This window comes from Perissodus microlepis, chromosome 14 (assembly GCF_051167445.1).
Source record: "Perissodus microlepis isolate ML-2025 ecotype Zambia chromosome 14, ASM5116744v1, whole genome shotgun sequence".
NCBI classification, from domain to species: domain Eukaryota; kingdom Metazoa; phylum Chordata; class Actinopteri; order Cichliformes; family Cichlidae; genus Perissodus; species Perissodus microlepis.
In genome coordinates this window covers 395410-459803 of record NC_140474.1, presented here as the reverse complement: position 1 = coordinate 459803, position 64394 = coordinate 395410, and the positions used below count along the sequence as shown (strand labels likewise).

The 64394-nt window shown below is 44.2% G+C and overlaps 2 protein-coding genes and 1 long non-coding RNA gene across 5 annotated transcripts; 1 reads left to right on the top strand and 2 right to left on the bottom strand.

Annotated features, from left to right (window-relative positions):
* Positions 1 to 17099: 17099 nt before the first annotated feature.
* abcc5 (ATP-binding cassette, sub-family C (CFTR/MRP), member 5) lies at positions 17100 to 49483 on the bottom strand. 3 transcript variants are annotated; one of them, XM_084949802.1, is made up of 30 exons: positions 49304 to 49483; positions 48378 to 48509; positions 47352 to 47449; positions 47085 to 47240; positions 46861 to 47005; positions 46545 to 46778; positions 46281 to 46454; positions 45592 to 45739; positions 45363 to 45511; positions 45170 to 45277; positions 44898 to 45061; positions 44044 to 44242; positions 43863 to 43934; positions 43648 to 43772; positions 43450 to 43522; positions 43165 to 43368; positions 42892 to 43035; positions 39610 to 39703; positions 39315 to 39484; positions 39082 to 39228; positions 38825 to 38954; positions 38462 to 38744; positions 38198 to 38384; positions 19907 to 19996; positions 19513 to 19702; positions 19250 to 19409; positions 19082 to 19160; positions 18868 to 18981; positions 18628 to 18792; positions 17100 to 18031 (listed from the first exon to the last, which is right to left on the bottom strand). In XM_084949802.1, exons 2-30 carry the CDS (start codon positions 48441 to 48443, stop codon positions 17930 to 17932), a joined length of 4170 nt encoding a protein of 1389 aa, XP_084805928.1. In that variant the 5' UTR covers positions 48444 to 48509; positions 49304 to 49483; the 3' UTR covers positions 17100 to 17929. The 3 variants fall into 3 exon arrangements, with proteins under 3 accessions (XP_084805928.1, XP_084805927.1, XP_084805929.1); XM_084949801.1 differs by having other exon boundaries at positions 49319 to 49483; XM_084949803.1 differs by lacking the exons at positions 48378 to 48509; positions 49304 to 49483 and adding an exon at positions 47629 to 47714.
* Positions 49484 to 50214: 731 nt separating this feature from the next.
* On the top strand, positions 50215 to 56149 carry LOC146372743 (uncharacterized). The gene is made up of 3 exons (XR_014802138.1): positions 50215 to 50722; positions 51814 to 51913; positions 55126 to 56149. It is a non-coding gene; the product is annotated as an uncharacterized LOC146372743 (long non-coding RNA).
* A 1128-nt stretch (positions 56150 to 57277) lies between these two features.
* On the bottom strand, positions 57278 to 60960 carry rpl35a (ribosomal protein L35a). The gene is made up of 5 exons (XM_084949804.1): positions 60884 to 60960; positions 60106 to 60150; positions 58587 to 58739; positions 58352 to 58496; positions 57278 to 57359 (listed from the first exon to the last, which is right to left on the bottom strand). Exons 2-5 carry the CDS (start codon positions 60114 to 60116, stop codon positions 57336 to 57338), a joined length of 333 nt encoding a protein of 110 aa, XP_084805930.1. The 5' UTR covers positions 60117 to 60150; positions 60884 to 60960; the 3' UTR covers positions 57278 to 57335.
* Between the last annotated feature and the right edge of the window lie 3434 nt (positions 60961 to 64394).

The following is a 64394-nucleotide window of genomic DNA, read 5'->3' as shown; positions in this document are numbered from 1 at the left end:
CTCAGACTGATGGGCTAACAGAACGGTTCAATCAGACTCTGAAGCAGATGCTCCGGAAGGTGGTAGATAAGAATGGTGCTGATTGGGATCAGTGGCTTCCTTATCTTCTCTTTGCCTACAGGGAAGTGCCACAAGCCTCCACTGGTTTCTCTCCGTTCGAACTTTTGTATGGGTATGAGGTACAAGGACCTCTAGCCCTGTTAAGAAACATCTGGGAGGGAGGCAAGGAAAAGATGGACTCTGTTAACATTGTTTCCTATGTTGTGCAGATGAGGGAGCGACTGCAGAAAATGAGTGAGCTTGCTCAGTCAAATATGACCAAAATCCAGCAGAAGCAGAAGTTTTGGTATGACCGAGCAGCTCGTCAGAGGTCTTTTAGTCCTGGACAAAAGGTGTTGGTGCTCCTCCCCACTGACAACAACAAGCTATTGGCTAAGTGGCAAGGGCCCTTTGAGGTTCAGAAGAAATTGGGGTCCACTACTTACCAAGTGTTCATCCCTGGAAAGCCACGCTCCAGCAGGGTTCTGCACATAAATCTATTGAAGGAATGGGCGCAGCGCCCTGAAAAGACAGCAGAGGTGATGCTCATAAGGGGTGTGCCAGAGGAAGAAGAAGTTGGTGAGCAATACTTGCCTTCTGCTGATGTGGTAGATATTGACCTTAGTCATCTGCCAGATGATAAACAGCTTCAGGTGAGAGCTGCATGCAACTCTGAGGTGCTTCAAGTGAATCCTGGCCGAACAGATATTGTTGACCATGACATTGTTATTAAAGAGGGCATCTCAGTAAAGCGTTTGAGCTACAGGATCCCTGAACGTCTGCTGATATCCCTGAAGACGGAAATTGACCTCATGTTGTCCTTGGGGATCATCGAGCCATCAAAGAGTGAGTGGTGTAATCCGGTGGTCCTGGTGCCAAAGAAGGATGAAAGCATGAGGTTCTGTATAGACTTCAGGTACCTAAACTCAATATCACTGTTTGATTCATACCCCACGCCACGCATTGATGATTTGCTGGAACGGCTGGGGAAGGCAAAGTACTTGACCTGTGCAAGGGATATTGGCAGGTGCCACTCACGGAGCGATCAAAGAAGTTGACTGCCTTTCGAACACCTTGGGGTCTCTTCCAATTTACAGTGATGCCATTCGGGCTGCATGGGGCTCCAGCAACCTTTCAGAGATTAATGGACCAAGTACTATGTGGTTTCTCAGATTTTGCATCTGCATATCTTGATGATATTGTCATCTACAGCACCACATGGGAGGAACACTTGGAACATCTGCATGCTGTCTTCGACCGTCTTGGCACTGCTGGGTTGACGGTGAACCCCTCTAAGTGTGTTTTTGCCTCTGCTGAGACTGCGTACCTGGGCCATGTGATCGGGAATGGGGTGATCAAGCCTCAGGTCAGTAAGATCCAAGCCATTGAGTCTTGTCCTCTCCCACAGACAAGGAAGCAACTAAGATCCTTTTTGGGCATGGCAGGCTTTTATCGTCGGTTCATACCACGATTCTCCACCAGGGCAGCTCCACTAACGGACTTGATAGGCATCAAGTGTCCTAATCAGATTAACTGGACAGAGGAGGCTATAGCAGCTTTCAAGGACATCAGTCAATCACTGAGTAGTGAACCAGTTTTGTACAGTCCAGACTTTAATGAGCCCTTTTTCCTTCAAACTGATGCATCTCATAGGGGTCTGGGAGCAGTGCTACTTCAAGGTTTGGAAGGAGAACATCATCCTGTTGCTTATATCAGCCGAAAGCTGTTCCCAAGAGAGGTTCGGTATTCAACAGTGGAAAAGGAGGCCCTTGCCATCAAGTGGGCCCTTGATTCCTTCAGGTACTACCTTCTTGGAAGAGAATTCACCCTGGAGACGGATCACAGTGCACTTCAGTGGATGGAAAAGATGAAAGATAAGAACGGAAGGATCACAAGATGGTACCTTGCTCTGCAACCTTTCCGGTTTGTCATCAAGCACATTCCTGGGAAGAACAACGTTACCGCCGACTTCCTCTCTCGCTGTACCAGCGAGAGTCCTGAAGAGGGGGGGTGTGTGATGGCATCAGCCACACAGGGGTAAATTAGTCCATTTTTTACTTTATTAATTTGCTTTGCAGTTTTCTTCATTAATCATTTGGTTAAACCTAACACTGGTATTATGAGGCGCGCACATAGTAACATTGTATGGTTTTTCTAAAATGTTTTGTTATATTAATTATGTTTCTCTTTCTTTGAGTTACCTGGGTTTGGGTGGTGGCTGTTTCCTGTCTGGGCAAAAGGCGTGGCTGAGGACTCTGGGAACAAAATGCCTGCTCAGCAGGACTAACCATGGGCTTACCAGGAGCAGGGGTGTTTTAGGTTTAGTTAGGTTATTCTGTGCTTAGTTAATATTAGTGTGTGTTTTTGTTTCCCCCCTATTGTGTTCAAATGGTTTGGCCAAATCATTATAAAAGCTACCCTCATGTGTCTTTGTAATTAGGTCAGTTTGTGAGTTAAGTTGTGTCTCACTTTGTTTTGTTTAAGTTTTTGGAAATTCCTTTTTGTAGAGTTATATTTAGTTGACCTCTTTTATGGGCCTGCTAAGTATGTTTTTGAATTTTGTTAATTTTGGACTTTTTGAGGGTTAAAATAAAGGAAACCCTTTTTGAAGATATTTTTTTGCCTGTGTCCTCTTTGCTTTGGCTGCTTGGTCCCTCACAGAGACCTAATATTTAATAATCCACATTTCACTGTTTTACTCTTTGGTTCAGATGTGGATACTGTATTGTTCTTTCTTTTTGATTGTTTAAGTTGTTTGTTGCTGGTTTTTAGTTTGTTTTTTGTCTTTTTGGAAGCTGACACAGTCTCTATGGAGATGGGTTTTTGGGGGGGTAGCAGGAGGAGAGAAGCTGCAGAGAGGCGTGTAAGACTGCAACTCTGCTTCCTGGTCCCAACTCTGGATAGTCATATTTTGGGGGGTTTAATAAATTTGTCCATATTTCTAGAAATGAGAGCTGCTCCATCCAAAGTGGGATGGATGCCGTCTCTCCTAACAAGACCAGGTTTCCTCCAGAAGGTTTGCCAATTATCTATGAAGCCCACATCGTTTCTGGGACACCACTCAGACAGCCAGCAATTTAAGGAGAACATGCGGCTAAACATGTCACTCCTGGTCTGATTGGGGAGGGGACCAGAGAAAACTACAGAGTTGGCTGAAGATGCCAAAAGTTTAAGTTTGCGTTTGTAAAAGCACATTCTTACTGCAATGTCTTGCTATTTCTGGTCCCTGTTTAGCTGATGGAAGTTGAGATAAAGTCCTGAACATTTAGATAAATAATAAATAAAATCAAAATCAACTCTTGCACTGTATTGTGTGTTTACTACAACTTTTAAAAGTAGAACACAGTACACCTTTAAATGCCTTTACTTTTAGCAGCACTGTCAAACCTTTGAACAAATCAAGTCAAGCCATTGTATTTTAAATCTCCTTTGAACAGATGCACCTACATTTTAGAATAAAAAACATGCTCAGATAGATAACCGATTTGTGGATAAGTCCCGTAGCAAAAAACCTACAGAATTTACAATGTAATGCCAAGAAGAAGCAGCTGTAAGTGACTGGGTTATCTAATAAAACTACAATTAACTACCGGTAAACTAATTGATTTGTCCTGTACCACCAGCATGTCCCACCTTCTCCTATTCATAACATATTTTAAAAAAAAAAAAATCTTAAACTTCAGAAACAAATCAAACCGCAGGTTTCAGAATCAGAATCCTTTATTGATCCCTGGGGGAAATTATTTTTCGTTACAGTGCTGCATTATCAACAAACATTAACAAAGACAGACAATACGCTAACTAAGAATAGCACCATATATACATAAAGTCACTTATTAATAAATAGCTGAAAAAGAACATGTGCAAAAAGGGTGTAGCTGTTGCAGTAAACAGTGTGTTAAGTGGAGGAGTTGTACAGGGAGCCACAGGCAGGAATGATTTCCTGTGTCGTTCAGTGGTGCATTATGGGTAATCTCTCACTGAACGTGCTCCTGTGACTGACCAGCACGTCATGGAGTGGGTGGGAGGTGTTATCCAACATTGTCTTTATCTTGGACAGCATCCGCCTCTCCGACACCACCTTGAGGGAGTCCAGCTCCATCCCCACAACATTACTGGCCTTACGGATCAGTTTATTGAGTCTGTTGGCATCTGCGACCCTCAGCCTGCTCTCCCAGCATGCAACAGCATAGAGGATCGCACTGGCCACAACAGACTCGTAGAAAATCCTGAGCATTTTCTGGCAGATGTTGAAGGACCTCAGTCGCCTCAAAAAATAGAGACGACTCCGGCCCTTCCTGTAAAGTGCTGTGGTGTTTTTAGCCCAGTCCAGTTTATTGTCAATGTGAACTCCAAGGTATTTATAGTCCTCCACAATGCCCACACTGACCCCCTGGATTGAAACAGGGGTCAAGTGTTTCCTGGTCTTCCTGAAGTCCATGATCGATTCCTTGGTCTTTGCCACGTTGAGCTGCAGATGATTCTGCTCGAGCCACGTGACAAAGGAGTCGACCACAGCCCGGTATCCCTGCTGATGCATCCAACCACCAGTCATCAGGAAACCTCTGAAGATGGAGGTCTCTGTGCAGTGGCTGAAGTCTGTGGTGTAGAGGGTGAAGAGGAAGGGGGAGAGGACAGTCCCCTGTGGTGCCCCTGTGTTGCTGATTACCTTGTCAGACACACACTGTGGGAGACGTACATATTGTGGTCTTCCTGTCAGGTAATCAACAATCCAGGACACCAGAGAAGCATCCACCTGCATCGCTGCTAACTTATCACCCAGGAGGGTCGGCCTGATGGTGTTGAAAGCACTAGAAAAGTAAAAAAACATGACCCTCACAGTGCTCGCCGGCTGGTCCAGATGGGTGTAGACACGATTGAGCAGGTGGATGATGGCGTCCTCAGTTCCGAGACGAGGCTGATAAGCGAGTTGAAGGGGATCCAGATGTGGTCTTACTATGGGTCGCAGCTGGTCCAGGATGAGCCTTGAGGACGAGGGGACTCACTCCGTCTGGTCCAGCAGACTTGCCTGAGTGAGATCCCCTCATTTGCATCTCAAGGCCACTTGAACTACAAGGCCACACATCCTAGAAACAACCAAATCGTCCGTCCAGATAGACAGATAGATACACACACCCCACATTGTCTTGTAATGAGTACTAAAAGAAATACTGGTATACACCTTCACAGTCAAGCACATAGTCTGACCAGTAGCCCACAGTTTGACTCTCCAGACGTCTCCTGTTACTTCCAGATGGGCTGAAGTCAGGTTTGAAAAGTCTCTCAAGTTCAAGAGCTGCGAGTTTCTTTGTCATGTGACACAGGACCGGGGAAAGCAAAGTAGGGTGTTGCTGAAGTGCACTCAGGAAATGAAGTACTGAAAGACCCTCTTTAAATCTAAAGAATGAGGAGAACTTTGTGTCATTTACCAGTTAATAATACATGCACAAACTGGAGAAACTTTGGAGAATGTGAAACATTTCAGTCGGAAATTATGCTCAACACCATCATAACAATAATTCTATATTCTCACCTGTCAATTACAGATGAGTTTCGAGCAATCATATACCACCGGAGATAGTCAGACACATGTCTTTCTTTTCCTCTACTGTGGAAACATGCCTTAGACAACCAGCCACCTGCAGCATAGTACTGTGTTTCATGCCACAGTCACAGTCAGGACATCCACTGAACCAGCACTGTCGATCTGAAATACCCATAAAAATGGACATAGACAATGTAAGCTTACGTGTCTGATTTTCATTCCTGTTTTTTCCCTACACAAAGAAAGAATATTTTAATTTCATACAGATGAAGAAGCTATAGTTCTATCCTGCATTCAAATCCTGCGCTGTCCTCACCTCTTGTAAAGCTTTCCCTATTTCGTCATCTGTGACTGAGGCAACTGTTGCTTTTACTGAAGTCTGGCCTGCAAGATAATGTACCAGCTCTTCTGACAGGAAATGGGCCCTGGACCTCCACGCACAACTGACACAGCTATCATCTTTCCTGCTAGGTAGTATCCATCCTCCCTTACAGCTGTGAATGAATACAGTAAATGATAAACTCACACACACACCTCTCTCTATCGATCGATGTCAGATCGATCGATCAGACAGACAGACTAATGCTGTGTCGAAATAATCCAAAAAATTATTATGAGTTGCTTCTGATAATAATTCAAATCAAATTGATTTACAAGTCCAAAAAAGTCTTTCAATTAAGTTTATCAAACATCTGACCGTTGCATACCCTCGAGGAATCGATGTCCTTCTGGTCCATCAAAAATGGGACGATCTTTCATGTGTTTCATTAGCAGACTCAAAAACTCTCGTTTTGGGCCACCGGCATCAAGTCCTTCTAGAATGCCAGCATCATCAGTAAATTTAACCAGCATGTCAGTGGTTTCAGAGTATGACAACCGCCTGAAACCCCTGACTGCTCCATCCCACACATTTGCTCTTGAGATGACACTTCCATGATGAATAGCACTGGATAAGTTTGCAATGATGTCAGGTAGAGTAATGTTGACGTCTTACCTGTAATCACAAAAATGAAAGACAGAATGCAAGACTACACAATTTAGCGTTGTTATTTTAAGTAGTATTTGATATTTTACAGTGCTGTGTAATCAATCGGTGAAGCAACTCCAGCTCTTCATCCTCAATGCAGGGGGCACACAGGTCTGCATATTTACTGTTGAGAAATTATAATTCCAACATTAGAATAACTTCTATTCACCCATTTCACAAACGTGTACTGTACAGATTTAAAATTACGTATAAGACACATTTTTATTTACCTGCAGGGACTCATGACTGGATTTGTTTGTTTTTGGTGATCAAGATCCTCTGTATCAGATATTACAATCTGAAAAACAACAACAACAAAAATTGCATACTGTACATAAACATACATAGCATTGTATTAGTTCAACAATAGCAAAAAACCTCATGCTGACACAAATTGCCCAAATAGCTGACATGGTTGTACGGTAGATGAAGGTCCTGGAGCATGTCTGAAACAGAATATTGGAATTAAAATGTCCAGATAAGAAGCTCATAATATTATTTATGATACCAACATTATAGAAAGGCTATGAAACCAATAAAGATTTATATTAGGGCGGGGCAATAAAACAACATATGTATTGCAATATACATTTTTCTCAATAGAAACATGAGACTATTGCAATAGAGCTCTCCATCCATCCATCCATCTTCTATGCCGCTTATTCCTCTAATCCCTCTTTTTCCATAGACATCAGAATAGTCAATCCTTATTAGGTAGCGCAGAAACCAATCGCTCTGCGAACAGCGTCGTGTCCAGTTAGGGTGACTTGTTACCTGCAGCACAGTGAAGTAGCAGCGCCACACGTGGAGATGTTCGAGCACCATTTACATCTAAACCAACCATAAATATACAAGGAGAGATTAGGAGAATTTGCTTTTATTTCTTAGCTTATTCATTTGATATTGACAAAAAGTTGGTCAATTTTACGTCTGTTCTCCTGTAAAACTTACTGTAAACTAAGATTTATTTTTAGAATCTTTTTTGTTTTTAAATGGAATTGACAAAGCAACTGAGTGATCTGCTGTTTGTTGTCTTTTGAAACTGGAAAGCTGACTTTTTATTTAGTTTTTAACATGTACCTTTTTTTAGTTATCTGAAACAGATGTAATATGTTAATACATCCGTCTGTCTGAACTTATGACAGGAAATAAATATTTAAATCAAAACAAGCTTCTGAGGACTTCACATCTTACTTATGAGCAACGGCACATTTAATTTGTACAAATATAGCAGTTTATATCGTGATGTATATCAATAAACCCAGAAATGAAAAAAAATGTGTGACATGAAAAAATGTTGTATTGCCCAACTCCAATATGTAGCAGAACAAGCTCTGAAATGACTTACTCCTTCTCTGCATGTTTATCATTAGGATACTCTGGTCTTGTGCTTTTACCAACTTCGTATCGCATTTAGATAGTTCGTCAATAGTTAAAAAAATAATAATATTTTTTAAAGAACATACAATCACACAATGAAAATAATCCACCCATGGATGTTACAGATTTATGATCATTATAGAGAAAAAACATAGAGCACTCAGAGGCCATGCACCTCTGCCAGGGCCCCTCACAGGCCTCTGGCATGGTGGAGGGGAAAAAGTACACACCGATGTGTCTGCCTGGTTGAACTCAGCTGTGCTTCTTGATGTAATCACCATGTCAGAGTCTGAGGTACCATCATGCAATCAGAGCTGAGAAAATAAACACATTATTAGTTGTTGTATATGTAAACACATCAAAATATAAAATTAACAAACCTCGTTTGAAGTGGCTCTCTGGGCAAATGAAAAGAGAAATCCTGTTGTAGTTCTTTCCTATTTCCTCTTTGTAGTCTGCCAATCGGAATGGCCTTTCTGTCCCAGGCACGTTTATCACCTCTGTGCAGTCGGGATACAACAGCACATATGGTCCCTCCACCAGCCTGCTTCAGGAGGTCAGGGGCTGTACTTTAAGGGCAGTGTTTTCCTTCTTATTGGTTTTAAGTCCGTTTGTTGTGACACCATAAATCCTATATTGATCTAGAAACAAATAATAAAAGCCAGATCACTTTAAAAATAATTGCCAAATCCTCGTTTATAAAGTTACCTGTGATGGCTTACCTGCACTTTGGATTTAGATTTTTTTGTACTCTATGAACTGCTTGTTCACGGACATGTTTGTTCTGGTTGAATGAAAAACGTTTAACATCAAAACGGGGTTATAAGCACTCTCCATTACTAAACGTAGATGAGAATACAGGCTAAGCAAACATAAAAAGAAACCGGAGCCAACATGGTAAATAAACGCGCCATTTAACTGAGATAGCATAGACTGTATGAAGAGAACAAAAAGTGATTCATATATCAAAATTACTTTGTTCAGAATTTTCTGTCTGTTTTGATGTCCCTGAGGTGTGTGATCCTTCAGCCTGGTCTGTGTCCCGCAAAAGCTCAGAGACCGTCCACAGGAAGCACAAAAAGGAGTGAAGAGGCTGAAGCTAACGCCACAAAACGGGCAAAACATTTTCCATCTATTTTTAGTGCAGCGAGCACCGTCAGGGTAATAACGAAGCGCAGTGAGGAGTTACTTTCTCGACGTTTGTTGACATCCCGCGTTTAGCTGCTGCTTATTCTTCTGCCGCTAATTTAAAGGCACTTTACCGCCACCTGCTGGGCTGGAGTGTGAACCATGGCGGTTTTAAGGTCTGGATATTTTCTTAAGAAAATCCCCGTGACATTTAAAAATCTGAACATCATTATCTCACCCATACTCTTTTGTAAAATCTCTTCAAACATTAACTGAACACTACTTCTCTGAAAAGCCCTCGTTTAGCTGACTACAAATCACTTTTCTGTACTACAAATATGGAGTAAGCCTAATCGTTGAGTCACTTCCGGTATTTCAGACAATCCCTTTCCGTCAAGAGCCACTTGTTAATTTGTTGCAGACTTGTTAAAATGTTTTCGGAAATGTTATTTTGTTGTTGATGTTGTAAATGTGATTTGCACTTCCCAGCCACCGTAAAATACAGTGGGACGCCAGCTTATGAAGACCCCATTTAACGAAAAATGTAAGTTACGAAGGCACTTAACAGCAATATTTCTGCCCGTGGTACGGCAAAATGCCTGCGTAACGAAATAGATAAAATAGAAAATTTAAAAAAATTAAATTAAATTACATAATGTTATGTACATGTACACATACGTATGTATGCATGCATACGTATGCTTTCTTCAACCTCCGCCACCTCCTCCTCTACCAAGAACTTCGTCTTCAGCCAGCATCGCCTCACTCAAAAGGCGATTGAAAAAGGTGCTGCAAATTTTGACTTACGAAAGACCCTCTGGAACGAATTAATTTCGTAAGTCGGGCTTCCACTGTACTCCTGTTAAATACTCTTAAAAGTCTTGTCCTGTATGAGTTTTCAAAAGAGACAGTAAATTACAGAATGCTCGTAGTGGGTGATATTATTTAAATGCTGTCATGATTTTATGTGAACATTTTGTGTGAACTGTACATGACATGGACTCCACATTGTAACTGATGTGATGTTCTACAAAGTGGTTTTATTTTATTTTTTTAAAAAGGCAAAACATTTGTTTGTTTCTTTATTCAGCTTTTGAACAGTGTGACTTAGTAAGTACATATTCAGTAAATGCTAATTATTTACAGGCCCAACTAAATTAAAACATTATGGATTATTCAGAACAGAACTATGCTTGGAAAAATATTTTCCCATCAGTTGATCCAACTCCTCCACAGTAGCAGGTGGAATTTTTCTGTTTTGAGGACGGCTTCTTTTACCTGTCACTACAGATGGTCTGTTTATGTTTTGATTGAGAGCCTTTTTTGGGGCAGCTGAAGAGGAGAAGTCTATCTTATGACCAACCTCTGGCTGTATCTTGGTCATATTACCCAGCAAAACCCAGCATGCAGGTTCATCTGTAACAGTCCTTGTGCCACAGATCCTCACTGTTGCTTCTACTTTAAACAGAAGAGCAGTGACGTGGGTGCAGGTCTCTGCGACTCCGGCCATACAGCTGCAGCGGGCGGCTTCAACCTTCCCTGTGATGCTCACAATGGCCCATGGCTGCAATGCTGGTTCATTCAGTCTTTGAGAGTGCAGGACCTGAAACACACACAGACAAAGTTAATTTACAGACAAGAACTTTAATGAGCCAAGGCCGACATAAATGTGTTTTATCTACTTTCAAATCCATTTATCATAAATGTAACAAATAAAATGTTTAGAAAGTTAGCACATACATGTAATTTTTTTTTATCTTTTTATGTATCCATCTATAGAGCGCTGCATGTTATACTCACTATGTTATCCATCTAACAGCCTCTACATGTTCTCACTGTAATTTCCCCTCATGAATGAATTTATGCTGCACTAATCTGAATGTTCGGGGAACATCAAACACATTTTACTCACAGTACTCGAGCTGACTTACCTTTGTTTGAATGACGGCGAATTCACAACGTGGAGGCTTAAAAAAAGCCAAATCTTGTACCCATCCTTGGTGGATGTGCACCTCCAGACATTTATAATTGCAAAATTGGTTTGCCGTGTACGCGCTGACTCCACAGACAAGGTACGAGAATATATCAGGCTAAGTCAATAGCGGTTGCTCTTCAGGGTTTCTACTCCACTGCTGTTATTTTGTACGGATCCACATTTCCAGTGCAATCTTCCTTTCAACACAGTGTGTTTGTTTTGATTCGTGGCCTCCTAAAATGGTGCCGTGCTCCCACAATGCACTGCGGCGTGACGTCAGCTCCAAAGCCCTATAATCCAGTCGTCCTAACGCCCACTCACACCTTGGGTCACGTGATGGGGCAGATGATCAATAGTGGGTCAGCAACCCTCTCTGGGACTCTGCGCCATTTGGTGTTCGAGCTGAAGAAGCTTCTCAGATGAAACATCTTCAGTAAAATTCCAGGTGCCAACCATCCTGATCCCACAGTTTGTACCAAAACTTCATGTGTTGTTGTATCTGAAGTTATAACTTCATAATGATTACAGGACATCAGACTACACAACCTGCCATTGTGTGTTACTCAATGTTCCCTCTAATGTTTCATGTGTCTGAGCGAACACACAAACTCCCTGAGCGTCCCTTGGACCACTGTGAGCAACAGCAGACGTGTGCACTGTGGTCACGCCAGCATCCAATCCATCCAAGTTACATGTTTATTAAAATAATAAATAATTACAGCATTTACATTTATGTTAGACAACTTTAAACAAATCTTGTTCATGACCTGTGTAGCATGTTAACACTATTGGAAGTAAAAATAACTTCAACTCCAATTTTGAAAACACAACTTTCTGTTTTTGTTTTTTTTTTTTAAATAAAGCTCTGACTTGTATTATGAGTCTGTGGTCTGGGAGAGAGTCTGTAACTCTGTCTGCAAAATACAGTAAATAATGACCAATGTTGGGCAATTAATGATATAGTTACTTCTTCAAAAAAGTAACTGAGTTATGCAAACAAAGTTTTTTGCAGCTGTTTACCTAAAAATGCAGCCAAGGCATTTTTTAAATAAAAATTTCAAACTATTTACAGAACAATCAGCTGTTCTGCATCAAATCTGATGCCACACAAATTATTTGTGCCACTCCAAAAATAATTTCTGTCCACTATGAGATGAAGGAGAACAACAGCCTGACACCTGCAGGCCTGACAACAGCAGATGTATCACTGCTGTAACACCTGTAACATTCAGCAGTCGCCTCATTGTTCTGACACACACAACAAAACTATTGACTACACTACACACTAACTACACACTAACTACACAAGATTTGTGCTAAACGTCACAAATCTGTCACATCTCAAAACACGCCGTCACTCCCAAAACTTCCCCCTCCCTAAACAACTAAATGCCATGTTGCCATATCATTTTTTGATTGGTCGACATGGTACATTTTTCCACCAATAGGAAAGGTGGGGGAGGTTTGTTTTTGTTTTTGTTCACAGGCTTTCGAGCGTTTTCCTTATAAAACGCCGTTTTTACCGTTTCTTCCCGCAGTAAATATAAACAACAACAGTATTCAGGAAGAAAAACAAACATTGCAGATATTTTTATCATAACTCTGGTTTTACGTAAATGGTAAATGGCCTGTATTTCTATAGCGCCTTACTAGTCCCTAAGGACCCCAAAGCGCTTTACACATTCAGTCACACACACATTCACACACTGGTGATGGCAGCTACATTGTAGCCACAACCACCCTGGGGCGCACTGACAGAGGCGAGGCTGCCGGACACTGGCGCCACCGGGCCTTCTGACCACCACCAGTAGGCAACGGGTGAAGTGTCTTGCCCAAGGACACAACGACCGAGACTGGCCGGGACTCAAACCGGCAACCTTCTGATTACAAGGCGAACTACAAGGCCACGATCGCCCAACGTGGCCGATCAACACAATTTAAAAACTGGTATAAAGTCCACACTTTTTCCGTCAATTGTTCCGTCTGTCCTGCTCACATCTCCAATGGTTGTACACGTTGTCATTAACGTGGCTTCACTCCACATCAGCCGCTTTGCTCGCTAAAACACCGGTGTCGGCACATAAGGACGCTGTCAGAGCCTGTCAACCACGTTGATTAGCTGCGTATATACGAATGTCTAAGGAGCTTGGAAAGAAAAGCGTCTGGACTTCTTTAAGTTGCTTGAAGACGTTTCACCTCTCATCCGAGAAGCTTCTTCAGTTCTAGGGTTAAATGGTGGAGAGTCCCAGATTTAAACCCAGTGGGAGTTTCCCCCCCAAAGAGGGACAAAAGGACCCCCTGATGATCGTCTAATCGCCTGAGCCAAGGTGTGAAACTGGGTGTGGGTCCCAATCAGCCAGGGTTTCGGGTGAGTTCATTGTGAAACCTGGCCCCACCTTATCATGCGAATTCCTGAGGTCAGATGGCCCAGGATGTGAGTGGGCGTTAAGGCGTCTGGGGAGGGAACTCAAAACTGGATTATAGATGGCAGACAGTTGGTGTCGTAAACCACCGCCTCTGTTCAAAGATGGTCGCTCACAGTGGACATAGATGCTTCTTTCACTCCTCTTTCAAACCATCTGTCCTCTCTGTCCAAAATGTGAACATTGGCATCCTCGAAAGAGTGTCCTTTATCCTTAAGATGCAGATGGACTGCTGAGTCTTGTCCTGTGGAGGTGGCTCTTCTATGTTGTGCCATGCGCTTGTGAAGTGGCTGTTTGGTCTCTCCGATGTAGAGGTCTGGGCATTCCTCACTACACTGTACAGCATACACCATGTTGTTAAGTCTGTCTTTAGGAGTTTTGTCTTTCGGGTGAACCAGTTTGTGTCTGAGCGTGTTGCTGGGTCTGAAATGCACCGGGATGTCGTGCTTGGAGAAAACTCTCCTGAGTTTCTCTGATACACCGGCTACATAGGGGATGACAATGTTGTTGCGTCTGTCCTTCTTATCCTCCCTCGTTGGTGTCTGATCTTCTTTTCTGTGCCTCTTTGCTGACTTTATGAACGCCCATTTAGGATAGCCACATGATTTGAGTGCTTCCTTTACATGTGTGTGTTCCTTCTTTTTCCCTTCAGGCTTAGAGGGAACATGTTCTGCCCGGTGGTGTAGGGTCCTGATTACTCCAAGTTTGTGTTCCAGAGGGTGATGGGAGTCAAAGAGGAGGTACTGGTCCGTGTGTGTGGGCTTCCGGTAAACCTCGATGCTGAGGTTGCCGTTCTCTTCAATGTGCACAGCGCAGTCCAGGAAAGGCAAACAGTCGTCCTTTGTGTCTTCCTGGTGAACTTGATGTTTTTATCCACAGCGTTAATGTGCGCAGTGAAGGATTCCACTTCATGTGTCTTAATGTTGACCCAGGTGTCGTCTACATATCTGTACCAGTGGCTGGGTACTCTTCCTTTGAAAGAGCCAAGAGCCTTCCTTTCCACTTCCTCCATGTAAAGGTTGGCTACAATAGGTGACACGGGGGAGCCCATGGCACAGCCATGTTTTTGTCTGTAGAAGCCTTCGTTGTATTTGAAATATGTAGTGGTGAGGCAGAGGTCTAACAGTGTGCAGATCTGATCGGGTGTGAAGTTGGTCCTGTCTTCCAAGGAGCTGTCTTCTTGTAGTCGTTTTCTGACAGTCTCCACGGCCTCCGTGGTGGGTATGCAAGTGAAGAGAGAGACTACATCAAAGGACACCATGGTTTCATCTGGATCCAGGGTAAGTTTCTGGACCTTGTCAGTGAAGTCGGTGGAGTTCTTGATGTGGTGTGGGTGTTCCCCACAAGTGGTGCCAGGATGGTAGCAAGGTGTTTTGAAATGTTGTAAGTGGCTGAGTTTATGCTACTGACTATGGGCCTGAGTGGGACCCCTTCTTTGTGGATCTTAGGAAGTCCGTAAATGCAGGGTAGGGCATCCCCTGGGTAAAGCCGGTGATATGTAGGGCGGTTAATGATTTTGTCCTTCTCAAGGTCTTGAAGGCAAGCTATAACTTTCTTTTTGTAGCTGCTTGTGGGGTCTCGCTTTAAGGCTTTGTAGGTAGTTTTCACACCTTGGCTCATGTGATTAGTTAGAGGATCATCAGGGGGTCCCTTTGTCCTTTTGTTACTCCCACAGAGCTTAAATCTGGGACTCTCCGCCACCCCGTGATCTTAGAAATGAAGAAGCTTCTCGGATGAGAGGTGAAACGTCTTCAAGCAACTTAAAGAAGTCCAGACGCTTTTCTTTCCAAGCTCCTTAGACTATGATGACCTGTATGACTGAGAACCTTCACAGACCTATACACGAATGTGAATCGCATCATTGGCTGGACTATGGGATAAGGTGGCATCGTTCTAATGCCATATGGGAGTAGCCAGTCACTGACTAACACTGCAAAACAGAATTGTTAAAGTTTTACTTTTGATTTCAATTCAAGGTTCAAGGTTCTTTATTTGTCACATACATAGTTATACAAGTATAACACACAGTGAAATGTAGCCTGACACGCTCCTCGACATGTGCAAAAATGGGGGGGGGGGGGGGGTAGAGGAAGAACATTATATATATATATATATATATATATATATATATAAATAGTATATATTGGGTGAATTCAGGTTAGATTTTTTTTGCTGTGCGCAGAGACCGAGCCAGCAGTGCGCAATGGCGGACGCGCACAGCTTAGAGGGAACATTGCTGTTAGCTGATGCTATTTGAACACGTATACCTTTCTGTCATTTAACATGGGCATCTCAACATCCACAGTATTTCTGTGTCACACTACAAATATATTGGTGTGGATCCAAAGTTACTCAGCAGCTGACTGGAGGAGAGTCGTGTGCTGTGACTTTTGAGATCAGTTCTCACCACTATATCCCTGCAATTGTTACTTTCCACAATAATTAGCTAACACAATGAAACACACCTTTCAGCTGTTCATGTGTTTTCAAACCAGGTTTTTGGATTTTTCCTGTCTGTAACGCACACAAAGGTGGGAACGTTTTTCATGTTTGACGTTTATTTTTTCCAAAGGAATAATGAACACAGTTCAGCAGGCTGCATACTGAAGTTGATGGATACAACCAAAGTACCGATACTAGCGTTGGTATCGATACCATCCATATTTGGATCGATCCATCCACCTCTATCCTCTCGAGCTCTCTGCCGAGCCAATCAACACCTCTTCCTCTTCTGTGATGTACGCTCTTCTTCCTTCATCTCTCTGACTGTGGCACTTTTTCCTGAACTGAAAGTGTCAGCTAAGCTCACGAACCCAGCTCGAGGCAGACTGCTCTGCTATTTATCGTTAACCACGTCTTTATGGTTCAGTCTCGCTCTGACTGAACCATGAGGCAGGGCGAGTCCGACTGTGCTATGTGTTCATGAAAGATGATGTTCGGGTGAAAATCGATGACGGCCCCGATCCTCTCAGAGCTTTGAGTGTTTGATGTGAGGTTTCAGTGTATTCTTGATTTCTCAGTATGTTGTTGATTCCCATTATTTATGTGTCTGCTATATTTTGTGGGTCTCGTCTTATTTTTGTAGTCTGTATGCTTCTGTGTTACGGTCCTTTCTCCATGTTTAGTCAGTAACTTCCTGTTTTATTTTGACAATCTCGTGTCTGGCCTTAGTTTTAGACCTGTAATAGATCCTGCACTGTGTGACCACGACGGGCAGGTAACGTGTCTTTAAACATGGTCAGACTGTGAGCCACAGAGAATTAAACCAGCTCTGAAAGAAAAAGGAGCTCCAAGTGTCATACCTAATAAAGTGACCAGTACAGCCCTTCATTTCATCTGTGGTTTAAAAGAAGCTGATTCAGCTCCGCCCCCTTCAAGACAGTGTTCCTCTGATTGGCTGCTACTCATAAACAGAAGGTCTGTCGTACTGCAGGTGGGTGGAGCCTCTTTGTGACAATATCCAGATCCAAGAGTAGAAAAACCTGTGAGGTAAGTTTCCAGAGGAGCTTTAACTCGTTACAAACTTCAAACATGAACATCGAGCAGTGACCACACGACAGGAAGTAAGGAGGACAGGTGGAGTTAAAGTCAGTAGTTTATTTATAGGAACAGCTACAGAGACACGCTGACATGTGCACAGCCCGAGCTCGAGCCCCGCACACTGCAGTCAGCATCAGTTTCTCGCTTTCACATTAAACAAAGACGTTTAAGAGAAAAAGAAACTCCATAAACGGAGGAAACAGAAACATCAGGATTAATAAATCGCTGTTTTCATGTGCGTGGGCGCTTCCTGCGTGGTCTGCAGTAAATGTCATGATGTCTAATCACAGAGCCACCAACACGAAGCCTGAGCGCAGCCGCTACACAAACACAAAGCGGCTGCGCTATGAGATTAAAAGCGGCCTTTTTCACTGATATCAAACAAGTTACAGAATTATTAACAGTCCAACCGGACTAATATGTACTTACTGTGCTTCTCCTCTAGAGGGCAGCACAGGCTTCACTTACGAACTAACAATCAAATCTACACAAACGTGCAAAAAAGAGACTATAAAAATGTAGAGAAGCTCACGTGTGTCAGGTTAGAATAAAAACAGTCCTCTTTACATTCTGAACAAATTCATAAATAGCTGATCAGCTTCTGGATCAAAGGAAACCGCAGTCGAGGCGAAACAACATCGATAAAAACGACAAAGAAGATTAAAGTACAGCGTCCTTTAGCCCCGCCCACCAGACAACATGTGACAGATGTTTGAAGCACTTCAGTGAGCACAGACCTGCTTCGCATCAGGTCATAAAAACGACGGTCACACGATTCGAGAGAAGAACGTCGCAAAAAAGCAACAGTAAGTCAGAGCAACTCCTGCGAGCGCCACCCTGAGGTCAGTTACAGTACAGCAGCTTCTTTGTCCTCATCCTCGCACCGAGATCTTGTTCTCCACGGCTGCCAGCATCGAACACAGCCGTGAGTTCTCATTGGCCAGCAGCTTGGACGGCTCGTCGAACTCCACCACCTGGACCAATTAGAGACAGGGAGGCAGAGCAGGTGAGAGTGTTAGCGGAGCTCGACAACACTTCAAACACAGAGACCAGATCTTCTGTGTCAGCATACGCGACACGAGCTCGTCCACACACTTATGGTCACGCGTGTGTCACTGCTCAGTGCGAGGCGTTGTCTTGGACGCAGCTCCCGGGGCTGAAAATGAACACCTGAAACCTGCACTCTCTAAAACGGACACCAGGGGGCCATACCTGTCTGTTTACAGAGGTGTGTGTTATGTCTGTTTTTTCTCTTTTACAGGAAACAAAGTTTCGATTTTGGGGTTTTATACCGCTTGTTACTTTGATTACTAATGACACAGGTGTCTAATTTATTCTAGTGTTCCATATTTCAGGGAAATAGTTCCATTCCAAACCACTCTGAGCTCCGCCTCTCACCATCTGTGCGACTTTAACGTCACAGTTTTTATTTTCTCCATTTAAAGAAACAAAAACCTTCAAACTAACATGTGACTGAAGCTTCAACGTGTTTACACTGATCTGCTCACACACAACCAGCTAAGCTCCTATTGGCCGCGGTGGTGCATGTCTGAGCTCCTATTGGCCGTACCTGCCCCTGGTTGAGCACCATGATGCGGTCGGAGGCCAGGACAGTGTGGAGGCGGTGAGCAATGGTCAGCGTGGTGCAGTGGTGGAACGAGCTCCTGATGGTCTCCTGGATCAGAGCGTCCATCTCGGCATCCATGGCCGCGGTCGCCTCATCCAGGATCAGTACCTGAGAGAAGAATGAACCGATCAGAGACAGAGGACAGGCCAGGGGCGGAGCCACTCTGACCTCTCAGGTTCTCACCTTGCACCGTCTCAGCAGCGCTCGGGCCATGCACAGCAGCTGACGTTCCCCCACCGAGAAGTTTTCTCCGTTCTCCACCACCTCCGACTCCAGCTTCAGGGGCAGCTGGGACACCTGAGGGGCACATGACGGTCATATAATGTCAGTGTTACAAACACTTGTTGCTGAAGAAGAAGAACGGCGTGTGGTACACAGTAAGCAGCGTGACACTCACACACTCCTTCATGTGACTCCTCTCCAGGGCGTCCCAGATCTTCTCCTCGCTGTACTGGTTAAACGGGTCCAGGTTGGACCTGAAACACACACACACAGTCTGAGTGTGACACCTCCTCACGGGCCTGAAGCGCCTCAGGTGCTCTCAGGTGCTCTCAGGTGCTCGTACCTGACGGTGCCGCTGAACAGCACCGGGTCCTGAGGGATGATGGACAGTTTGCTGCGAAGGTCGGCCAACCCGATGTCACTGATGTCCACGCCGTCGATCAGAATGGAGCCGCCACAGCACTCCACCAGCCGGAACAAGGCCACGCCCAGAGACGACTTACCTGAAGAAACACGGCAAGCATCAGCACACCGCCTTCTACAGGCAGGGAGAGGAACTACACACACACACAAACACACACACACACACTCTCTTTCGGGTCCGACCTGATCCGGTTCTGCCCACGATGCCGACCTTCTCCTTGGGTCGGATGGTGCAGGAGATCTTGTTGAGGACCAGAGGGAGGTTCTCCTGGTACCTCATCTCCACGTCCTTCATCACCAGCTCCCCTTCCTGCGGCCAGTCGGGCGGAGGGGCTCGACCTTTGACCCTGGCCGGCGCCTCCTGGGACAGGGACTGAGACACAGACGGCACATCAGAACCAGAATCCGACAAAGCCAGGAGATGCAGGTTAGAGGTACCGCCGGTCCAGCAGCTTCATTTCAGATCCTGTTAAAAAACTACGAGTGCTTTTAATTTGGAGGAGTTTTAATCTGACAGGAACCAAAACTGAGCAGAACTGGACCGAGTGTAGAACGACCCAGCGAGGGGCAACAGTACCTGGATGTAGTGATGGATTCGTTCGACGGAGGTGAAGCGAGCTTCGGTCTCAGAGGCCAGGCGCACAGTGAACTGGAACAGACCTGTTAACTGACACATGATCCTCCACTCAGTGTTACTTCATTTCAAATACAGCACAGTTTCACAACAGCAACATGTCACAGAGCATCACACTGCTGATCAGCCTTCTCTCTGTTTCTCTCTCTTGCCGGGGCGGAACTCACTGTGGGTTCACGCCCTCGGTCCACGCCCTCAGGAGATGAGACACCTGGGTCTCATTTAGGGGAGCAGCATTTAAGCCAGGAGGTGACTGCTGTTCGTCGCTGGATCGTTGTCTACTGTGCGTTAGTGAAGTCAAGCTACAGCAAGTTTAGTTAAGAGTGTTTTCCTTTGTGCGTCGTACTTAACCCTGTCTCCCTGTCTACAGAGCTTCCTGGATTTTCCCCCGTGTGATTCCCGTGTGGCAGTGTCGGAGTGTGAGCCTGTGATCGTGTGAGTGGATAATCTGAAGAACGCGTGCTTTCCCCTGGACTTCCCTGGAGACCCCTTCTCCCCCCACTCAGCTGTATATAGCACCCCCCCCCCCGCACATTCTTGTATATACACCTGGTGAATTGTAAATAAATCCTTCTTGTGAGCATCAGAACCGGAGTCCTGCGCTTGAGTCCTTCTCCAAACCGTAACAGTGTCCTTGGGGAGTAGAGAGCTGCAGACTCTCGCTCACGCTTGCCTGGGAAAATGTAGGTAAGAGGGGACCATCTCTAGTGGAAAGTTACTGAGACACTGTTGTTTAGACTAGAATGAGAGAGCTTCTGTAATAAAACTGTTAGGGGCACACCACCATTTTGAGATCCGCGGCAACGTGTCATGCAGGACGCATCTCCCTTCTAGAAGTAATGTGAAAGAGAAATAAAGTTAAATGGTCTACTGAGCAGTGTTTTGTCTTCCATCGGATGCCTCTGAGGAATCAAAAAGAACTCGGTGAAGTGTTGATATTAACTACTGGGGGCTCGTCCGGGATTCCAATACGAGGCTAAGGAGGATGGATTGGGCGCAGTCTGGGGACTCAACCAGCGAAGCGAACAGAAACCAAATTGTATTCAAACTGAGCCACACTTATGGAGCTCCACAATTCTGTTCCTGGTGTTTTGGTTGACATCTCTTGATGTTCCCATGTCACAGAAACAGCCTCTGTGTTTTTCCTTATATGCATCCACAGGTGTGCCACCAGTTTACTCACATGGACTCTACGAACCAATCAGAAGCTTCTTCAGCTCAGAATGGAATCGTCTGCAGTTTTCTTATTAATTAACAATAAACTTAGTGTACATGTACTGCTACATTGATGAAAGTGATAAAAATAGAAGCTCTGTCTCTCTTTATTCTGACATTTAACTTATTGAAAAGTTATTTCAATATTTATTTATCTAAAACAAAACAAGTTTACTCTACATTGATGTTTAACAGTAAAAAAAAAATATGTTTTTATGTTTTTTCCCTAAAGTGTAAATATCTGGTTTCAACTGTGAATATACTGCTGTGTATTGAAATTCCTCTTGTTTTGCATAGAAATATACTGAAGAACTTATAAAGCATAATACAGGGCGGGCCATTTATATGGATACACCGTAATAAAATAGGAATGGTTGGTGATATTAAAGTCCTGTTTGTGGCATATTAGTATATGTGAGGGGGCAAACTCCTCAAGATGGGTGGTGACCATGGTGGCCATTTAGAAGTCGGCCATCTTGGATACAACTTTTGTTTTTTTCAATAGGAAGAGGGCCATGTGCAAAGTTGGCCTTTATGGAAGAGTGGCAAGAAGAAAGCCATTGTTAACAGAAAACCATAAGAAGTCCCGTTTGCAGTTTGCCACAAGCCATGTGGGGGACACAGCAAACATGTGGAAGAAGCTGCTCTGGTCAGATGAGACCAACATGGAACTTTTTGACCAAAATGTAAAATGCTATGTGTGGCGGAAAACTAAGACTGCACATCACTCTGAACACACCATCCCCACTGTCAAATATGGTGGTGGCAGCATCATGCTCTGGGGGGGCTTCTCTGCAGCAGGGACAGGGAAGCTGGTCAGAGTTGATGGGAAGATGGATGGAGCCAAATACAGGGCAGTCTTGGAAGAAAACCTCTTGGAGTCTGCAAAAGACTTGAGACTGGGGCGGAGGTTCACCTTCCAGCAGGACAACGACCCTAAACATAAAGCCAGGGCAACAATGGGATGGTTTAAAACAAAACATATCCATGTGTTAGAACGGCCCAGTCAAAGTCCAGATCTAAATCCAATCCAGAATCTGTGGCAAGGTCTGAAAACTGCTGTTCACAAACGCTGTCCATCTAATCTGACTGAGCTGGAGCTGTTTCAAAGAAGAATGGGCAAAGATTTCAGTCTGTGGATGTGCAAAGCTGGTAGAGACAGACCCTAAAAGACTGGCAGCTGGAACTGCAGCAAAAGGTGGTTCTACAAAGTATTGACTCAGGGGCTGAATAATTACGCACACCCCACTTTGCAGTTATTTATTTGTAAAAGATGTTTGGAATCATGTATGATTTTCGTTCCACTTCTCACGTGTGCACCACTTTGTGTTGGTCTTTCACCTGGAATTCCAATAAAATTGATTCATGTTTGTGGCTGTAATGTGACAAAATGTGGGAAAGTTCAAGGGGGCCGAATACTTTAGCAAGCCACTGTAAATACACATGTGAGCTAAGCCACTGTAAATACACATGTGAGCTAAGACTCTCTAAAGAAACAGCATTGTTTTCATTTCACCATTTGTTGATTCACTGGAAGAGCAAGTAATGTAATATGGGTCAAGTGATCAGTTTGATATCAATCTTTCGTGATGCACCGTCATATTTACATTATTTGTACAGTACGAATGATTTGCTTTGGTACCTGCTCAAACTTAAGCTCTCCTCTGTCTGCAGCAAACTCACAGGCAGCAGCTCCCCCCCCTCACAGGCGTCAGCGCTGTGCTCAGTCGCCCAGTGCCTGAGCTCGGACCATACCAAAATTAGGGGGAATTTACGACAGTGCGCTATGTGTTTCTAATATTGTGTGTAGCTTTTGTTTTACACAGCAGCAGTTCTAAAAAAGATTTTAAGATTAATTTTTTTGCTCCTCTCACTCTAGCAGTTGAGCTGTCTCACTCTAGCCCCAACATTCCGTCCCATACACACCCATTATAAACTCTGAAACGGGTGAAAAAACATCATGAAATTTAAACTGGACCTGAAGAAAAAGTATAATAGATATTGAAAAGATAAATACAAGTTGAATAGTTGAATGTCTTGTCTTCGTTTTAAAGTTTGAATGGTGGCTCTACGTCAATGTATGTGGAAGTAGATACAGTTTAAAGAGGAGTAAGTTGACGGAGAATTTGAAGGGTCTCTCCATTGAAATACATGGGAAATTTTTGTTGAAAAAAGTTGAATAATTTTAAAAATATAAATGTTAAAAATGAGAAAAATAGAAGCAGTCATGTCCAAAAGAAGAGGAATCTAATGGTGTTTGAATGGTTTTTCTAAGTTGAACGGTTTTGAAGGAGATAGAGTACAAAAAACGTACGGAATCTATAATAATAAAATAGAATAAAGATTACAACAACAATACTGTGAATGCTTTTACAAGCATTCACACTAATAACTAGAAAGTGCATTTTCTGAAGAAACTGCAGTGTGAATGCTTGCATCTGAATGTATGCACTGAAATGAATTAATTGCTGAATTTAAGTTAAAAATGTTGAATGAAATGAAAAATACAGAAATATAGCCTGAAAACCAAAGTGCTGAACAGCTAAAAGCTGACATCCACACAGAAGTTGGAAAATAGCTGAAAATGTTTTAAATGTAAATTAGAAAAACCTAAGAAATGAGAAAAGAAAATTTAGAGTCAGAAAACATCTGAATGAATATTAAAAGTTCATATTCTTTGAATCACTGAATGACTAAAATGTGATCCCTCCACTTGGATCCACACAGTTTTAAAAGTTTACATTTCTGAGCTTTCAAAGACACTGTGTTGGAAAGAGAACGACGATGGCTACGTTTTGAGGGTAAAATGATGGCTGTAGAGCAAACACTGTGGACACAGCAGCAGTTGAAAGAGAAGTGTTTAAGATGAATCTTGGCACAGTGGCAGACAGAGCTCGTTAAGCAGGCAGGTGTGAGCCTGGTTGCTATAGTGACTGCACCCAATGGCTCCATACACACGGACACAGACATGCACCTCACTTTTGCTGCTTAAAATGAACAGAAAAGTCAGGCCGAAACAAATCGTTCCCAAATGAAAAGTACAAGTCGTATTGACAAAATTCTTTCACCGTGAGCGCCAGCAATGTCTAGTCTACTGAATTCTCAGTTTTCATGCCTGTGGAGTTTATTATATGGACGTGGTGACAGTGTAAAGACAGCCTGTACTTCTGGTTTTCAAACGAACCTTCTGAGCCATTTTAACATTAGAGTCTATGGAAGAGTTGGAGGGAGCAGGCTGTGCATTGGTGACATTTATGAAAGAACCATAACACCTAGTACAATAGTAAACACATTGGATGAAAGAGGACAGCGATGGCTACGTTTTGAGGGTAAAATCATACCTGTAGAGCAAACGCTGCGGACACAGCAGCAGTTTTAAAAAAGATTTTAAGATTAATTTTTTTGCTCCTCTCACTCTAGCAGTTGAGCTGTCTCACTCTAGCCCCAACATTCCGTCCCATACACACCCATTATAAACTCTGAAACGGGTGAAAAAACATCATGAAACTTAAACTGGAACTGAAGGAAAAGTATAATAGATATTGAAAAGATAAATACAAGTTGAATAGTTGAATGTCTTGTCTTCGTTTTAAAGTTTGAATGGTGGCTCTATGTCAACATATGTAGAAGTAGTAGGAGTTTAAAAATGAGTAAGTTGAATGAGGATTTGAAGGGTCTCTCCATTGAAATACATAGGAAAATTTTGTTGAATAAAGTTGAATAAAATTAAAAATATAAATGTTAAAAATGAGAAAAATAGAAGCAGTCATGTCCAAAAGAAGAGGAATCTAATGGTGTTTGAATGGTTTTTCTAAGTTGAACGGTTTTGAAGGAGTAGGACTACAAAAAACGTACGGAATAGATAAAATATAATAATAATAAAGATTACAACAACAATACTGTGATTGCTTTTACAAGCATTCACACTAATAACTAGAAAGTGCATTTTCTGAAGAAACTGCAGTGTGAATGCTTGAATCTGAATGTATGCACTGAAATGAATGAATTGCTGAATTTTAAGTTAAAAATTTTGAATGAGATGAAAAATACAGAAATTTGCACCTGAAAACAAAAAAGCTGAACTGCTAAAAGCTGACATCCACAGAGAAGAAGTTGGAAAAGAGCTGAAAATGTTTAAAATGTAAATTAGAAAAACCTAAGTAATGAGAAAAAAAATTAGAGTCAGAAAACATCTGAATGAATATTAAAAGTTCATATTCTTTGAATCACTGAATGACTAAAATGTGATCCCTCCACTTGGAGCCACACAGTTTAAAAAGTTGACATTTCTGAGCTTTCAAAGACACTGTGTTGGAAAGAGAACAACGATGGCGACGTTTTGAGGGTAAAATGATGGTTGTAGAGCAAACACTGTGGACACAGCAGCAGTTGAAAGAGAAGTGTTTAAGATGAATCTTGGCACAGTGGCAGACAGAGCTCGTTAAGCAGGCAGGTGTGAGCCTGGTTGCTATAGTGACTGCACCCAATGGCTCCATACACACGGACACAGACATGCACCTCACTTTTGCTGCTTAAAATGAACAGAAAAGTCAGGCCAAAACAAATCGTTCCCAAATGAAAAGTACAGGTCGTATTGACAAAATTCTTTCACCGTGAGCGACAGCAATGTCTAGTCTACTGAATTCTCAGTTTTCATGCCTGTGGAGTTTATTATATTGACGTGGTGACAGTGTAAAGACAGCCTGTACTTCTGGTTTTCAAACAAACCTTCTGAGCCATTTTAACATTAGAGTCTATGGAAGAGTTGGAGGGAGCAGGCTGTGCATTGGTGACATTTATGAAAGAACCATAACACATATTACAATAGTACACACATTGGATGAAAGAGGATAGCGATGGCTACGTTTTGAGGGTAAAATCATACCTGTAGAGCAAACGCTGCGGACACAGCAGCAGTTTTAAAAAAATATTTTAAGATAAATTCCCCCCCTCCTCTCACTCTAGCAGTTGAGCTGTCTCCCTCTAGCCCCAACATTCCGTCCCATACACACCCATTATAAACTCTGAAACGGGTGAAAAAACATCATGAAACTTAAACTGGAACTGAAGAAAAAGTATAATAGATATTGAAAAGATAAATACAAGTTGAATAGTTGAATGTCTTGTCTTCGTTTTAAAGTTTGAATGGTGGCTCTATGTCAACGTATGTGGAAGTAGTAAGAGTTTAAAAATGAGTAAGTTGAATGAGGATTTGAAGGGTCTCTCCATTGGAATACATGGGAAATTTTTTTTGAAAAAAGTTAAATAAAATTAAAAATATAAATGTTAAAAATGAGAAAAATAGAAGCAGTGATGTCCAAAAGAAAAGGAATCTAACGGTGTTTGAATGGTTTTTCTAAATTGAACGGTTTTGAAGTAGTGGGATTACAAAAAACGTACGGAATAGATAATAATAATAATAATAAAATAGAACTAGAATGTGCATTTTCTGAAGAAACCTCAGTGTGAATGCTTGAATCTGAATGTATGCACTGAAATGAATTAATTGCTGAATTTTAAGTTACAAATGTTGAATGAGATGAAAAATACAGAAATTTGCACCTGAAAACAAAAGTGCTGAACTGCTAAAAGCTTACAACCACACAGAAGAAGTTGGAAAATAGCTGAAAATGTTTTAAATGTAAATTAGAAAAACCTAAGAAATGAGAAAAGAAAATTTAGAGTCAGAAAACATCTGAATGAATATTAAAAGTTCATATTCTTTAAATCACTGAATGACTAAAATGTGATCCCTCCACTTGGATCCACACAGTTTAAAAAGTTGACATTTCTGAGCTTTCAAAGACACTGTGTTGGAAAGAGAACAACGATGGCGACGTTTTGAGGGTAAAATGATGGTTGTAGAGCAAACACTGTGGACACAGCAGCAGTTGAAAGAGAAGTGTTTAAGATGAATCTTGGGACAGTGGCAGGCAGAGCTCGTTAAGCAGGCAGGTGTGAGCCTGGTTGCTATAGTGACTGCACCCAATGGCTCCATACACACGGACACAGACATGCACCTCACTTTTGCTGCTTAAAATGAACAGAAAAGTCAGGCCGAAACAAATCGTTCCCAAATGAAAAGTACAGGTCGTATTGACAAAATTCTTTCACCGTGAGCGACAGCAATGTCTAGTCTACTGAATTCTCAGTTTTCATGCCTGTGGAGTTTATTATATTGACGTGGTGATAGTGTAAATACAGCCTGTACTTCTGGTTTTCAAACAAACCTTCTGAGCCATTTTAACATTAGAGTCTATGGAAGAGTTGGAGGGAGCAGGCTGTGCATTGGTGACATTTATGAAAGAACCATAACACATATTACAATAGTACACACATTGGATGAAAGAGGATAGCGATGGCTACGTTTTGAGGGTAAAATCATACCTGTAGAGCAAACGCTGCGGACACAGCAGCAGTTTTAAAAAAATATTTTAAGATAAATTCCCCCCCTCCTCTCACTCTAGCAGTTGAGCTGTCTCCCTCTAGCCCCAACATTCCGTCCCATACACACCCATTATAAACTCTGAAACGGGTGAAAAAACATCATGAAACTTAAACTGGAACTGAAGAAAAAGTATAATAGATATTGAAAAGATAAATACAAGTTGAATAGTTGAATGTCTTGTCTTCGTTTTAAAGTTTGAATGGTGGCTCTATGTCAACGTATGTGGAAGTAGTAGGAGTTTAAAAATGAGTAAGTTGAATGAGGATTTGAAGGGTCTCTCCATTGAAATACATGGGAAATTTTTGTTGAAAAAAGTTGAATAAAATTAAAAATATAAATGTTAAAAATGAGAAAAATAGAAGCAGTGATGTCCAAAAGAAGAGGAATCTAACGGTGTTTGAATGGTTTTTCTAAGTTGAACGGTTTTGAAGGAGATAGAGTACAAAAAACGTACGGAATAGATAATAAAATAGAAGAATAAAGATTACAACAACAATACTGTGAATGCTTTTACAAGCATTCACACTAATAAAGATTAGAAGAACAATACTGTGAATGCTTTTACAAGCATTCACACTAATAAAATAGAATAAAGATTAGAAGAACAATACTGTGAATGCTTTTACAAGCATTCACACTAATAAAGATTAGAAGAACAATACTGTGAATGCTTTTACAAGCATCCACACTAATAATAATAAAGATTAGAAGAACAATACTGTGAATGCTTTTACAAGCATTCACACTAATAAAGATTACAACAACAATACTGTGAATGCTTTTACAAGCATTCACACTAATAAAGATTAGAAGAACAATACTGTGAATGCTTTTACAAGCATCCACACTAATAATAATAAAGATTAGAAGAACAATACTGTGAATGCTTTTACAAGCATTCACACTAATAATAAAGATTAGAAGAACAATACTGTGAATGCTTTTACAAGCATTCACACTAATAAAGATTACAACAACAATACTGTGAATGCTTTTACAAGCATTCACACTAATAAAGATTAGAAGAACAATACTGTGAATGCTTTTACAAGCATTCACACTAATTATGCATGAAAACTAAAGCAGAACGGGAGGAATTGGGAAAAGAAGGCACAGGATCATTTAAATTAGCAACAAGGGGAAATGTGTTTAAAGAATCAGGGAGAGTGTCAAATAACCAGTGATGAAAATGATATTAAATAAATCTCTTAGTGTGTTAATACAGGTAACTACGGACCTGGATCAACCGTCCACCACGAGCACAGCGGCCGGAACAAAATGATAGATTAACATAACCCAGCAAGAATCAGCAGCTGTGGAACGGACAGCAGAGACTTAAAGGAGAAATGAAGGGTTTAAGAGTACATCGAAATTGGGTCGAAATTTGGGGCCAACTGACTTGTGGAGGTTGAGAAAGTGTCCGGAGCATCGCAACAAAGGGTGAAACAAAAACACACACAGGCAGAAAAACGTGAGAGGAAGGCACCTTTAAGGAAACACCTTTTGGAGAAAAATTGGAGCTAAGGCAGAGAGAGGCTTTGCTGGATCTGCAGCTCCACTAAACACACATACAAACCTGTCTGCAAACACACACACATGCAGTGAAAGTCAGCTTACACTCATAAACACGTCAGTACTTTTCAGCAATATTAAAGCAAAGAAACTTAACACACACTTGTTGTTAAATGCTGATTTTATCCACTACTGACAAACTAAAAAGAGAGACTGGTATGACCAACCAGTGATGAAACAATAAATTTAGTGGTTAAGAGTCAAATTGGGAGATGTTTTCTGCTGCTTGAGAAACACAAGTAATTACTGTATGAAGAAAATTCTATTTTGTGGTAATATTTTAAATATGCATCTGTTGTCCTGTCATCCTGGTGAGCTATGAGTTCATTATATTATTTTAAAAAACAAACAAGGGGGAGAAACGCTGACAGTGTTTCTCTGTGTAACACAGCAAACACAACATAATTTTCCTGTTCGTCCAGTCCTGTCTGTTTTTTGTTTTGTTTTGTTTTTTGCTTCTCTTTATGCTTGATTACAGGCTGCTTTGCCGGCCCTGGAAGCCGAGGCTGACCTGGACTCCTGCTCTCCCCTCTACCATCTTCGACGTGACCCTGACCAAACGCTGCAACAGCTGGACCCACAACAACAACCTGAAAATGTCAACAGTGCTGCAGGAAAGGATCTCATGCAGCGGAGATGGAGGGCGCTATCACTACACGGGGAAATTCCCCAACAGCTTCAGCTGACAGAGCTGTGATGAGACGCCCGCCAAGCCCGGATGAAAAGTGAGGCCGAGCAACAGAATGCTGACCTTGATAACTCTGCATTAACACTGTGCAGGACAGTGATGGACCAACACGGATGATCGGGCAGCAGAGAAAGGGCGCGGCAGAGACAGAAGGAGTAACTGAGCTCAAAAGGCACCTCAGAACGGACTAAACACAGAAGAAGATGCAGGTTTCACCTGCAGTGAGCATGGACTCTGGAGAAAGGACTGCCCCAATGGGGTCAGAACCAGGATGGACAGAACTGTGAGCAGCAGCAATGGACGCAAACAGACTGAAGAGGAGGGCAGGACCCCAGGGCACGCTTCAGGCCGTGGTTTACCCAAGACACCAGAACAGGAAAGTGATGAACACACACACACATCTACACACACTCTGACTCAGCATGAAGTGATACACAGACAAACACATGTGAACTTGTTGATTGAGTGAGAAATGACACACACACCTAAACCGAAGTGCTGATTCACTGAGAAGCGATCCACACACAAAATACACACGCACACGCTCGTGCACTGAAGAGTGATACACACACGCACACGCTCGTGCAATGAAGAGTGATACACACACGCACGCGCTCGTGCAATGAAGAGTGATACACACACGCACGCGCTCGTGCAATGAAGAGTGATACACGCACGCGCTCGTGCAATGAAGCATGCTTTGCTAACGAATGCTGATGCTGATATGCAGAATGCTGCACACACACACACAGACCCACATACAGACTCTGTTATAAGAAGCCACTGATTACACAGAACGCATTTTATGTTATCCAGAGGACACATATGTACATTTAACAAACGAGGTCTATCATTCTCTGCTCATGAAACGATGTCTGCACCTGACTGCATGCCTCGGGATGTTTATGGCTGCTGAAGGCCTGGACTGAGTTGTTCACTGTGCTTCACACAGCCTGATGAGAGATATGAGGAGCAGTGGTACAGAGTGAAAATGATGAATTAACTGTGTAATGTATAATTTGGAGCACTGCATTTTCTATGATTGAGATTTAAGAGATTTGAGAAACTAAATAAGGTGCATTTCCCCTTGATAGATCTAGTGACAGCAGGTGGAAAGACTGTCACAGAGTGACACTTAAGTCTGAATTCAGACCAAGAAAGTATAAGAAACTAATTAAATCCAGGAGCAGTGAATGCAACTCTGCATGTTACAGCATCTGAGTTTCTAACTCCCAAACAATATTGTTCTATGGGGAACTCCTGTGAGTTTTCTGTTGATTTTTCTTAGCAGTAGGTTAATTTTATCAGTGAGGTTTGGATTGTTTTCTTCCTCTATGAGAAAGACGGTTTTGTGCTTAGACATGTCTGGAACTGGCTCTAGTATTTGTTATTTTATTATAATTTTATGGTCTGAGATAAGGAATATGAGACGTGTGATCCAACAGTGGTGATATTTTGTGAGTTCATGATTTAAGAATCAGCTCTTTTATCCAGGCCTGGAAGATTGAAATTTAAAGTATGAATCCCTACATGTGTGTGGAGCTGACATCTGGGCTCATAAGGTGCCCGAAAAATGAATAATGCGGAAATTATAAGCTCAGATTTGTCTTTTTTGTAATAGGTGGACGATCCGCGCTCGTGTGACCAACAAGAGCTCCATTTGTACGTGGAGCAACTCTCGGGGGGATGGCAAGCTATTCTCCATGGAGATTGTTGATGAGAGGGCTTTGCAGAAATTCACTTATATGGGACGCTGATCACATGAGAAGTCCTGAGTCTGAAGGAAGATCCAGCGGGTCAGTGTGGACATTGTGGAGGACTATAAATACCTTGGAGTACACATTGACAATAAACTGGACTGGGCTAAAAACACCACAGCACTTTACAGGAAGGGCCAGAGTCGTCTCTATTTTTGAGGCGACTGAGGTCCTTCAACATCTGCCAGAAAATGCTCAGGATTTTCTATGAGTCTGTTGTGGCCAGTGCGATCCTCTATGCTGTTGCATGCTGGGGGAGCAGGCTGAGGGTCGCAGATGCCAACAGACTCAATAAACTGATCCGTAAGGCCAGTAATGTTGTGGGGATGGAGCTGGACTCCCTCAAGGTGGTGTCGGAGAGGCGGATGCTGTCCAAGATAAAGACAATGTTGGATAACACCTCCCACCCACTCCATGACGTGCTGGTCAGTCACAGGAGCACGTTCAGTGAGAGATTACCCATAATGCACCACTGAACGACACAGGAAATCATTCCTGCCTGTGGCTCCCTGTACAACTCCTCCACTTAACACACTGTTTACTGCAACCGCTACACCCTTTTTGCACATGTTCTTTTTCAGCTATTTATTAATAAGTGACTTTATGTATATATATGCCTGTATATATTATATATGGTGCTATTCTTAGTTGTGTATTGTCTGTCTTTCTACTGTTTGTTTATAATGGAGCACTGTAACGAAAAATAATTTCCCCCAGGGATCAATAAAGGATTCTGATTCTGAGAAGAGCGTGCAAGGCGAGCAGATGGACGGAGATGTAGCTAGCCACCCCCACGCAGGCTTTCAGGACATCATTACTCACTTAAAGCAGAGTTTAAAACTGAGTTTGCCACGAATAAGAAAGACATCAAACAAGAAATGAAGGACGAATCCGACGGCTTCATGAAAGACATTAATATAAAACAGGCAGAAACGGCGAATGAGCTAGCTAGCCATGAGACCAGACTCGAACAAGCTGAAAAAAAGACTGGACGAGATGGAAAGGGGGAATATGGCCGCAAAAGACGCACTAATCCAGTCGCTCCAGCAACAACGGAGTATTCAGATGAAACTGGCTGACTTGGAAAGCCGTAGCTAATTGGTAAATAGATTTGATGCACTGTGGTTCAGCGGGTTGGGAAGCTCATCTTGTAACCAGAAGGTTGCTGGTTCGATCCCCAGCTCTGTCTGTCCTGGTCGTTGTGTCCTTGGGCAAGACACTTTACCCAGGCCGATGGTGCGATATGGCAGCTTCTGTCAGTCTGACCCAGGGCAGCTGTGGCTACAACTGTAGCTGCCTCCACCAGTGATTTGGAGTTGAGTTATTTGTAGATGGGTCCCTGATCTTGTGAATTGTATTAGCAGCTTGTTGCTGACGCTGTGCTAACAGTTCTGTGGAATTTTCCTCTATGTTTTGCTTTATCTCTTTCTTGATTTGGTCTTTTGTTTCTTTTTTATTCAGACAGCTCAGGTTTAACCTGCAACAGGTGTTTCTACGCCTACTATTTAGATTTAGCTTTAAATGAATGGCACAATGATCAGAAATATCCGCCACTCCAATTGTGCATTCAGTTACTCTGTGTAGATCCCATCTGTTCATTAAGTCAATTCTTGAGTAAGTGTTGTGAGTCTTTGAGTAGTGTGTATATTCATTATCCAGCGGGTGATGTTGCCTCCATACATCTACCATTCCCTGCTCCTTCATACAGGTATTAACCATTCTCTCCAGGCTGTTTTTGCTTCTATTTGTGCTTGTCGATCAATCCTATGGTCGAATAGCACATTAAAGTCTCCTGCACACAGCACAGTCCCTGCAGATTCTGACATGACTGTTGTCAGCAGTCTTCACGTTTTGTTGGTTGCTCTCAGGGGGGATATAGAGATTGATTAGTGTCACCACCTCCCCTTCTAGTTTACCTCTTACAATAATGTATCTCCCTCGCTGTCCCGAATTTCTTTAGAACATTCAAAATTAACTGAATTTTTAATAAGTATTGCTACCATAGTAAGAATTTCTGAACCCAAATTTCTTTGATTTATCATGCTCTTCCTGTGACAGATGTGTTTCCTGTAGATATATTACATTGGCATTAAGCTTTCTCATTTTAAGTATCACTTTACTTCTTTTAATCGACATTCATCCCATTGACATTCATTGACACCAGTGTTATATTCCTCATCTTTTCACTGTTAAGTTTTGTTTTATTTTTGGCTTATCACTATCATAGCATCCCACACTAACTCTAAGAACTTGGAACAAGATAACAAGGAACTTAAAAGAAACTGAAAATACGTATTTCTTACCCACAGCGGCCCTTTGTTTCGGGGGGTATATCCCTTTCAGATTAGGGGCCCCTGTGAGATCCAACCTAGGTTCCTAAATAAAAGAAAGAAAGTAACCTACCACTTTCCGGTCTAGCTTGCCTTTGAAAACAATAAAGTAATGAACCTTTAGTTTCTGAATTCTGCTGTTCAATCATTTCCACCGGATTGAAATGTTTGTATCCTCGCTTATAAGTTCTTGGTGTTAGATCGCTGCCATGCTAATGCTTTTTGCAGTCGCTCCTCCAGCATCGCGCTTTCCCCGCTGCGGCACCTGCACCTGTATTCCTCTCCTCCTTAGCTCCTCCGCCGCCGCTGTCGTATGTCCTGACACCACTCTCCCACTGGATCCTGATTTTGGTTAGGGGCGTCTGGAAGCGAATTCCTCTCTCTTTTAAGGCTTTCTTAATTCCAGCGTATTCCTTCCTATTTTGAATAACGTCGGTAGCGTAGTCACAATCAAAGAAAAGCTGCTTATCCTGATGTACAACTTTTTTCTTCCACGCTGCCTTCAGCACCATCTCCTTGGTTGACAACTGAAGAAAACTGACCACCACCGATCACGGAGGTTTTTCTAGCTTGCAAAGAAAAGCGTCTGGACTTCTTTAAGTTGCTTGAAGACGTTTCACCTCTCATCCGAGAAGCTTCTTCAGTTCTAAGATCAAATGGTGGAGAGTCCCAGATTTAAACCTAGTGGGAGTTTCCCCCCACAGAGGGACAAAGGACCCCCTGATGATCCTCTAATCGCCTGAGCCAAGGTGTGAAACTGGGTGTGGGTCCCAATCAGCCAGGGTTTCGGGTGTGTTCATTGTGAAACCTGGCCCCACCTTATCATGCGAATTCCTGAGGTCAGATGGCCCAGGATGTGAGTGGGCGTTAAGGCGTCTGGGAAGGGATCTCAAAACTGGATTATAGATGGCAGACAGTTGGTGTCGTAAACCACCGCCTCTGTTCAAAGATGGTCGCTCACAGTGGACATAGATGCTTCTTTCACTCCTCTTTCAAACCATCTGTCCTCTCTGTCCAAAATGTGAACATTGGCATCCTCGAAAGAGTGACCTTTGACCTTTAGATGCAGATGGACTGCTGAGTCTTGTCCTGTGGAGGTGGCTCTTCTGTGTTGTGCCATGCGCTTGTGAAGTGGCTGTTTGGTCTCTCCTTAGACTATTGATATTAACATAAGCTGTTAAGACTCGACTGTACACTGTGTTCGTGTTTCCTCTGAAACGATAAACTCCGCTGGAGCAGCCTTTCAACGCCTCTCTCTGTCTCTCACTAGCAAAGTTGACCCAGACAACAAACTAGAGATGGCACGATACCACTTTTTTATGTCCGATACCGATATCATAAATTTGGATATCTGCCGATACCAATATGAATCCGATATAGTGTTTTTTAATCAATAAAACTGTTTTTTTTTTATATCTTGCTGCATTTTGTATAAGTTCATACTCAAGTTTAAATAAACAACAACACTAAAGCTATTCTGTTATACCTGCATGTAAAAAACACACTGCACCCAAAATCTTTCATAGTTCAGCAACACTGATCAATCTAATAAACTTAAACCTGCTCCATCCTCCCTATTCTGGTATTTTAAAGAGTACTTAGCAGAAATATTAAACAACTAATAGGGCTGCAAACTCCCAGCAAAAAAAAAAGAAATAAAAAATAGGGAACCACCCCCCACCCTCCACCTCATGATGCTTAATCGACGTAATCAACTTTAATTTGATGCAGTGTGAAAAAAATGCACAGAAACAAATTATTTTTCAAGAATAATTAAATAGATTCAACATCTTTCTTCAACAGAACTGCAGACTGCACAGATGGTTCCCAAAGGAAAAAGTACTATAGCTTACTAGGGTATATTAGACTTAACAGTTACTATATATAGTAATGGACTTCTATATATTTGACATCAGATTAAAACTTTGGGTGTAAGATTCAGATAATTATTTATTAAAAGCTCGACATTTTAAATGAGAATAAGAAAGAAAAGTATGTCTTTGTGCCCCCTTTTCCCTGTTCACGCTGTCATGGTTGGCTGTGTGGCAGGCAGGCAAGCAGGAGTGGTGGACCCAAAATGCAGAACTCAGACACGGAAGTGAGACTTAAAGCGCAGCTTTATTGCTGGGAGAAACCTCGTACTAAATAAACTCACTAAAAGACAAACAAAGGTCGTAACAGCCGAACTGAGGACTGAAACACTAGAAACGAAACACTAAACTGGAGCAGGTGACTAAACACTAGAAACACAGAAGCAGAACACACAGCTAGTTGAGGGTACGACGCGACACTGACACAGAGAAACACAGGGCTTAAATACACAGACGGCAGTAATCAAGGGATGAGAGACAGGAGGGGAACACACCTGGGAGAAATCACAGCTGACGAGACAGGGGAAACGTAAACTGAGCACACTCACATACGACACAGACCTTCACAATAAAACAGGAAACTCAGACACAGGGAACCAGACAAGATGCTGAACTGAACAGACAGATTCACAAACAGACGGGGTGACACCATAGACAGACAGAGATACAGACGCAGACTCAGAGGCAGACCGAATATAACACGTAGAATTCAAACAATAATAATCATCATCATAATAAACTAGAAAATGATAATAATAAACTTAAAGCGCTGGGTCACCGACCCAGGACCATGACACATGCCCTATCGGCCCCCTGGCTAAACTTTGCTAGATCCGCCCCTGCACAGTTACCAGCCGTCGGCTACGTAGAAAAAGATCCTGGTGTAGAAAGTAATATTAAATAAATTCTAACAACAGATTATCGAGCTTAAACGTGCTGCTGCTGTTCAGCCGCTGGTTTTCTCTTTCTGGCGCGAAGTGGGCGATAAACAAGCAAGAGAGACGGACTCGCGACAGAAAAGCCGATCAGCTGATCATTGATCAGTTTCATGATTGAAGTAGCAGCAGGAGAGGGAGAGAGAGAGGCAGTCGCTCCATATATCGGTTGTTAAGCTTAACGCGGGAATGCTTTACAAACATTCAGAGATGAACTTACACACTTGCTTTACTTCTCTCTGGGATCACTTCCTCTGAGTTTGGTAGTGAGGCTACAAATACACACAGCCGCTCTATCAGGTGACCACACTGCTGCGACGTGCTACGGTTATGAGCCGAGTTACGCTGTGTCGCAAGTTTTGTGAGGTGCTTTTTTGATATTTAATGGATCGGATTACATTTTTTATTTCTCTCTGATATCCGATCCAGTAATTTAAGTCAGTATCGGACCGATACCGATACGTAATATCGGATCGGTCCATCTCTACAACAAAGTAAAGCTAGTTTTCAGCTACGAGCCCGACACGAACCCGACGTATTAGCCAGAGGTCCCTTTACTACGGTTCGGAGCCGCGGACCTGTTTTATATACGCGTCGAATAGTTTTCTATACGAGATCGCTGCAAAAAGTGCAGCCTTACCTAATGTCCACCTACTGTTACTCATTTATGTTAAGATTTAAACATCTAGTTGGTGTTGGTATTGAGAGTAACCTTCAGTAACAGTAATAAATCACACAGCAATGGTACATTCATGTGGTTGTAAACAGCATGATAATATATTAAGTAATCCAAAGTATTCAGAATACATTACTCTCATTGAGTAACGTAACGGAATACTTTACAAAATACATTTTGGAGCATGTAATCTGTAGTGGAATACATTTTAAAAGTAACCTTCCCAACACTGCGTACAGTCTTGGACCAGAACATCCTGTGTAGGGGTCTGAAACTGAAAGAATTTCCAGAGTCTGTAAGGAGCAGCGGGCCAAAATCCTCCTGAGCTATGTGCAAACCCGCTCTCCAACTACAAGCATCACTGCTGTGCACCAACAGGCTTTCTCCACCAAGTACTACGTCATATTTTACTTTGGCTGACTTCACTCAGTGATATGCAGATCAAATAATTATTTCCCTCACAGTGTTTAAACTGAGCTCTCACGTTTCTCTCACTGAAGCTGCAGGTTTCCGTAGTCTGGTTTGTGCTTCAGCACATCAGCTTCAGTCGAACCAGCCGCGAGCACAGCGCCAACAGTGCAGCTGGCTGTCTTCACAGAGTGCTCTCTGACAGCAGCTTAGCATCGATCTCGACTCTAACTGTGGGTCATTTTCATGACCTGGACGACGGTTAGACATTACTCCACTGGTGACCAGTAACGCCGTCGCATCACATCTGCAAAGGTTTAAATGTTAAAGTTACCTGGACGGCGTAGGAGATGGCGAGGCCGGCGTAGGCAGGGGAGATCTTTCCATGCATCACAACCATCATCAGAGCTGTGATGCTGATCAGAGCCACGCTGATGATGTCCAGGCGCACAGCCAGCCACCGCATCGCACAGCTGAAGAGGTAGAACGGGGCCTGGTTCTGGTCCAGCAACACCTGGTACCTGGAAACAACAGCACACAGTCAGCGGTCAGAACTACATCCTGGACGTCGGAGTGGGTCATTCGGTCCGACCCACACCTGTGCAGGAAGTCGCGGCCTCGATCATAGGCCTGCAGCGTGGCCAGGCCGTGGATGCTGGAGGTGATGTGGGACATGAAGGGAGACATCGTCACATTGTCCAGCCGCTTCAGCTCTCGTATGAAGACCCTGGAGATGCTGTGGAGCACCGCAAAGAGCAGGACCAGAGGACCCACCGCCACCAGGAACCACGGGAAAACACAGCTGATCACGCCCAGGCAGAAGAAGACCAGGATCACGTTCTGGATGAACATCTCCGCTTGGAACGGCAGACGAGTGTCGACTAGATGGAAACAGAGGAGACGGGACTCGGTTAGACCCTGGACCCGAACGGCAGCTCAGACCCTCCAGTCCCACCGTCACCTTCATCCATGTCCTTGGAGAAGCGGTTGAGGAGACGTCCCGTGGGAGTCGTGTCAAAGAACTTCATGGGGCAGCGCAGGATCTTATGGAAGAGCTCGTCATGCAGCTTAGAGGAAGCTCGCAGGGTTCCCTGAGGAGAGACCACAAACACCACGCTGTAACAACAGGCTCGCTGTAACCACGGTAACCAGTATTTTACAAGCAGGCTGATAGCAACTGCAGCAACAGGCCGGAGGGGACCTGGGCTGAACTCTGACCTTGACAAAGGCGACCCCTCTGATGAGTTTGAAGAGCAACATGACTCCCATGGAGGAGGCGTAAATGGCGGCATATTGTTGCATCATGGGATTATCTCTCATGCTGATACTCACCGCTGAACTGTTGCCAAGGGTTACCGTGGTGTTCTGGGAAAAACGGAGAAAGAGGAGTCAGAGGGAGAGCAGGGAACAGGAGGAGACGAGAGGCGGAGAGCAGAGAGGAGGAGACGCACCCCGCTGCCCTGATTGATCCAGTAACTGAGCCACCAATGGCAGAAGGCAGAGCTTCCCACATTCAGGACAAACAGGGCCACAATCAGCAGGCAGGAGGCGGAGCCACCACATGCTGACATGTACACCTGGAACACAGGCCACACCACGGCCCCGTACTGCTGCTCCTCCCCTTTAGGGTCACATGACCAGGAAATGGGACAGAAACAGAGACAGAAGGTCCCTCGTTTAATTTACCTGAACGCTGTGTTCTCTGTCACTAAGAAACTTTCAATAGAGCGGATTAAAAAATCCTACCGTTGTCCTTGACGACCGGGATGTTCTTCTTCAGTGATCCTGGTTTAGTGTCTGCTGGTTTCCTCTGAGAGCTGCCATTCTTCCTGCTCGGAGCCTGAAACAGGTGAGACAGAGACAGAGACATGTGAGCTGCAGTCAGGTGAGACAGAGACAGCTGAAATACAGGTGAGATGCAGACAGGTGAGACAGGTGAGATACAGACAAGTGAGAAAGACAGGTGAGACAGAAGCAGGTGAGATACAGACAGGTGAAACAGTCATGTTAGATACAGACTGAGGAGACAGGTGAGATACAGACAGGTGAGAAAGACAGGTAAGATGCAGACAGGTGAGACAGAGACATTTGAGATACAGACAGGTGAGACAGGTGAGATACAGACAGGTGAGACACAGACAGGTGAGAAAGACAGGTTAGATACAGACTACAGACAGGTGAGATCCAGATAGGTGAGATGCAGACAGGTGAGAAAGACGGTTGACAGGCGACAGTGAGACAGACAGGCGAGAAATAGACAGGTGAGACAGGTGAGATACAGACAGGTGAGACAGACAGGCGAGAAATAGACAGGTGAGATAAAGACAGGTGAGAAAGACGGTTGAGATACAGTCTACAGACAGGCGAGATACAGGCAGGCGAGATACAGGCAGGTGAGACAGATGAGACAGAGACAGGTGAGACAGATGGGTGAGAAATAGACAGGTGAGACAGGTGAGATACAGACAGGTGAGAAAGACGGTTGAGATACAGACAGGTGAGACAGGTGAGATACAGACAGGCGAGATCCAGACAGGTGAGACAGAGACAGGTGAGATCCAGACAGGTGAGACAGGTGAGACAGAGACATGTGAGATACAGACAGATAAGACAGGTGAGATACAGACAGGTGAGACAGACAGGCGAGAAATAGACAGGTGAGACAGGTGAGATACAGACAGGTGAGAAAGACGGATGAGATAGAGACTACAGACAGGCGAGATACAGACAGGCGAGATACAGACAGGTGAGACAGGTGAGACAGAGACAGGTGAGATACAGGCAGGTGAGACAGGTGAGACAGAGACAGGTGAGACAGAGACATGTGAGATACAGACAGATAAGACAGGTGAGATACAGACAGGTGAGACAGACAGGCGAGAAACAGACAGGTGAGATACAGACAGGTGAGAAAGACGGTTGAGATACAGACTACAGACAGGCGAGATACAGACAGGTGAGACAGAGACATGTGAGATACAGACAGATAAGACAGGTGAGATACAGACAGGTGAGACAGACAGGCGAGATACAGACAGGCGAGATACAGACAGGTGAGACAGAGACAGGTGAGATCCAGAAAGGTGAGACAGGTGAGACAGAGACATGTGAGATACAGACAGGTGAGATACAGACAGCTGAAATGCAGACAGGTGAGACAGAGACATGTGAGATACAGACAGATAAGACAGGTGAGATACAGACAGGTGAGACAGACAGGCGAGAAATAGACAGGTGAGACAGGTGAGATACAGACAGGTGAGAAAGACGGTTGAGATACAGACTACAGACAGGCGAGATACAGATAGGTGAGACAGGTGAGGCAGAGACAGGCGAGATACAGACAGGTGAGACAGATGAGACAGAGACAGGTGAGACAGAGACATTTGAGATACAGACAGGTGAGACAGGTGAGATACAGACAGGTGAGAAAGACAGGTTAGATACAGACTACAGACAGGCGAGATCCAGATAGGTGAGATGCAGACAGGTGAGACAGAGACAGGTGAGATCCAGATAGGTGAGACAGGTGAGACAGAGACAGGTGAGATACAGACAGGTGAGATACAGACAGGTGAGACAGAGACAGGTGAGATACAGACAGGTGAGATACAGACAGGTGAAATGCAGACAGGTGAGACAGAGACATGTGAGATACAGACAGATAAGACAGGTGAGATACAGACAGGTGAGACAGACAGGCGAGAAAGACGGTTGAGATACAGACTACAGACAGGTGAGATACAGGCAGGTGAGACAGGTGAGACAGAGACAGGTGAGATACAGGCAGGTGAGACAGAGACATGTGAGATACAGACAGATAAGACAGGTGAGATACAAAAAGGTGAGACAGACAGGCGAGAAATAGACAGGTGAGATACAGACAGGTGAGACAGGTGAGACAGAGACAGGTGAGATACAGGCAGGTGAGAAAGACGGTTGAGATACAGACTACAGACAGGCGAGATACAGACAGGTGAGACAGAGACAGGTGAGATCCAGAAAGGTGAGACAGGTGAGACAGAGACATGTGAGATACAGACAGGTGAGATACAGACAGCTGAAATGCAGACAGGTGAGACAGAGACATGTGAGATACAGACAGATAAGACAGGTGAGATACAGACAGGTGAGACAGACAGGCGAGAAATAGACAGGTGAGACAGGTGAGATACAGACAGGTGAGAAAGACGGTTGAGATACAGACTACAGACAGGCGAGATACAGACAGGTGAGACAGGTGAGACAGAGACAGGCGAGATACAGACAGGTGAGACAGGTGAGACAGAGACATTTGAGATACAGACAGGTGAGACAGGTGAGATACAGACAGGTGAGAAAGACAGGTTAGATACAGACTACAGACAGGCGAGATCCAGATAGGTGAGATGCAGACAGGTGAGACAGAGACAGGTGAGATCCAGATAGGTGAGACAGGTGAGACAGAGACAGGTGAGATACAGACAGGTGAGATACAGACAGGTGAGACAGAGACATGTGAGATACAGACAGATAAGACAGGTGAGATACAGACAGGTGAGACAGACAGGCGAGAAAGACGGTTGAGATACAGACTACAGACAGGTGAGATACAGGCAGGTGAGACAGGTGAGACAGAGACAGGTGAGATACAGGCAGGTGAGACAGAGACATGTGAGATACAGACAGATAAGACAGAGACAGGTGAGATCCAGATAGGTGAGACAGGTGAGACAGAGACAGGTGAGATACAGACAGGTGAGATACAGACAGGTGAGACAGAGACAGGTGAGATACAGAAAGGTGAGACAGACAGGCGAGAAATAGACAGGTGAGATACAGACAGGTGAGAAAGACGGTTGAGATACAGACTACAGACAGGCGAGATACAGACAGGCGAGATACAGGCAGGTGAGACAGGTGAGACAGAGACAGGTGAGATACAGGCAGGTGAGAAAGACGGTTGAGATACAGACTACAGACAGGCGAGATACAGACAGGCGAGATACAGACAGATGAGACAGAGACAGGTGAGATACAGGCAGGTACCTCAATGTGTGGTTTGTCTCCGAGCAGGAAGAGGTTAAACATGGCGGCATAGTCTCCACTGAGTTTCATCAGGTTGTCATGGTTACCCTGCTCCACGATACTCCCCTCCCTCATCAAGATGACATCATCACAGTCCACCAGATACTGCCCCCCCCCCCCCCCCCCCCCCCCCACACACACACACACACACACACACACACACACACACACACACACAGGTCATCTCCATGGTAACCACCTGCAGAAAAGCTCAGTGGTGGCGAGGATGCTCACCTGCAGCTGGTGGGTGACGAAGATGACGGTCTTGTGGCGAAGCTGCTTCCTTATGGCGTTGTGGAAGATGTGGCTGGCCACATGGGTGTCGAGGGCGCTCAGCGGGTCGTCCAGGATGTAAACATCCCGGTCACTGTAGAGGGCGCGGGCCAAGCTGATTCGCTGCCGCTGCCCACCACTCAGGTTGGCGCCACGCTCTCCGATCTGATTGGAGGAAAACAGCAACATAAAACGACGCATCCAGAGCCTTCTATCTACACACAGGTACACAGGAAGTGATGTCACCTCTGTGAGGTCAGCGCTGGGCAGAAGAGCGAGGTCGGTTCTGAGGCAGCAGGCGCTGATGACAGACTGATATCTGCAGAGAGGGGGCGGAGTTAGTGTGGAACAACAGAAGGGCTTCTGTTGACTGGGTGATGTCACTTCCTGTTTGGCGCCCAGCTCAGTGTGTCAGTGTGTGATGTGCAGGTGTCTCTGCCTCACCTGTCCTCCTGATACTCCAGCCCAAAAAGGATGTTGTCTCTGAGCGTGGCGTTCAGGATCCAGGCCTGCTGGGCCACGTACGCCAGCCTTCCTTTGACCGCCACGCTGCCCTCCAGCACCGTCATCTGCCAACACATCAATGTTTAATAATGGACCGATAATGGCCAACAACCAACACTGATCACCATGGCAACAGCAGGGAAAGGAGACATCACCTGTCCCAAGATGGCTGAAACCAGCGAGGTTTTTCCACTGCCGACACTTCCACAGACGCCAAGCAGCTTCCCCTGAGCAGACAGACAGACAGGTGTGAGTGATGTCCCACCCCCACTCAGGCTCAGATGCTACTGATGCCACGCCCCCACTCGGGCTAAGGTGTGACTGATTGGTGGATACCTGCTGGATGCTCAGGTTTATGTTGTGCAGCGTGCTCTGCAGGCGCTGAGGGATGGAGGGGGTGGGCAGCAATGGAGGACACGCCTCCCCGTCTTCCTCCTCCTCCGGACTTCTCTCCTCTCCTCCTTCTCTTCCTCTCAGCAGGGAGTCCTTCACCTCCTCCTTGTCCTGCTCCTGGATGACGGCCGAGTCTCTGCACCTGGACACCAGCAAACACACACCTGAGTGCATCAGCGATCAGGGCAGATCACTTAGTGAACTTAGTGAAACTTAAAAGAGTGTGTTTAATATATAAAGTCTTACACTCCCTTGCTCCACCACCACTAAAGCAGTTCATTAGGCATAAAGAAAGCTCAGACAGGACCACTCGAGCTACAATCCGAGGAGACTTGTTTATACCCCACAGACGGACAGCATTTGGGCAGAACGTCCTCTCTGTTAAGGGCGGCCATCTGTGGAACAGTCTTCCTCAACCCATTAGAGAATGCTCTACACTCAATTTGTTTAAGGCAAAGGTTAAAAACTGGTTATGGACAAATCAAGTGTGTGATCATGTATGAGTTGTATAGTTTTAATGTTTTATTTGGGAACAGAATGGTGTGTATGTGTAAGTTTGGTGATGGAGTTTTTATTATCAATGAATGATGAATTTTTATGAATTATTATGTCTATTTTTTTATGTTTAAGGACAACAGATGGAAATTAGCCTTTGGCTATAATCTGGCATGTTTACATTCATGTAATTTTTTTTTTTTTTTTTTACATTTACGTTCATTAACATGCACTGTCCTAAATAAATAAATATAAATATATAAATATCAATACAGCTGATCAACACGAGCTCGTGGGTTTACTTTTCTCTCTGTCGGTGTCTGCTGGCCCCTCCCACACTCGGACTGGGCTGAGCGCTCTGTCCGCCTCCTTCCCACGCCAGACTGGCACCGCTAATCTCCACGGCAACCTGAGGGTTGACAGGCAGCGCTCGGACCCCATCGACCTCAGGCAACAGGAAGAGACTCTGAGGAAGGAGGGCAGGGCATAGATGAGATCAGGAGGCACAGGTGTGTGCAGGTGTTCCTGTGAACATGCAGTATGCAGGCGTAGGTGCACGAAGTCAATAACCAACCTTGAATCTTTCCACAGCAACGGAGGCCTCGGACAGCGACTTGACAGAAAATGGTGTGACCTTCAGGGCAAAGGTCATGGCGTTAAACACCGTTACCACGGTGAAGGCCTGGATGGGTAACGGGAAAGGGCATCTGTTATCATACCAGACTGTCAACAGGTAACCGACACAGAGAGGACATGAATTGCGGTACCTGAGCAGCTGTCAGGTCGTATCCTAGCAACATGTGGGCAGAGAATGTCACCACGCTGGCGATGACAACAACGATGGGAGCCACGCCCACTGTGATGCTCTGGAAGTATCCCGTGAGCTCAAGGATCCTGCGCTCCTCATCCCGGATCCCTGAGAGGAAACACAGACATGATGAGTGTTCGGCTGTGTTACCGTGGCAACCGCTGAGCGCGTGTGAGGTGAGCGCGTACGGTGGACGTCCTGCGAGAAGGCTTTGACCCAGGCATACATCTTGATGAACTTGATGTAGCTGAGAATCTCGTTCATCTTCTGAACACGCCTGTCGGTGACGGCCGTGCCCTTCCTCCTGAAATACGCCGTCATCCTCGAGCTGAGCATCTAATGGCAGATCAATACATCGCCATCAATACACTTGATCGGGCTCGATAGGTGCGCCTGTAGCACGTCTGAGGCTCGTTTAAGGACAGAAACAGCTTACAGTCACAGCGCCGTCTCACACTGCCTTTAACCCTTTCACACATAGTGGTCACTACAGTGCACAGCTTTTTAAAGGCTGTTTTCTTGTATTTGTGTGAGTGTTGATGCTATACTTGCACATAAAACACAACATTGGACACTGATGTGTCACTCCACACCCTGCCACCCACTCCAAAGGTAATGTTGTCCACCTAAGTGGACGTGTAAAAAAGTCTTTGAAAAGTACATGTTTAAAAAAAATGAAGTTCAAAAATATTTTTTTCATGCCTAAAGATGAATAAAAATACTTAAGAAAAAATCTTGATTGAGGTTGTCATAATTCATGCATGAAAGGGTTAAAGAGTAATCATTTAGAAGAACACAGGTGTAGTCAGGTGAGCACAGGCGGGCTCACAAAAGGTCAAAGACTCAGTCAGACTCGGCGAGTTTTAAAGGTACTGACCATGGTTGGGTAGAAAAGGATGAAGACGGCGGAGCCCAGCAGAGAGGTCGGTCCCAGGATGAACAGATTGTAGGCAACGCCGAGGACGGCCACCAGGGGGCCTCCTGCTAGCAAACTGCCCACGGCTGCCGCCTCAAACATCCTCTGACCGTCACTGGAGCACATGTTCACCAGCTGACAGGAAGGAAGCAAAAGATGACAGCAGAGTGAAAGGAAGTAGAAAACAATAAGAGTATTAAAGTCAGCACAGTCAGGTAACCACACCTGTCCCACAGACTTGTCCCTGATGCTGCGCAGACGCAGGATCTTCTGGAAGGCCAGGCTGAGGATGGCTCCCCTCAGTCTGGTCCCGGTCCGGTAGTTCAGGGCCCAGGTCAGAGCCAGAGACCAGGACCGCACCAGCTCTGCCGCGAGGAGACCCAGAACCAGCAGCAGCCCGTAGCCCAGGTCGGCCTCTTCCTGTTGGGTGTATTCGAGCAGACGCTTCACCACGAACGCCTGTGGGGGGCGGAGTCACTGGTTACACCACGGCAGTCTAATGGCAGTAAAGCAAACGTGATTCTGGCTCTGAGGTTCTCACCGGCCCGCTGAACCCGGCCACCTGAGTGACGGCGAGGCAGAGGATGGAGAGGAGGAGGCGTGTCCTACAGAACGCCCAGACCACTGAACACAGAGAGGCGCTTGTGCCCTTTGACCTCTGCTCTTCCTCCCAGAGAGCCCACAGCCTGTGGACACACAGTCTCACAATAACACACACATACAGACCAAAGGCTTTGAATACATGCCTTCATTAGCTCCTCCCACCTCATGCTGTTGTCATGGCAGCTTTCCCGCTGCGACACGGGCCAGACATCATCCAATAGGAGCTGTTTCTTCCTGCGGGCGCGCATGGCCAGAGGAGTCAGCCAATTAAACGTCATGAAGGAGAAGAACCCGGCGCTGTCGACGGGATGACACCACCTGAGGAGAAACACACAGGTGAGTGCACCTGCCTGCCTCTTAGGGACGTACGAAGTCCTCACAATCATAGCAAAACAAATCTGTGTGTGTGTGGAGGGGGGAGGGGCTTACCTGTCATCCTCTCCACCTTTGCTCTGTTCTGCATCATTAGCTCTGTCCTCCTCCAGCTCTTCACAGTGGCAGTCAGTTGATCTGTCCTCCAGTGAAACCTGACCACACACACACACATGCACACAGACACACACACACAGTAGACACCTGTTAAACTTCTACTGTCTCTACGTCTTCAGCATTTAAAAGTCTAAAACCCAAACTGGTCCCCAAACACACTGACTCTATATACACAGAATAATGTTCTCTGATTGGCTGTTAGCAGTTTGCTGCAAACCTTAAGGTAACCATGGTAACAGGACCGATGTGTGTCTCATTGAGTTTCAGGACTAGCATCATATGGCTGAGGGTCCTTAAAGAGAGACAAGTCTGTGTGTGTGCGCTGCAGCCTCCTCTCTGAGCACGCTCACTCACAGCAGCAGAGCTGCATCCACCGAGCACGTTCAGAGCTCACGTTCCTGCCTCGTGATGCCTACACACATAACTTCCATTCACTCGCCCTCGGCCAATCAGGTGCCTCATAGACCCTGAGACTCAGAGCCTCAGCCAATCCCACAGCGGGGTCCTCAGCATCAGGAGTGGGCGGGGCTTCGTTATATAAACAGACTGCAGCTTTGTCTGCTTTTTATTCAGCAGTGCAGTAGAAGCTTTTATTTTGAAGTAGAAGCTCATGTTTCCTGTCTGATTTCTGATCACATCATGTATTAATTGAATCTGATCAGTTATTTATTGATTACTCAGATATTCAGGTCCGCAGAGGGTTTAATGAGTTCATCAGTCACACTGATGAACACTGATCAATCGCTTTGGCTGTGATTTCTGATGCAGTGGTCACTTTATTAGGAACACCTGGAACGTCCACGGGTGTTCCTGCTTCCACTCTGACCTGGCTCTAGGTTTTTCCACTGATCAATAGAAAGTATTGATCAGCGATCGCTGTTGAGGTGACCTGGCTTCACTGTGCTCCCAAATGCAATATCGATGCAGTACTACTGCCCTCCTGAGGGGCTGTACTCGAGTACTGACCTGCAACCCCGGCAGAGCGCCGCAGGAGGACCCCGACTCGCTCTGTCCAAAGTCATGTTGTTTCATCTTCTATCAGACCACATGGGACCGTGACCTTTGACCCCGCAACACCAACAACCTCAGGAAAAGCTCCTGAAGATAAAAGCAGATACACATTAAAAACACTGCAGTAAGACTACTCCAAATATCACATCTAGCAGTACTACAGTGATGCCAAGACTGTAGTACCAGTTGCGCCAGCATAAATATCACAGTAATACTGCAATACACACTACAGTAATACTGGACTATATCCTGCAGTAATACATGAGTAAATACTGTCTTTACAGTGATATAAATATTGCAATACAATCTGAAAACGCTGCATTAATAGTTGCACTGCACAAATTGTACTACTATTGTAGTAATTCTGCAGTAAATACTACATTAGTACTACTAAAAATATTTCAATACTACCTTAATAAGTACTCCAGTAAGTAACTAAGTGAGAACGCTGCAGGAACATTTGAACAATTACTACAATAATACTTCAAATACTGCAAAATATTCTGTAAAAAACTTAAAATACTGTAAATACTGTAGGAACGCTGCTTCTGCCTTTAAACCGGTAGGAATACTGTAGTAGTACTGGTTTAAATACTACAGGCACACTAGTATATTTACTGTGATAGAATTAATATAAATAACACAGGATTATACTGCAGTATTAATGCTATCAACACTGCAATTGTACCAGTATAAATACTGCAGTAGTACAGGTATAAATACGGTTATGGTAGCAGTATAAATACTGCATCTCCTCCAGAATAAGGTGACGGGCTATGGCTCCTTCACAATAAAAGCCCGTGATGCTGCCGTTAGAGAACAGGCTGTCCTCGCGCTCGGACACGGGCAGAGAGGAGCTGCTGCCCGGTGTCCGGGCTCACCTGTGCGGGTCTCACCTGTGCGGGTCTCACTTGTCCGTCCGTTCCACAGTCTGCCCGCGTTCCCGGCGTGAGCGCAGCCTCGGTCACTGTCCTCCTTCAGGTCCGCGGATCTCCGGTAACTGAAGCTGCGGCTCAGCAGTAGCAGCGGTGATGCGCGGGGCAGCATGGGAAATGGAGTTTAATCCGACCGAAGACCCCCCCCCTCCCCCCAACATGACGTCAGAACCAACACTCATCCCTCAGTCTGGTCTGTCAGGGCGCTCGCGCTCACTGATCAATCCCACAAACCTCATCCTGGTCATCTGAGTCACGTGACAGCACCCAGCCTGCACTCACCGTGCGGAGGGGGGGGGACACCCTCACAGTACATTTACTGGAGTACCAATTTGCAGATTTCGTGTAGTTGTGCTATATTAATATGTCAATATTAAAAACTGTGGATTTGAAATCTTTGGTTTCTCAGTGTGATCACATCATTACACATCAGCAATACACAAGTTAGTAACAAGTACAGTATCATGTATCATCAACCATGTGACCCTTCTCCCAGTCTCCCTTGAGACTGAGGCTGTGTCCCTCAGGGTCTGCAGCCTTAACGGTCCACAAGGGCCGCATGATCAAAGACAGCTCAGGCCGGAAGTGAGAGGCTTGTGAAATGGGACGGTCTAGCCTCCGTAGCGCTGAAAAGGTTGCCTAGCGAACAAGATACTAACAGCTGGAAACGTTTCAGACAGCATTGTTTGACAGAAATGAAGGAGAAAATCTTTTGTTCCAACACGTTCTCACTCCCAACTCGTCAAATGTGTGACGCATGGTCAGGCTCCCTCTGCGTCGCTTATCGACGCGCAGGGTACCCCCCTCGCGTCGACAATTGACGTGCAGGGTCCTCTCACTGAATACTATAGAGCTCCCTAATCGTTGTTTATTGACGACAAGAGATTGACAAGAGAGCCTGTTGTCCGTATATTTATATATTTCCGAAATCACATTGTAGTGAAGTATACAGAACACAACTACCTGAGAAACAGCAGATAAATTAATTATAGGCTATTACTTTTGTATCTTTTATTGCATGAGTGATGTATGCTGGGTAATGGCACAGCTAGCGACTGGGTGACTTTATTCACCCGCTTCGGCTGTTATCAGTCCATACAATGGGCGTTATTAAGATAAGATAAAACTTTATTAATCCCTCGGGTGGGTTCCTCTGGGAAATTTGGTAAGGGACTGGAGCCTTAATCCAGCGCCTTAGACCGCTTGGCCACGCTAGCAGACATCAGTCCCATAGATATGGGCCATCTCCTGCTAGATTGTTCAGAAGGTTGTTCTCATCCATCCAGATGGAGGATCACTAACAGGAGCGTGGAAGACTCCAGAATCCACTCTGGCTGGAATCCGGTGGATATGCAGTGTGTACAGGTAAGACCATTTAAACGGACAGCATTTATAGAATGACTATTAAAAGTCAGCGAGTGTCAGTAATGTTAATGCGGTTATGTTAGTAATACACTGAGTGCTAATATAACAGCTTTAAGATGCATTTGTAGATATTATTACGTGTTTTACCGTCTTTATGGTGCTAGCTTAAAGTTACGGTGTAAACGTTAGCTTATATTGGAGTAAAGCTGTTACTGTTTAAACGATGTTAGGACAGAAATATTAGCTTCTGTCATGACTGATGAAGTTACTAGTTAATAAAGTTTCCAGTAAAGTGTTTAATCGCAGCCACAGACTGACAGCAAATATCTCGATTAGCTTCAGTGCATCTGTAATAAATATGTGCAAGTTTCAGTGCTTCGTTTAAACTGTATGATACTTATACTGACCCAGGGTCAGTGTAAAATACAATCCTAGCTGTGTGAACAAAGCCTGGCTCCTTTAATCCTGCATGACAAACCTCAGGATGCAGGTTATTATTACTCTTTCCTGCTGGCACACCTGTCACACCTGAGAGTCAGCTAGAAACGTACAGTGACGTGGACATCATGCAAAGACTGCCAGACTCTGTAATACTGCAAATTATCAGTGACTCAGGTTAACACTAAACTTTAAACGGCACCTCTGTGTCTCTGTGTGCTGAACATCTAAGATTGAGTCAGGCTGCATTGACTGTGGGACTTTAATGTGTTAAAAGCAGGTTGAAGACGGCTCAGAAACATTTGAAGATTAAAATTTAGCATTATGGCTGCTGGTGGTTTGTAAAGCCTCGACTCAGCTGTATTTTTGTTACTAATTTATGTTTGTTGTTGTTTAACACAGATTTCAGAAGAGCAAAGATGCTTAATAGTTTAACTAGATCCAGATTCTTCTTCCACAGAAGTTTCATTTGTCAGTGTGGGACTGCTGAGTCACCTGAAGAACTCATTTCATTCTCCACGATGTTGATTTACAGAAATGTTTCACAGGAACGGATTCCTCCCAAAGGGTGAACTAGTGTGTTTCCATAGATTACCTCTGTATGAATGTACTTCTTAAATGAAGGCAAGTGTTTGTCCTTTTTTGTTCCTCAGGTACGTGATATTAAGGGCAGGCGGTCAACACTGGGGGAAGACAAGAAGCAGACGTCCTTCCAAGAGGGAGCTGCAGTGAGGACACAGCCTGGTCACTGAGGTCAGAATCTGAAACAGCTCAGGTTTATATTCTAGGGGTTATAAAAAAAAAAAAAAATCGAAATGTATAAAGAAACCTTTAAATAATATTTCAAATAATAGTCATAATTATGATTATTATTAGAAATATCAAACATTTAAGCAGAGGTGGGTCGAGTATCCAAAAATTGTACTCAAGTAAGAGTAGCATTACTTTAAAATATTATTACTCAAGTAAAAGTGAAAAGTAGTCTTCAAAAAAAGTTACTCGAGTAAGAGTAAAAAAAGTACTTGGTGAAAAGACTACTCAAGTAGCGAGTAACTGTTTGTAATGTCCGATTTATTTTATAAATAAATGCTATCAGACAAACAAAAGTAAATAAATATACAAATTTTAGTATTTTCAAAAGGAATATATGTAAAAACATCAACAAAATAAGGCACAACAATTCTAATTTCAAGATTTCAGTTTTTCACAACATAAAGCTTTTTTCACCAATACCTACAGTAAATAATATAAATATATAAACAGTGCAAACAATTTCCAGTGACAAGATATGCTGTAAACTTTATATTCATCTTTGCTCCAAATGGCACAGCAGCCTCAAAGAAAACATTAGAACGAGGCATCTTCAACATATGTTCATACAAGGCAGCTCAGTTTACCATAAGTTGTATGGGTGTGCATTTATTTCTGCATATTTAGCAAAAATGTGCCATTTCTTCACTCAGTGAGGTGATGGTTAAGCTTCAGCAGCAGTTTGCTCTCAAGGTTCTTTCTGTGAAGCTGAAACTGTTTAGCAGTGAACAGGAGTCCTGCATGACTGAGACGTCCTTCACAAGCTCCAGATGCAGGAAGAGCTGTATTGATTTTGATCAACAGCTTCTTGATGTGAGGAACGCCATGCAAGAGATCCACACCTCCAGTGAATGGACATGAAAGGTACCTCTCCAGCTCCCCTGCTTCTGGCTTTCCTGACCCCATGGATCCATCATCTTCGTCGGTTAGGCTGCTGTTTGTGCTGGCCTCATCCAGCTCTGTGTCTAGGTGATGTCTGATGAAGTGGAGACCTGTGGAAAGATGTAAGGTTTTCAAAAGAATCAGGTCTGGTCATTATAGTGCTGTATACACTGCCAAGCTGCAGATGCTTGGCAAGAAGATTTGATCACACTGGAGATGTTTTTACTAACTCTTGTAGAAAAACAAAATCCTGTCATTCATGTCCCGCAAAAACAGTTTGCAATGAATTCCAGATTAAGTTTAAAATATTTATATTGTACGAACGTGATAATTCTGTATATTGTAATAACCTGATATTATATTGTTCAAACGTGAAAGGTATATTGTTAGAACAATATAATATACAATATTGTCACTTTTCTATTTTTCTTTTGCCCCGGTGGCAGCTCTACGCTTCCGTATCCGAGGCTTTTCAATGTGGCCTCACAAAATTATCACGACTACAACAACCATGAAAAGAGTTGGATGGACATTGCTGCTCAATCACAGCTGCCTGGTCAATGTTTTTCATTAGTAATTGAGCAAAGTTGACGGTGGTGTGTGTGTGTGAGTGACAGACAGAGAGGGAGAGCGAGGGACAGATTTTGTATGATAAGCTTCATGTTATGGACGCACAGTTTGAGCACTCAGGTCGCATCAGAGCATCAGGCCGTATAGTGTGAGACCTGCATCGTGACCTATGAACTTCTAACCCCTGAGATTTAATTGTACAGTTTGAGCAGGAGCTGAATAACACGACTGAAAAAAATCGCAGTGTTTGCCCAGCTTAATGCAGACTGTTTAAACTAAACAAGCTGCTGTTTCACATAATAAACCCTGTCAGCCGCAGTATTGCCTCTGTTTTAACAGTTAAAGCAGTAGAGACGAGCTGTTTGCATGTGCGTGGAACTCCAGCGTCATTAACCAGGCTAGCTGTTAGCTTATAGCTCACGCTAGCTAACCAGCGAGCAGTTAAAAGGACAGCTGAAGCTGCACAAAACACCCACAAACTTGTCTCACTACAACGTAGCGCCGAAAACATGACTCGCAGCTCGAGCTCGACACAGCTGCTGTAACATAAGACTGACATCCAGCTAACCACAGCTAAAAGATATTTAGAGAAAACTTACCGTTTCCTCAGGAGTTGAGTTGTTTCACGCTGAAAAGTTGTTGTTTTGGCTCTCACTGAAGACATAGCTGTTCTTTTGTGCTGCTTTTAAGCGAAACATTCTTTGTATGTGAGGAATGCTGTTCATCCTCTTCAGCTCTAGCGTAGACGACTGGCTCTGCCATGTTTTTAATGTTTCTTCTTTCCGTGTGTCGCTACTTTGAAACGTTTGGGCCGCTCTGCCCGCCACAGTTTCAAACTGGTCATGTGACTGCATGGCCACATCTGATTGGTAAAAAAGTTACCGGAAACTCCACTGGCGGCACGTTATCTAATGTGTTAAACTAATTATTTTTTAAAAGTAACGAGTCGAATTTTGCAATTGTAGCGGAGTAAAAGTACCGTTTCTTCTTCACAAATGTACTCAAGTAAAAGTAAAAAGTATCGTGCAAAAAAGGTACTTTAAAAGTACATTTTTTTCAAAAACTTACTCAGTAAATGTAACGGAGTAAATGTAACGTTACTACCCACCTCTGCATTTAAGTGGATTTTCTGTTACACGTATTGTGTTAGCCCTGCGATAAACTGGCAGCCTGTCTTTGTCCTGTATCAGCTGGGATAGGCTTCATCCTCCCGTGACCCTGAATTGGATACATTGTATTCCAATTATGTAATCTGATCATTTACAAACTCAAGGTATCTAATCAAAATATAAGTAATAATTATAAAATGGGAAAGCAGAAATAAGACATAAATGTAAATGTGTTAGCTGACATAGAGACAGCTACATGCAGTCTGAAAAACCTTTGTTGTCAAGTTTGCACGAGACATTCTTACATAGAAGAGACTGTTAAAGTCTGTAACTCAGTGAAGCATTATTGGTCCCGTCTGTTTGGATAAATATAATAAGTTGATGTATGTCCATTTATTGACACATTTCTTAAGTGCTTATCCAGTTCAGGATCACAGTGGAGCTGCAGCTGGATATGTTCAGTAAAGAAACCTTACAAAAGTTAACAATAAACCTGCATCTCTGTACGCTGTTGTCCACAGGATGAGAAAATCAAACTGGAAGACTGTGGAACATGTTAATAAATGTTTGTGTTTATCCCTGTGTCTTTCACAGGAGGCGCTGGAAGGTTTCCCTAATAGTTCCTGGTGAATCAAAGCAGAAGCATAAAGGTTGCTGGACTGCATGATGGCCTTACCCCTGAGCAGTCATCCTGTTAAAGGAGGAACCAGTTAGAAGCTGTTTTCAAAGTAGCTGAGCAGATTTCATCTCAAGTAAGCGATTAACTGTTTGTTCATCTGTTCTGCCACTTAAAGAGCATTTAAGAACTCTAATGACAAACATGAACAGCTGTGGTTGTTTCTGAGACATGAGTTTTTGAATGTGTTCATATTTAGACAGTGTGCATCTGTCTGCTGAAACTGTAACGGTGAACCTGAGGTGATGGTCAACAGAAGGCAAATATACATAAATATAAAACAATATTGAAGTAATGTCTTTACCCTCAGCAGCGTGTGGACGCTGTGCACACAATCACCTTATTCACTGTAGTAAACGTGCACCGCTAGCTCACGTGACTGACGGTCTCCATGGTTACATCGTATATTATTAGCTATGTAAACAGCTTCCAAAGGTGCCGCCATAGCTCTCTGCAGCTGTAACACTTTAACGCTTTGCAAATCATTTCACGTTTTTGATAGTTATGAAGACAGAATATGTTTTTAAAGACATGCTAGGCTGTTGCTATGGTGGTTGCTGTGGACTTGGGTGGACCGCGTCCGATTCCTGTTATTAGCTGTCCGCCGTAGGAAGGCTGCGTTCCATTTAGAAGTAGCCACACAACGACACAGAAAATCATTCCTGCCTGTGGCCACCTCCCTGTACAACTCATCCACTTCACACACTGTATACTGCAACAGCTGCCTGCACATGCTCTTCTTTCTTATTCAGATATTTATTAGTAAGTGACATACATATATATATATAGATATATACATATATATCTATATATATACACACACACACACACACTGTGCTATTTCTTCTTGTATTGTCTGCCTTTGTTACGGTTTGTACTGGAGCATGTAACCAACATAATTTCCCCTATGGATCAATAAAGTATTCTGATTCTTCCGATGGATCTCTCATATGTCGTTCTGCTTTTTATAATAACTCCTGTTCTTTCTGTGACGGGAACATTGAATCTTACAGATGTATTTACTGTAAAGCCCTGTGGGACTACGTGCACTACAGGCTTTGCCCAAAGATTCCAAACTTACTTGAATTTTCTAAAAATTATATTATTTTTGCATCTCTAAGAAAAGAAACTTGAAAATGTCTTAAATGTGATAATTATTATGTGTAAATTCTTCATTCACAAATGTTGATTTCTGAAAACAAAGCCAACCTTTTTCACTATTCACAAAGAACTGTGCCTGACAAAAAACACGCTGTGGATCTGCACTAAAACCTTTAGAAAACACAGAGGTTAGAATGTCTTTTAATTTTATTAATTTCTTTAGTTACTTATGTTTATATTATTTTACATATTGAAATACAGGCTGTTCTGCTGTTATCTCAAGTTGCAAAAAAGTCTTTGAAAATGCTGCCATTGTTGTACTTGTTACATTAATTAATAAAAAGAAAACCATGTGACAGCTGGACCAATCGTTCTGAGCACGCTCACTTTAGGTGCTTCATATACAGTCCGGTTGTATAACACTTACACCTGGAGTCGATTCCAAACTTCATTGTGCTGCACCACCCACACCTGAACCCCCACCAATCATCACCGTTGTCCTGACAACCTGACAGCCTAAACTCAGGACATAACACACCCTTTAAAACAGCGGTCCCCAACGGACCGGTTTATGCCCAACAATATTTTCACGGACCGGCCTTTAAGGTGTCGCGGATAAATACAACAAAATAAAACTAGTACCGGTACCGAAAAAAAAGAAGATTTATTCATAACACACGTGGAAAGACCCAGGAAAACCGAGTTAACGATAAAAACGATAACAAAATAACGCTGAAAACCGATAAAAACCCTGAAAACTATACATTTCACACCTGAGCCTCAACTCTCGCGGCCCGGTACCAAACGACTCACGGACCGGTACCGGTCCGAGGCCCGGGGCTTGGGGACCGCTGCTTTAAAAGACATCTCCGAATGCTTTGCTGCCCCCTGCAGTCAGAAGAAGAGTGAGAGACTCCTGTAGATGAAGGCTGTGTGTGTGTGAGAGAAACAAAGAAGCCGGAGTCTGACCAGATTATTGATCACTTTATTGTTTCTGTACAAACAAAGAGCCGCTGCCATCTCCGCCTCACACCCGGGAAGGATACAGCATCTGCACACAAAGAGGAAGTACACTGTCACAATAAAACCACACACAGGAAATGAACTTCACAATACAACTACCACACAGGAAGTGCACACAGGAGGAGAAACCACAGAAGAAGTAAGCGGCGAGAAGACCTGAGACGCCTTCAGAGCATCGGTGCACCGAGCGAGGTGGAAGATGTGGCGACGGTGGTACGAATGTGCGTGTCACACTGTGAGCAAACACCTGTGACAGGTGAGACCTCTAGATGTGACTCCGAATGACTGAACGCCATTTCTGCAAAATATTTAGAAAACTGAGCCAATGAAACAAAGAGGCGGGGTTTTAACGACTTGTTACGCTCACCTGCCAAAGACGCCCGTGGTGCAACACCACAGTTCAATTTTATCTCATCAATAAAATAAAGTTCTCGGTTCAGGGTTGGTCTGTTGGAGCCGCAAACCTCCTGTAACGCAGAGCCAGTCCGACACCACGCTGTGACATCACACACTGGTCAATCAGAGTTATCAGATCTGCGCTCTGCAGCATTTTTTCTCTTGGTACTTTTTTCTAAATACTGCTCAGAGCTGCAGACCCCCCCCCCCCGGTCTGCACTGAGTAGGAGCTGAAATGATGTGCAAACGTTACTCAGCCTCTTGTGTTGCTGTGTTAGAGTTTATTCATTTATTCAAATATTGATAAGCTTCCTCAAGGCTGCTGTCTGAAGCCACACCCCTCATAGTCTCGTCATATTGATTTCTTGTTATAAAAAAAGAACCTGTAAATGACGCCTCCAGCTGTGGCTGTGGCTTCATGGTGAATAAATCAAATTTAAGGACTGAGCGCACTCAGGTAGCGCTCTTAGCCAGAGCAGGTCAAAGTTCGCACGAACACTTTTACTCCTGAAGCGTATTGGAAACGATCTGATGGCGTGATAGGAAGCAGTGAACACAGAAACGCCGCGGCAGCCAAGACGTCTGCGAGGTCGTAACCCCAGCCGATCAGGTCATGTGACTCACCACTCTGACTCTGTGTCCAATGGCTTTGGCCGGCAGGTTGCTGCTGAACTTTGCTCGCACCATCCCGCTGCTTCCGTGTGCCCGGGTCACCTTCCCCCAGATCACACGGGTCTTGTTGGGCTTCCCGCCGGGCGTCACCGTGTTCCTGCGTGTGCACACACACACACAAAAACACACACACTTAGAAACACGCCAACCTTAACAGTAAATGAAAGATGGCGGTGTGGCAGCTCACTTCTTGGCCTTGTAGACGTAGGCGCAGCGTTTGCCGAGGTAGAAGTCGACCTCGTCCCGGCTGTAGCAGCCCTCGAGCTTCAGCAGCGCCGTGTGCTCGCGCTGGTTCCTCAGGCCGCGCTTGTAGCCCGCAAAGATGGCCTTACTCCACAGTCTGAAAGAGAGACGGCGTCAGACCATGTCACCACCACCTGCTGACACGCCCCCAAATCTGACCAAAGGAAAGAGCTGCTCATCTCCAGCCCAAGCGTGACCAAAGGTTTCACCAAAGTCAAAGCACAGAGTGTCTTTTTCACCCAGACATCAGCTGGTGGAGCTCACGCTTCCATCACACACACAGAAACTGCACAAAACAGTCGCCAAACACAGGAGGCGGGAAATAAATCAATCACAACGACAGAGCTACCCTCCGCATCTCTAACAGACCTTGAAACATCTGAAGCAAATCAAACCTGCAGAATGATCAGTAATCAGACTGATCAATCAGCCCAGAAACAGCTGACAGAATCAACATCATCAATAAGCTGGAGTGGGAGGAGCCACGGGTGAACGTGACCCCAGAGGCCTGTGCCGCTCTGGACTGATAGACGTCAAGTATTGATTTATCTGCTGCACGCGTTCTGTGCAACGTGATCAACTCACTAATCAGACACAAATGATCAATAGAACTAAAGTGAGCGGCAGAAGGTCCCAAAACAACCAATAGGAACTCCAGTGCTTATTGATCAGAGCCAAACCGTGACCCACTCCACCAGCTGATGTCACCGTGGTTACTTCACCCTTCTCCTCCGATCTGTGAGGGTCGAAGGTCGTAACCCTGCACCTGCTTCACCTGTACGCTCCGCAGATCATCAGCAACGACCCACTGACAGCGCCCACAACTGTTTCTATAGCAACAGGGACCCAACTCTAAGGTGTTTACGTGTCGACGAGGAAAACTGAGATTTGGTCACACAACATCAAAGGTGTGCGAGACGTTACTGTTCACATGAGATGAACTTCTACAGTGACAGAAACAAAACACTGCTGCTGTTACACGTAGTTACTGTCCCTCTGTTTACACGACTATGCGCCATCTTTGCTACTCGTTCCCTCCCAGGCTTCTGATTTTCACTGTTTTTTGCGTTTACACATGGACACAGATACTTTTTCTGCCTAAAACACTCGGCGGGGCTGAGATAGATTTTGGTCGCCCGACCGGAGATATCGCTAGCTCCGGGACGTCGGGCTAGCGATTTTGCGAGCCCTGATCTGTGAACCTCCAACCATGACATCATCACCATCAGCGTCTCTGCAGCGAGGAACAGCGTCTCTGACAGATCACGGCCTGTTTGAATAAAACTTTATTAAACCCATCCCAGAATCACTGAAGAGCAGACAGGAAGTCGCTCTGCACTCACGGTTAACTCACTTCCTGTCAACACCTGTCTGCCCTCACCTGTTTCAGAACTTCAGCAGGTTAAATCGCTCACACAGACATACATCATGTGACCACACAGAGTGAAATGATTGGCACTCACCTTCCAGGCATCTTGGTCGTTGTGGTCTTCTTCAGGTGAGTTCACCTGCACAGAAACAGTCACATTAACACCTGAAACCTACTGTAGCATCACGTGATTGACGGCACCGGTAACCAGCATGTTTTCCTGAGCTCGCAACTTTGTACCCGCTGTTTTTAGAGGAGGACACATCACCATGGCAACTAATAATACGAGTTTTTAGTGCCGGGCCCTGATAACTGTAGGTTTAGTCAGCTATGACCTCACAGGTGGAGGACTGAGCATGCTCCGACCTGGGAAGTGTCTGAGGTTGTCACAGAAACAGTCCCGTTCAGAATCCGTGTGATTCTGCGGTCAGCCCGTCACTGATCGATAACCGATGGCTCCCTGCATACAGCACGTAACATTCGGCTCTTTCCGTTTCATTGTTTCACGAGAAACTACGAAAATCCGAGACAGCTCCGGCCGGTGGCTCCTCTGGTTTGACCCGTTTATCGGGGGAGCTCCAGCCCGCCGCGAGCATCGGGGCTCCCACACACCCTTTCCTTACCGCACGTGTGCGGGAGCCGGCACGCGTAGCTCGGAAGCCGCTCGGTTACCCCCGGCCCTGCGCTTCGTTAGCCGAGGCTAGCTTCTCTATCCGGAGCGAATCTCCGCCATCAGCGGCTCAAACGCAGATACAGACCGACCGAGCAGCACCGGGGCTCCTGCCCCGGCCCCCCGGGGGACTATCAGCCGCCCACCGCGCAGATTAACGGGCATTTTTCAAGGATGTGCCAGCAGACATGTTGACTCTTACCTGCACCGCGTCCGCAGAGAAGGAGGAAAAGGAAGGGCGAAAGGGATGCTGGGAAATTAGTGTAAACAGAGGTGTCCGCGGAGCTGCCTGAAAAGAAAGGCTCGTTTTATTTTCCCGCTTTTTAGATTTTAATGTAATCAAGGAAACAATTAAAAACACGTTTACAGAATTTCATAACACACATTTTAGTAATAATAATAATAATAATAATAATACATGTTTATGGCTTCATGTTTTGTCTTTGTTAATGTAATATTTTTATATTAATTTTCAAAATCCACCGCATGAACGCGCTTTATTGAATATAATATAAACAAAAATTTATGTTTGATTTGTGAGAACTAAAACTGGTAACTAACAAATGACGTCACATGCAGCAAATGTAACCTATCCAGTCACCGCAGCCATAAACTGTTCAGACTATTTCCATCAAGCAGAAGGTTCTGCAGCATCCGGTCCCGAACCAGCAGACTGGGCGACAGCTTTTTCCATCAGGCCATCAGACTGCTGAACACTTCATAGACACCTCACCTTCACTTACCGGAACTTCAACATTATGCACTACATATTGTACATAAATGCCACTTGTTTTGCACAATAAACATCTGCTGACCTCTGTATATTTTATTTTTATTAAATTTTATATATATGCATATATACACACACACACACACGCACACACGCAAATATGTATATATACATATTTAGTATACATATTCAGTAACGTGCATGCACTCTTATATTTGTACATATTTATTCTTAGAATTCTCAGATTCCCATTCTTATACTTTGCTCTTATGTTTCTTGTATTTTGCACACCTCTGTTGCTTGTGAAGCTTGCACACAAGAATTTCACTTACATGTGCTGTATCAGTGTACCTGCACATGTAATGTGGCAATAAAAGTGAGTTGAAATGAAATTGAACTAAAATACAAATATTTGACTTTATTGTGGCGGATTATCTGCCTCCATCCCACCCTGTCAGGTAAGTCTCCAGCTGGCTGTAGGATAATGAGCCTCACCTGCTCCCAGGTAAACGCCTCTGTGACTGTGTGGTGATTGGTCTGAACGGCAGTGTTACCTGTTTAACCCAGAACTCCAACGTTGATTACAGTCTGTTTTCTCTGACCTTCTCCATCAGCTGTCTCACCTGCAGACACCTGAGGTCTGCACTATGAAGCAGGATTGAGTCTTATCTGATGTCACCCCAGGAACAAACACCATTCCCCAAAAACTGCTCATGTCCTTTGGCTGCCCAGCAACAGCACAAAGTGCTGTCATCCCTGCGTGCACGCAGCGCTGCACGGCTCCGCTGCCTCAGGAACGCAGAGGCCCTCACCTCCAGCTACCACCTGCTCCACCTGCTCCACCTGCCGCTATCAGCAGGAGACACCAGAGCACTGAAACTCAGGCTGAGGCCCGGCTTCCGTCTCACAGCCTCCACAACACTAAATCCTACCCAGCAGATGCTGTTGTGTGCAATATGTTTTTGTAGTTTGACTATTGCTTTACTTTATTTGCATATATTGACCTTTTTATATACCCTTCACTGTTTTGCTCTTCCTTTCCTTTTCATACTTAGTTTTGTTCAGTAGTGCATGGGCGGAGCCTGATGTCATTGTTACAATCAAAGCACACTTTGGGGTTCCACTCATGTCTTCATCTAAGATGGTCATGATGATGATGGCTGACAGTGCAGACCCCCCCCCCCCCCTCCACACACACATACACACACACACCATAATAACTGATGGGATGTCTGTTTTTTACCTGCTGCCATAACAACAAGATGACGTCATTATGTATTCTTGATGTTTTCAATGATGTATATTTTTCTTCTTATTGCTCCTATGTTGTCTTGTAAAATGTGCTTCTATCCCTGGCTCTTGCATCTTCATATAATGATGAATAAACACACATTAATGAGGAAACCATAAAGTCACTCTTTCATCACAAGAGCGTTTGGAACAGTTGAAATAATAATAATAATAATAATAATAATAATAGATTTTATTTAAGAAAGCGCCTTTCAAAACACTCAAGGACACTGTACACAAGCAATAACAACAACAAACATAACAATTTACAAAATAATACGGATAAAACTTTGAGCAAATAAATAAAACAAATTAAAGTAGCAGGATGGAAAAATTTATGTGGAATAGGCTAATGTGAACAGGTGAGTTTTGAGTCTGGACTTAAAAAGAGGGAGGGAAGTGATGTTTCTTATCTCAGGAGGAAGGGAGTTCCAAAGACGGGGGGCAGAGCAGCAGAAAGCCCTGCGCCCCACGGTGGCTAGCCGGGGGGAAGGGATGGAAAGCGAAAGAGAGGAGGAGGATGTGAGACACGGAGAAGGAACGGTGATCTGAACCAGGTCAGAGAGGTATGAAGGCGAGAGATGATGGGTAGCCTTGAATGTGTACAAAAGTATCTTGAAATTGATGCAGTATTTAACCAGAAGCCAGTGAAGCTGCTGCAGAGCAGGGCTGATGTGGTGCATAGAAGGGGTCCTGGTGATGATACGAGCAGCAGAGTTCTGGACACGTTGAAGCTGATGGACAGATGTTTGACTACGACCAAAAAGAAGAGAGTTGCAGTAATCAATCCGGGAAGTGACCGGGCTATGAACAAGAATGGCAGCGGCATGTGGGGAGATAAAAGGACGGAGACGATTAATGTTGGAAATATGCAGTGATGTCATTGACGTGGGAGTTAAAAGATAGAGTACTATCAAGGATGACACCCAGACTTTTCACAAATGGGGAAACGGAGACCGGCGAGTTATTGATTGTAATATTTGTTCATGAATTTAGTTTGGCTAAGCAGAGGGTGAGGGAGGACGGGGGGGGGGGGGGGGGGGGGAAGCAGAATCAGATGAAGGATGAAAAGAAGGGGCCCTAGGACAGGTCCCTGGGGCATACCTGCAACCAGAGGAAAGAAATCATCAGCTCTCTGTTTCACGTGGACCTCGACATTGAAAGTGATCCATGGAGCTGGCAGTCAGATCACCACCAGATGGTACATGGCCATTTGACCAGATAACTGGTGGAGGCTCAAACAGCCTGACGTTAAAGCTCTGCTTCATCTCACAGTGAAGCAGGTGTTTGAGGCTCAGGTTACACGCCTGCCCACTGACACGCTGACCCGTGAAGACTGATCAACAGCTCACTCCTTAAACAGATGACCTTCGTCGTCAACAACAGGGCTGGGCCGTTGCTCCTTACCAGCTGACCACCTTCTGAACCTTCCAGTGACCCAGTGAGCTGATGATGCTGCCCTCTCTGTTCTCACCTGTTATTAATCTCTGTCCCTCGTCCACAGCATGTCTTTATCCTGTCTTCCTTCTCTCACCCCAACCAATCACAGCAGATGGCCCCGCCCCTCCCTGAGCCTGGTTCTGCCGGAGGTTTCTTCCTGTTAAAAGGGAGTTTTTCCTTCCCACTGTCGCCAAAGTGTTTGAAGATTTAGGCTTAAAGCTGAATTTAAATAAATGCGAAATTCAGAGCCAAG

What these genes read in the sequence shown, in the direction of transcription:
- abcc5 (XM_084949802.1), bottom strand. Translation starts at nt 48,443, where the DNA reads ATGAAACAACATGACTTTGGACAGAGCGAGTCGGGGTCCTCCTGCGGC. An exon ending in TAAACCTGAGCATCCAGCAG is followed by an intron (nt 43,935 to 44,043) that starts GTATCCACCAAT and finishes CTGTCTGCTCAG; the next exon opens with GGGAAGCTGCTTGGCGTCTG. An exon ending in GGCCGCGACTTCCTGCACAG is followed by an intron (nt 38,385 to 38,461) that starts GTGTGGGTCGGA and finishes TGTTGTTTCCAG; the next exon opens with GTACCAGGTGTTGCTGGACC.
- rpl35a (XM_084949804.1), bottom strand. An exon ending in TACGTCTACAAGGCCAAGAA is followed by an intron (nt 58,497 to 58,586) that starts GTGAGCTGCCAC and finishes GTGCACACGCAG; the next exon opens with GAACACGGTGACGCCCGGCG. An exon ending in TTGGACACAGAGTCAGAGTG is followed by an intron (nt 57,360 to 58,351) that starts GTGAGTCACATG and finishes CTTTGTGTGCAG; the next exon opens with ATGCTGTATCCTTCCCGGGT.